Source organism: Chrysoperla carnea, chromosome 5 (genome assembly GCF_905475395.1).
Source record: "Chrysoperla carnea chromosome 5, inChrCarn1.1, whole genome shotgun sequence".
Classification (NCBI taxonomy): domain Eukaryota; kingdom Metazoa; phylum Arthropoda; class Insecta; order Neuroptera; family Chrysopidae; genus Chrysoperla; species Chrysoperla carnea.
In genome coordinates, this window is record NC_058341.1 from 59,232,862 (window position 1) to 59,301,332 (window position 68,471).

General features: G+C 30.2%; 3 protein-coding genes across 4 annotated transcripts; 2 read left to right on the forward strand and 1 right to left on the reverse strand.

The window, feature by feature from the left end:
- Positions 1–37,915: 37,915 nt before the first annotated feature.
- Positions 37,916–40,504, forward strand: LOC123300772 (cell cycle checkpoint protein RAD1-like). Its single transcript, XM_044883420.1, has 4 exons — positions 37,916–38,000; positions 38,058–38,302; positions 38,514–38,742; positions 39,741–40,504. The coding sequence occupies exons 1-4, from the start codon at positions 37,923–37,925 to the stop codon at positions 40,008–40,010; spliced, it is 822 nt and encodes a 273-aa protein (XP_044739355.1). The 5' UTR covers positions 37,916–37,922; the 3' UTR covers positions 40,011–40,504.
- A 4,114-nt stretch (positions 40,505–44,618) lies between these two features.
- On the reverse strand, positions 44,619–55,987 carry LOC123299585 (SH2B adapter protein 2). The gene is made up of 6 exons (XM_044881833.1): positions 55,292–55,987; positions 55,058–55,224; positions 54,201–54,373; positions 53,955–54,136; positions 53,628–53,828; positions 44,619–44,882 (listed from the first exon to the last, which is right to left on the reverse strand). Exons 1-6 carry the CDS (start codon positions 55,889–55,891, stop codon positions 44,778–44,780), a joined length of 1,428 nt encoding a protein of 475 aa, XP_044737768.1. The 5' UTR covers positions 55,892–55,987; the 3' UTR covers positions 44,619–44,777.
- A 1,929-nt stretch (positions 55,988–57,916) lies between these two features.
- On the forward strand, positions 57,917–60,614 carry LOC123300144 (malate dehydrogenase, mitochondrial-like). Of its 2 annotated transcripts, none has more exons than XM_044882637.1 (3): positions 57,917–58,095; positions 58,208–58,460; positions 59,697–60,614. In XM_044882637.1, exons 1-3 carry the CDS (start codon positions 58,024–58,026, stop codon positions 60,392–60,394), a joined length of 1,023 nt encoding a protein of 340 aa, XP_044738572.1. In that variant the 5' UTR covers positions 57,917–58,023; the 3' UTR covers positions 60,395–60,614. The 2 variants fall into 2 exon arrangements, with proteins under 2 accessions (XP_044738572.1, XP_044738571.1); XM_044882636.1 differs by having other exon boundaries at positions 57,918–58,089.
- The last annotated feature ends 7,857 nt before the right edge of the window (positions 60,615–68,471 follow it).

Consider the following 68,471-nt stretch of genomic DNA (forward strand, 5'->3'; position numbering starts at 1 on the left):
AATTATATTTAAAAATTTTTAAAAAGAAATTTCCAATAACAACTCCCACTATCGCAAGTCTATCTCCATTATTTATCATTTTAATTTACTGTTGAAAATAGATCTAATCAAAAATGAGTATCTCACAGCAAATAATGGTTAATCTTAAAATTTTCTCAAATTTGCGTTTTCATTGTAAACTAAAACAAAACTGTTTAAATAATTAGCGTAATTTCTTGGCATAGTGAAGCCCTTCTGATATATATACTCAACAAGATCTCGTCAAAAGAGTTAAAAAAATTTTCATACTTTGTTTAAAATAATTTTTTATGCCTTTACATTTTTTTTTTTGCATTTTTTGTTACAAAGTATTAAAATTTTTTAAACTCTTTTTACGTGATATATACATATATAAGATGGGCTTCACGAAAGCCAAAAAACTTAAGGCCAATTATATATAATTATATAAATTTTGGTGTACTTTAAACACTCAAAAATTTTTTAACAAATTAGACAATTGTTTATCAAGAAAATTTTCTCGAATTTTCGTTTTCATTGTAAAATAAAAAAAATTATATATATATATATATATATATATATATATATATATATATATATGTATATATATATATATATATACCAAAAAATTTTCAAATGACCTTTTCAGAGATATTTAGGGGGGAAGTATGTCATAGTGGCTATGGAATTGAGTTATTATAAATGGGGTCCCGCTCGATTTGGCTGACATTGTGAAATGGTATAGTTCTCGACATTCTTATCAAAAGTTGTCGTTGGCCCAATGCCATCCTATGGATAGATTCAGAGATATACAGGGGGAAGTTTGTGATATTGGCTATGGGTTTGAGTTACCGTTTCTGAGTCTCTGGTATTAGTACTCAAAAGTACTTTGGGATTTTTGAGTTTCCAAGAATAGAAGATCACTTATGCCCTGAAATTATTGAAAGGTGAAGTCAAGGTATCAAGGTCAATCTAAAAATAAGACTTGTAATGATTTCGGAATGAGGCTTTGGAAATACAACACCCGAATCTTGAGATTGCTTATTTCTACTTGTTCGTCTGTTCAAAGTCATTTCAAGGGCAAACTAAAGAGGGAGTATGTAATGCCAATTGAGGTCAAACTCATTTTAAGGTCAATTTGCAGACAGTGTTTGATGCCATAAAAGACATGGATTTATAGGCTTTTGAGAGCGTTGATCGAGAATATAGCGATTTCTCATTCTTACAAGGACATCTTGTGGATATTTAAGGCATTTTTCAGTATTATTTTCTTAAATTTGGGAAGGTCTCGAACTTTTTGAACATTCTGTATAACAGCAAACTCTACAAACTACAAACGAGGGTTATGGCGATATAAATCTAGCAAAAGACAAGAATTGGTGGGAACATACAATGGCCCACAACATATCAATTTCAATTTTCATTAATAGCTCTTTCACTATGTAAAAGAGAAATCTTCCACATTCCATATTTGCAAACGAGAATGATCCATATTTGATAAAAATTAAATAGAAGGGATTTTACTGTATATTATTTAAAAAGAAGGGTTCATCCTCATAATAATGATTACTATCTCATCGTCAACAAAATAATTGTCATAAAGGATCGTATGTTGATAATTTTTCCACTGATGAATAGAAAATGTATCATCATCTATCTCTTCTATAACTCTCTACAACTCAACTCCCTCTGTAACTAAATAAAAAATTTTTTAATGGATTCCACGAATTGGAATGATAATGATTTTTATGTAATTAAATCTTTTATTACTGCTATGCTGTGAATTAAAGCAATATAATGAATTCTTTCATTTTGTAAATAATTTTCATCCCTAATTCAACCATCCTTAATTCTGTATGTAATTTCATAATTACATTATTCGAAATTATTTAAAAATTTAATTGGAACTGTAATCTTAATAAGAGTATTTTGGAGGAAGCGCAAGAAATGGTGGCATGAAATTTTCCTGAGGGTGCTTCTTCCCAAGTGCTATCTTTAATCTAGAAAACACCATCGTGTTCCAAAACATTTAAATTCTTTAAAGTCTGTGATAGCTATCTTCTTCTTTGAAAGTTCAGTACCGGCTTTAATTGGTTTTTTCATTGACTCGGTAGTACTTCTTTTTTCCCCAATTATATCATTTACCCCAATTTTCCTGATGGTGATTCTTCCCACGTGCAATCTTTAATCTGGGAAACACCATCGGGTTCCAAAACATTTAAATCCTTTAAATTCTGTGATAGCTATTTCCTTCTTTGAAAATTCAGTACCGGCTTCAATTGATTTTTTCATTAACTCGATAGCACTTCTTTTTTCTCTAAATATATTATATAACTTTCTGACCGTTAGCAAAAGATAAAACAATTACTTATAAAAATATCAAGTAATTACTTATAAAAATTGATCATTGGTAAACAGCGGCTTTTTGACCGAAGATATCTATTTGAAGGTCTAAATTATATTTGGAAGTAAAAAATGACATTGCTAAACAAAAAGCAGTTATTTATAGAGAATATGCTTTAAAATACAAAACTTTTCTCTAATAAATTATTTTTCTGTTTTACTCAAAAACAGAAGAACATGAGCACACCATTACTAAATTATCCTTGCACAGAGTAATTTTCTTAATCTCTTAACGATGTTCCAGCATGGTATTTGCAGTTTCTATATTAAAGCAATGGTACAATTTTTTTTTCGACAGAATTTAACGAAAAATTAAATTTAAGAATTTAATAATGCTTACTATTAATTCCCAAAGTTTCAGAAATTTTGACCGTTTAAAATGGGAAATAATTATGCCAACGTCCCAATTTCGATCAATTTACGTCAAAATTAATATCTCGAAAGTGAAAATTAATTTCTAAATTTTTTTTTTAGAATTGTATTGTATAAACATTTTTTTCTACTTTTTCTTCAATATATAATAATATCATAAAAAATAGTTGGAGAGACCGGACATTTTACATGCTTTAAATGGGACATGACCCTCAAAATCGCGAACTTTGTCTTTAAATATCTCGCGATCTAAACGGTCAAAAATTATGAAATTTTAGGAATTCATAAATAAAGCTATTATAAACCCGAGAAAAAAAATTCGGCCAAATCTGTCGAAAAGTGATTTCATGCTGGTACTACCTTAACATAAGAAAACATATAAATTCGCATTTTCTCCAGGAGGTTATTGAACCCTTGACTCTCCGACGCAGACAATGGCATTACACATAAATTGTAAGAAGACTTGAAAAAATACCAAAAAATAAAAGAACATAAAGGCGTAATTTTGGGTGGTTTTTCCGATTTTCCGGCAGGTTGAAATGATCAAATTAACTTTTCTGATTTTTCCCGCAGCCTTCAAACAATTACGCGTCGAATGCAAAAAACCGCATTCTATCTTTCTAGCATGTATAGAATTGAGAAATGAAATTTTGGAAGGTTTTTGGGATTTTTCGGGGGTTGCGATATGGAAAATGAGATATTTTGATCTTTTATGTTAGTTTTGACTTTATTCCTGGTCAACTGGTAAAAATCTCATCTTTCTAGCATGTATATAACTGAAAACCCTAATTTTTGGGGTGGTTTCCGATTTTCGAGGGGGGGGGGGTTTGCAATGAAAAAAAAGAAGTCCTTTAGAATTTGTATAGATAAGTGACTGAGTCAGTTTCTAGTATAGTGTTTTAGATTAAAAATTTCAAGAAACCTCCGAAACAAAATCAAAAGGACATCGTAGCTCCTAAACGGATGAACAGATTTGAATTTCTTTTTTTTTTTAGAGATAATTTGATTAAGAAGCTGTTTGAAGATTATTAGGTCTCGTCAGGTTTTTATGGGTACTTCCTAAGAAATTAATGGACTTTACTACATTGCTAAAGAGTTGTTAAAAATAAAGAGTATTACTCTTTTATCAAGGTACAACGGTCTCTCCTATTATTCGTTGGCCAATATAATTTGGAATCAATTATCCCTCAAATCTAAAATATGTATAATTATTTCAATTTTTTTTATTCAAAAATAGTTATTGTTAATATGTACATATTATCAAAATCATACCTATAAATTTTTGTAATTGTATTATTGAAATTTTTATCATGCTTATGTTGCAAATTGAGAGAGAAAATTATATCGAAATATTTTTGATATTTCGGAAATATTAATTATTATTATTAAAAAATAAAATGGAAATAATAAATTATTAATTATTACTTCGTAAATAAAATTATTTTATGTATACATACAAAATTCATTACATTTTATAAATACCTCTATTTTTGTTTTTTGGTGGTTGTCGGCATTAAGTGAACATGAATGAGTTGTTATGAAACTTTAGAATTTTGTTTTTGGATTATTAAAAACATTATTATTTATCGAATAAAGAGATGAAGAGAAATATTATGAAATTTTTCTCAACCAATCAACTCTCCAAAGAAGGGAAATTTATAAAATTTAAAAAAAAAAACGACATAAGCGGTTTTTTCCTTGTAGCTCTATTCAAACTGACCCGATTAACTATCTTGAAACATAGCTAAGAACACTCCAATAAGTTTCCTTTCAAAAAGTCAAAACGTGTTCATCCGTTTCGGAGCTACGATGCTACAGCAGGCACACTTATAACATACCTATTTTTGATTTGGGGGTTAAAAATTAATGCAATTATTTGATCCATTTAAAGTGTATTATGGATTTGATTTTGATTTAGAGCCAATAATTAATTACGTAAGGATGATTTTTGACGATTTTCGACCCCTCCCCCTACCTCCATGTAAGGGTACATAAGATTTCTGGACCCCCTCTTCTTACGTAAGATTCTATCTTGTTTTTCATAGTAATAAAATGTTAGAAAACGTTGTTAGCAATCATCAGTTCACCCTAAATCTCACAGTTTATTATTTACAAATTTGCAAGAAAAATTTAAAAAATTTTTAAAAAAATGACCAATTTTTCGGGTACGGAACCCTAAACTTGTAAGTGAAGCATATCTAAGAATACTCATTAAATTACCTTTTTACTTAAAGCCTTTTCCAAACTGAGCCGATGTTGAAGATCATCGCCAATTTTTTAGTTTCTTCGGGTACGAAATCCTAAACTCGCACTGGTAACATTCTCCATTAAATTACCTTTCAAATGCGCTACGATTCCACAGACAGACAGACATATACAGACAGACACACCCACATAGCCGTCAAATTTATAACACCCCTTTTTTTAGTTCAGAAATTAAAAATGGATAAAAATGAACACATTTTAATAAACAATAAAGTAAGATTTTAATAAAGAATACAAATTTTGTAAAATAAGATAGTAAATAAAATCGTAAATCGAAGTGTACATCATAGAATGAAGAAAACCATTCGACATCCGAAATGGAACTAGGTGTCTAATATTAAATTTCGACAAAATATTATGAAACAATGAATTTACCCCCTCTCCCTCCTTCAAGATAAGGGCATGTAGACATTTTTCAAAGCCCGTGTGACCTTAAGATTAAATGAAATCACACGTATTTCTCAAATTGAAATATTAACATTCATTAAGGTGTTTCGAGCCCAAACTGAAAGTTTTACCAAAAATTTGGAATTTTGTTTATCAATTAATGAGTACTTACTATATCTTCTGTATAAATTTCAAGTCGATTCTCTGTACGGTTACGATTATTACGAAATAATTATTAAAAAACAAGAGTTTTTTACATGCTAGTATACGAAGGATAATGCTGGTTTTAAAAACGTTTCCACTTCTGTAAAAAGCTGTTATTTATATTATTTAAGTCATAAGTTTCATCATGATACTGAAATTGAGAACTTTCTCTAATTATGTATCCCCATCCTAGTAGGCAAACAATCTATAATAATTAGACATTGTAAATATGTATGTTATTGGAAATTAAAATTTAAAATTATCGATTTATTCTAAATTTTATGTTTTTAATTTATTATTATAATATGTAACTATCAAATTATTTTTTAATTTCACATTTAGAAGTTAAAAGCCTGCAAGAATAGCATAGAAAAGATCCGCACGATTAGACAGTAAAATGGCTTTCTGTGAAACTTTTTCAAACCACTCTCAAAATGTTCTTCGGATCATTCTGATCAAAAGCTCTTACGACCACAAAATTTTTTATCGGGTAGTTTTGGAGCAACTGATGACCAAATCTACACATATACTATAGTTACAGTATATGACTACCGTCTTAATAATGATACATCATACAGCACACCAACTAACAAGACAATAAATTGTTAATTTAATGGAACGATTAATGTTAAAGTTGACTTTGCGCTACTAACTCATGCGTTACTAATGATATTTGACACCTAAGAAACAAATTCCATGAGGTTTTAGCAAAATGCGAGCGGTTTCTTTCATATTCCTTAATTAGCCGATTTTTGTAACATCTTTTACTGTATTATATGCTCAGCAGTAAGTGTTTCACTGGCACATACACACACACACACACACACACACACACACACACACACATGCAATACGCGGTAGTCATATACTTAACTATAATATATGTGCAGCCTTTGATCGCCCGTAGCTTGAAAACTAACCGAAAAAAATTTGGTGGCTATGAGAGCCTTTGATCAGAAAGATCCGGAGAAAATTTTAATTGTGGTTAGAAAAAGTTTCACAGAAAGCTATTTTCCTATCTAATCAAACGGGGTGCTTTCGCCTGAGTCCCTCGATGCATGGTCTCTTAATTCTCTGTTTTCCAGTAAAATTTCAACGATTTTAAAAGTTCATATTGCATAAATAAATTATTAATATGCTAGATTTATTCTATAAACGTTTAAAATAAATTCCCATAATTTGAAAGGGGATAAAAAAAGCTTTTCTAAACGTTTAATCAAAACAAAAAACAGTTTCTATAATGGTTTCTAAGTTAAGTTTATATCTTATACATTCAATATATATGATTGACAATTTTAAAATTCAATTACTTTAATAACATTAAATGAAAAATAAATACTTAGAACTGTTTGTTTTATAAATCAAAGTAAGGGCCCATCATGCATGCACACGTGCAAAAACTTAGTTTTTTTTCAACAAATTGCATTTATTTCTTTATTTTGTTGTTAAATTCAATGAATTATATAAATGATTTATACTTATAAAATATTCCAATATTATACATACTTAATATAATAAAATATATAATATAAATACACCCCCTCAAATCTATAACATTAAATTCACTGTCTCAAGTGGTGAAGTTTTTACTTTGAAAATACTTATTTTTATTAGTCATAATAATCAAAATGTCAAACTTTTAAATTTAATCGTTTTTTAAAATTATATGCAGGTATTACAGACCGTTATTAGTGAAACTTAAAGCGTTTCGATATCAAAACGAAAGTGTTACCTACAAAGGGAAATTTTGTGTGTCAATTATAGTGAGTATTTAATACGACTTCTATATAAATTTTAAGTAGATTCTTTTTAGGGTTTACGATAAATTCATTATTAAAAACAGTGCTTTTTTTATATGGCGGTATATGAAGCAGTCGTAATACTTAAATGTTGGTTTTTTAATCAATTAGATAAAAATAGTTACCATTTACATTAAAAACTTTTATCAATGTTCACATTCAAGTTTTAAGCTTAAAAATCAAACCAAAATTAAGAACTATACATAAAAATGAGAAACTGTTTTTGGGAAAAACAACGACTTTGATAGATAGTTTCCCCTAAATCGGACAGAGAATCAATATGAATTTTTCACCAAAGACTGCAAATTTTTTGGATCATTTTCATTTTTTCGGTGTCGAAATACCTTGACTGATTCTTTTTCAAAATTAACAAAAGCCGGTATTGAAAAATCATGGACAAAAGAGGCTAAGATTTCGTTTTATAAAAATGCGAGAAAATTGTAATGCTGGGAAAGGAATGTAACCATCTCTTGAAAGTTAAAACTTAGGTTTTGGGTTCGGGTTCTGGTAGCATCTCCAACATTCCCTGTCTAAAATTTCTCCGAGCATCGATTTACCTCTAAAATGTTTAATTTTATTATATTAGGTATATCGAAAATGGCTTAAGAAATCGTAATATGTTAAAAGAAAATTATTGATATACACAACATTTCAGTAAAAGATACAAAAATGAAATGTGTCAAGAAGGTTGAAAGTTTGAATGAACGTGTAAAAAAAATTTTCAATAGGTACTATCAAAAATAATGATTTATTATCACAAATTCGAAATTGATTTTTAAACCTGAGGCTGAACATATGAAATATTATTTATTACCAACTTTTTTATTGATTTTTTTACTACCTAATAATTAAAAAATTAAAAATATCCCAAGCCAAAAAAAAAATTCAAATCCCGTTTCGAAAAGCCATGTAATTCGGGAAAACCCAGTAAACCCTCGTTGATAACATAGCAGCTAAATTATAATATACTTTTTTTTTGTAAAATTATGAATTCAATGGTTTTCAATATAATCTAAATTTTGTTATAACAAAAAAATCATTTAGCAACAAATAGAAAAATCGTTTTCTCAATATCCGTCCTCAGTCACTGAAAATTGCAGAAAATTTTTATAAGGTCTAGCTTTATTCAGGTTTCAGTTTCGGATAACACATTAGTTCTCAGAAAGTCGATCCTAGTCAGCCATCCTTTCTCAAACATAAAATCTTCATTTTTCTTATGTAGGATCTTTTTTTAAGTTGACATATGCTTGAAACTCGAAAAATAACTTTTATCGATAAAAATGCTTTTAGCGAAAATTGTTCGGTGTGTAGGCACACATCTTACGCAGACATTAAACTTAAGGTTTTCAATCTCAATGAAAAGCTCACTATACTTCATAAGTGATAATCGATAGATTAACACTTTAAATTAGAATGTTGTTATGGATGAAAAAGGTAACATTTTTTGTTCGAAACACAAAAACGAACTCAAAATTTTTACCCAAAATCGTTTTTTTCGTATCAAGATTGTTATTTCGTATAAAAGTGGTTTGTTTTTCTTCAGACACCATTTTTGTTCAAATTGAATGAACCAACGCAGAAAAAGCTAAATTTTTGCTATCAATAACTGTCTAAACTATTCGGTTTACAAAAAAATGTTTCAAACAAAAAAATCTTTACGTATTTATAAAGAACAACTTTCTAATTTAAAGCGTTCATCTAATATTTATCAGTCATGAATGAGAGATAAAATTCGAAGCCGGTATGTATAAGATATGTGTACAGAAGAATAGTACAGAATATGTCATAGTCGAAACCATTATATTGGGTTGAGTTATTTAAGCTTGGGCTGGTTTTTGGACTTCTATTTCAATAGCCAATCTTCCTAAAATAATATTTCTCAGATATCCATGCTGTCAATTAAGTAATTTTCACCGTGTATATCTTCATAAAAAAATTTATATTAATAAATTTACATTGAGGACACATTGGTGTTGTGTTTTTTATATAGGGTACATTTGGATAATACAGGATTTTCTACCCAGAAAAACCTACCAGGCAGAAATATTAACATGTTCGTTCCCTGAGAAAATTTTTTTATAGCTATCGCTATCTATATAGGGTAAACTTGGATAACGAAAACTTTTTTACTCAAAAAAAAAGATAGAAAATACAAAATACAAATATTTAAACACTACCCAACTCTCTACCTTCTGGTTTCTGTTTAAGAGAAAGTAATTTTACAGCCACTACTGCCAATATGAAGTGTTTTATATACATATAATACGTGTTTATGTGTTATATGGTAAATAAAAGCAACCAATCAAATACAAGCATCACATATTATATAAGGGAAGATAAATCTACCCCCTTGCACAAGGTGGTAGGTGATGGGTTTACGTATAATATTCACCCTTAGGTAGGGTATATGTGAGAAAGAAGAGATTGCATGACAACATTCCCTTTCACACAGGCTCGTACAGAAAAGAGAAGATATCTCTTTCCTCTCTGGGATGTGATGTGTTCTGTGTGTAATCGTCACAAACGAACTTCACCGACGATGTCGTATAACGGTAAGCATACTACACCAGGCGACGCTGAAGCTGATGATGATGACGATTTGTGTATACAATCAGAGAAAATACATAGCGGACACATAAACTAGTACACGGAGATGCTTTTACCAATGATTTTCAAGAGAAATTGCTTTTCATAAGATGTTTATTACTTGATATGACCAGAAAGTTTTTTAAACAAATTTGGTATTTGATTTACTTATAATATAGGCTAAGTATGCACACGAACAAAATCATTCCAGAGAAAAACAAAATTTATGGTTAAAAAAAATTGTCGTTTTTTCATTCAATTTAATATTTATAGATATATTACCTTTTACCCGCAACTTCAATCGCGATTCTGTGCTTAGATAACTTGCAAGGATTATTAAAAAGTAAATAAAATAATATGAAACAAACAGGGTGAAGGAGATACAATTTATGGACATCTGTTTAACCAAGGTTATCAGAAATACTTCTTACAAAAAAAATTATTTGTTTAGAAACATATTAACTATTGTGAGAAGTACCACAATACTCGAAATAAAATTGTATGTTAAGAAATTCTATTGAAAAAATATAATTAAAACACATACAACAGACATACATGTCGCTAAATATCGATATTTTGATTGCAACGCAAACATCGTAAGTAGCTAAATTTATTCACATAACACATTACAAATATTTTTCACAAGATTAAAAACAAATATTCAAAACATTACCAACAAATACATTAACGATTTACAAAAATAAAAATACAAAAATTGTCACAAATTTAAAGAAAAAAAGACCACCAAACTTTTTGTAAACATTTTACAACAAATTATAACCCAAAAGAGATAACTCAAAAGAGAAAAGAGATATCAAGCTGAAATTTTTATAGCGTGTTTAGGACGTAAAAAGTGATTTCTAATTCGTAAATGAGCAACATGAACCAATTGGGTTTTGAATTCGTGGGACCCATATTGTAAACCGTTAGAGATAGAACAAAAATTTAAATGAAAAAAGCACTTAACTTAAAAAAATAAACAACTTTTGTTTGAAATATTTTTTCGTAAACATCACTGTTTACCCGTGAATGCGCAAATATATTTTAAATTTATACGTTACATATATTATGTTTGTGTTTGTTTGTTTATTACGATATCCATTGAGCAAGTGAGAAGAAAGATGTTCTTATTACTTTGTGGGTAAGAGTGGCTATCTTTCATTACTTACATCACGTAAAAAAAAAACAAACGATTGCGTCAACATTGTCTGTACATAGTATTTAAACAATTTTCTCAGTCAATTGTTTGTTTTCACTTATCATACTTAAATATACTTCAAGTAGGCAGAAAATGGTCATGTTTCCATGAAAATTTTTACTAACTTTAGTGTGAACACTGCCTTTTCAGTCCCCTTCGAGGAAGTAATGAGAATATGACTGATCCTGATCTAACACTATCTTACGGGCTATGATATAAGTCGCATACAGATTTGAGTCCCAAAACATTTTTCCGCCCTAATATCTGTCAATAATACTCTCGAATGATCAGTGACCATGGAATTTAGTTTTCTAGAAATGTTTCTCCATGTATCCAAAGCAAATAAACAACATCACACACAAACAGACAGACAGACAGACAGACATACAGACAGAAAGACAGACTACTCGAATACCTTTTACTTTACTTTACTACCCTATAATAAATAAAGATCGAACATATCTACATGTCTTTATTTACTTTACACTACACGAATGAAGTGAACGCTGTTACACTACCACATACATTTCTCTCCATGGTGGTGATATTTGCACCACTGTGTACTGATATATATATATTATATATTTTAAAGTGGTAAGAGTAACACGAGCGAATGTTACGTTGCCAGTGGCAACGGACCACTGTAGGGTGCGATATTCACAAACATATAGTGCCCAAATCATCTGCTTACAACCCCCCTTGTATTTATACAGTTATCCATACGATACGATAGAAATTTTATGTGTATCTTTCGTTCTCTTTTTTGTTCGTTCTTTATTTATATTAAAGTTAATGTTATTTTTGTTTAAATTTTTCTTGTTATCCTTGTTTACCATTTATTTTGTATTTTTTTTGTTTTTGAATTAATGGAAATAGGCAATTTTGTAAAATTTTATTGTTATGTTTTTTAATAAAATTCAGAATTTCACTTGGTTGGCATTCTTCACCAAGAGCCAGATCTCCAAATTGTGATCGTTGACTTAAAGCAAACCGTTAACGCAGGCGATATTTAACAACTATACATGAAGTTATAGATAAAAAATCACATTTAACCCAATCAAATTAATGATTTAGAAAAAAAAATTTGAGTCCGAAAGATATTTTGATATATGATGGGGGATTTCTTGGTAAGCTCAACTTCAAAAAATCAAATGCAACCTTTTGGGAAAACTTACCGCCATCTTGAATTTAAGTGTATCCTTTTTTTCTGCCGTATCTCGTTCCCGAGCAGTTTTAACAAATAAAGTCAAGAGATAAAAGTTTTTGTAAATTACGAGAAAAGTTATTGTAATTCTACAACAAATGTCTTATAACATTTTACGATACATTGTTTATTTAAAAAGTAATCGCATAATTTTGTCTAGAAAATAAAAAATAAGGGTTAAGGTTTTTTCCTTGCGCTTTCTGCTGCTTGTTCGATAATTTCTTAGAATATCTTTTAAAACATTCAGATGATACTTTTTTACTATCCATTTGTTTAAATATTGTGTCTGCAGGACGCATAATTCTGTTATTGGAGAGGGTTTCAAACTTAAGTGAAATTTATATATCAGTATAGAAGTACAGAAGTTATTTTAAGTTGGTAAATTTTCTACTTGGTCTAGGAAATGTTGTTTTTGATGAGTTCAAAAACTTTAGTTTGAAGTAAAACCGTGGATTCCAATCAAACTTTTTTTAGCATTTATTATTTTATGGGTCATTACAACTCTTAATTTACAATTAAAAGGAAAAGAAAAAAATATTATAGAGTTGTTCAGTTCGATAAATGCTTTTAAACAAAAATTAAAACTTTTTGCTTCACAATTAAGCTGGGAAAATTTTAGATATTTTCCATATTTAGAAATACATATTAAGCTTACTGATGAATGTAATATTAAAAATTTTTTGTTCTGAACTGGAAAATTTAAATCAAGAATTTGTGAGACGATTTGTAAATCTCAATAATCATAAATCAATTTTTGAAATTATTTCATTTCCTTTTCAAATGAAATTATTTTATTTAATTTTTCAATCGCGCATAAATTAGAAAAATTAATATCTATTCCCACCCATGAAGTACACTGATAGAATCCAACGTAACCCATAAAATAGAATTGGGTCCTATCCAAAATTTTACTCGAAACTATTATATAATTGAAATTTTTATGATTGTGTCCTAGCTGTTGACATTTTTATGATATGCCATCTCATTGAAGTATCCCTTATCTTAATACGAAATATTTTGCCAGTTTTAAGAGTTCTACGCTATGCCTCCAATTGCAAAAAATATATTTTCCAAATTACGTTAAATAGAATAAATTTTTTATAATTTCAATGAACAAAACATAACATTTATTTTCATATATCAATAAACACTATTTTAAAATGCTGGTTTATTATTGCTTTTATGAGGTCGAAAACTCGTTGAAAATTAAAGAATAACGTCAATGAATATATAAATATGAACATTGATAAGAAATCGTTGCTAATTTGATAACGGTCTGCAAACATGGTAGTGAGGTAGTTATGGTATTTATGTAAAACAAAAATTGATCTGGACAAATAAAATAAACAAAATTTAAAAAACCCCGACAAAATTTTCGGATACGGAACCCTAAATCCGCACTTGAAACAAATTTAAGAACACACTCCAATAAATTACCTTCTTCCTTACAACCTTTTACAAACTGAGCCGATTTTGAAGATCAACGTCAATTTTGTAGTTTTTTCGGGTACGGAACCCTAAATGCGCACTTTAAACACAGCTAAGAACACTCCCCACTAAATTACCTTTCAATCGAAACAAACAAAATCAAAATCGGTTCATGTATTTAGGCGCTATGACAGACAGACGCACACACATAGCGGTCAAACTTATAGCACCCCTTTTCTTAGTTCGGGGGTTAAAAATAGGTACAAAATCTGAATTTTATTCGAAATATGGAGTTCTCATTTATTATCTTCGATAATACTCTTCCCTATATATTATAATTGTGAAAGTATGTTTGTTTGTTTGTTACGCTTTCACGTAAGAACTACTCAAAAGATTTTACTGAAACTTTGCAGTAATAAAGCTCATATATTAGAATAACACATGAAGTATTATATATACATATAGATATAAAAAAATTAAATGCAATTCAATTGCACTAAAATTCAATTTATTCACTGCAACTTCTATGAACATCCATACATATTCTTAAATTATCCCTAACTGTACATATTCGTAAATTATCCCTAGTTAAACAATCTCTATCCCGTTTTCGATTGTTACGAGTTTATGGAAGAGGGATAAGTAATAGAAAGGTAGGTGAATGCTATAAACATGATGGTCTTTCCTTTAAAACCCAGTTTAGCAGGCGGATAGCACATAAATATAGCAGAACAGCGGATATCGTACATAGAACAGGTCAAAATTAAAAACGTGATTATTATGATTATTAATGTTGAGTGTAGGTTTTTAAAAGTATACATTCAAACCGTGGTGAATATGGCTTTAGAGGATCGGACGATTAACTTTCTGATTTAGGAAATATTGTAGTCATTCATCAGCTAAATGGTAATAAATTTTTTGCCGATATCACTATTTAAGTACAGGATACAGAGTAGAGATATTGGTACGAATTAGGAAACTTGGTACAGTTTTAAAAATCAAGAAAATCTTTATAATTAATTATAAATATTGTATAAAATTGATCAAATGATAAAATGGTCGTTGTTTTATAGAAACATTTAGAGCAGTCCTTTGGGTAGCGTCTACGGTAGTGAAAATAAGATTAAAGTCCGATTTTGAAGATAATCGCTAATTTTTTAGTTTTTTCGTGTCCGGAGCCCTAAACTTGCACTTAAAGCATAACTTAGAACACTCTCCATTAAATTACCCTTTCAAAAAAAATCCAAATTTGGTTCTTCTGTTTAGGCGCTACGATGCCACAGACAGACAGACAGACAGGCGGACACACACACATAGCGGTCAAACTGATAACACTCCCTTTTTTCAGTTCCAGTTAAAGGGTTAAAAAACCAACAAAAAATCATGAAATGTATATAATCTTTTGATTTCAAATTCGAGATTATTTAAGTGGCAGGGTGACAGGGTGGTAGGGGTTCTAAACAAATCATAAAAAATTGGCAAATGGTCTACGAGACAAAAAAATTTAGAACACACTGATTTAGAGAACTTTAAGTATAGTATTCCTAGCGGCTTAATAAAAATGTCAAAAAATTCCGATTTTTAAAGCTTTCTAGAGTCTAGATTACCGTTTTCGACCTCCGAACTAAAAAAAGGGGTGTTAAGTTTCACCGCTTTGTTTGTGTGTCTATCTTTTTGTCTGTCTATCTGTGTGTCTATCTGTGGCATCGTAGCGCCTAAACGGATGAACCGATTTTAATGTTTTTGGTTTCGTTTGAAAAGTAACTTAACAAAGAGTGTTCTTATATATGTTTCAACTGCGAGTTTAGGTTTCCGCACCCGAAAAATTTGTCGGGGATTCTTCAAATTTTGTAAATTTCACTTGCATCTTTTAGTTTATGAATTATTAATTACCGGTACGCAATAGGCTACTCTCTAGCAATTTCATTTTTCAGAATGGAAACCACAACTTTATATCAGAAAATTAATAACTGGAAGCTATTTAAATTGTATGAGTACAGGTATGATGAGTATTCATGAATGATAAATTCAAAAATTTTATATGTAAAATGGGATGAGTTTATTTTCCATAATACAATTATTAGAATGCTTCCATCACGAATATCATGTCAAATATATTACATCCATACGTACTGACAGACCTCCAGACGGACCTACATTCGAAATAGAAATAGGGTAGGTATTTAGGTATATAAAGTACCTACGTTCACGGATTACCTACATAGGAACATACTTCAATTTTAAAAGCGTGGTTACGATGAAAACTTAAGGGCTGATTTATGTTGGGTTGCCGTTTTTACCCGACCAAAAGGGTGGACCATTTTAATCTATAATGACTAATAGCTCGTTATGTAGTTAACCAATCAAAAAATAACTGTAACAAAAGTTGCAGAGTTTGATGGGAGACATCAGATTGGACCTAGTTTTTCGGGTTTCTTTAATAGTCAGTTGAGACCCTAATTAGTAAGAGATAGAATAACACTTTAAATTAGAAAGTTGAACCTCATAAAAAAAACTAACATTTTTTGTTGAAAATATTTTTTCGAAAATCGTTAGCATTTAAACGAAAGAAAAAACCGCTAGATACAGAAAAATGCTTTAGCCAAAAGTTGCCAAGGGCCAGAGAGGACATTCGCCTGAGTCTATGACTTTCACGTAAAATTATCGATAACTTTTAAGCGTATTTTCTTTCGATGAAATTCAATAATGACATATTTTTAAGTCGTATTTCCTCCGAAAGCTAACTAGTTTCGAAAAAATGTTTTAAACAGAAAATGTTATTTTTAAGGATCTACTTTTTAACTTAAAGTTACCGTTTAGAATCTAAATTGGCTATTAAAGAAACCCGAAGAACTAGGTCCAGTCCATGTTAGAACATTATGAGCTGCCATCAAACTCTGTAACTTTTCTTTAAATTATATGTCTGTTCCTTTGTAACGCACTAAAGACCAAACACGCGGACCGATTTTGAAACTTCTCAATTTGTCAATCGTTTTGTCTTAGTTTTACGAGGGTCACTGAAGATATGGCAGGAATAAACATTCAATATGGAGACCACTAGACGCCATATTGTGAAAAAAATGAAAGTCGGCGAATTATGTTAAGTGGGATATCATTGGTATTAAATAAACAAATCAATTGATAAGAATCATTTAAATCGGTCCACCCGTTTGGTCTCTGGAACGCGTTTGGTATCCTAATCCTAATATTCTATTCTATTATCTATTCTATTATCAGTTCTTTAAGGAGTGATTATTGAAATAAAAAATATAATTTTCAATTATTTATGGATAAAATTTTATTAAATTAAATATAATTTCAAATATAATTTTAAACTTGAAAATAATTTATCAAAAATTAATAATTAACTTTTTCTTTAAATAATCATTTTTAGAATCACTTTCTTCTTCCAGGCTTTGATTTGCGCGCGAAATAACGTCGATTATATGCATCTTTATAATCAATTTCTTGCGCTAATTCAGTTTCAATAGACAATAATGCAAGATCATTAAGTCTATCTTGTTCCATGTTTGCGTGTAAGTAATGTTTTACCCTATCCAGGGTGGAAAAAGATCTTTCTCCTGAACAATTTGTAGTTGGGATGCTCAAAACAATAAGTAGAGTATATCTACATTAGGATAAACATCTTGAAGATTTCGTGAATACAATACATTACATATGTTTTGTGCTGGGCGTCCATTTTCAAAATTTGCTAAGGTATCTTTAAGTTAATAATGTAAATGAATACATTCATTCCCGAATATTTCTTCCAAGTCGTCGGGATACTTACTGGCGAGTTCATTTGTTTGGTGCTTCAACTCATTTGTATCAATTTTAGATAAATTATCAAAAATATTAAATTTAATGTATAATGAAATTCATTTTGCTAAAAATACAAATATTAAAAAACGTTGAGGAACATAAATATGTTCAAAAAATTTTCTCAAAATTTTTCATTCCTTAATAGTATTTATCGATCAAGATCAATACTGATAAAAGCCTATTGACCTTAAAAAAATTTACAATGCGGCTAATTAAAAAGTAAAGTCAATCGTTAGATTACGTAACACATTTTGTTTAACAAATCGGATTGCCCTTTAATTATTTTGCCTTTAAAATTTTGTTGCTCCTAAAATTCTGCCGTCCTAGACTACTACCTCACGTGTTTAAGCCAAAAACCAGCACTGGGTTTTACCAAAGATTTATGAATATTGCCAAACAATTATTACATAGCTTGCTGTTGACGCAAACATCTAAAAGAAATAATATGTAATAAAAACCTCTACACAAGATTTAAAATAATAATTAGTGTCCGACCAGTTTCGGCCAAAAAATCTAGTATCGTCATCAGTTTCGGTTTCGGCAGATAATCTGCCGAACTTTCGGCCACACCGAAACTCTGCGTTCGTGAATTATCGCGCTTTGCTCGGCTAACTTTGAGTATGTTCGTGCCTGCTGAGTTTGCCGGCCATACCGGTGTAATTTTGATGTGGCTTGATGTGGGTTGTGTTTTGTATGCGTTCCTGGATTTGGTTTTATTAATTTTAACCACCCAAACATTGAAAAAACTGCCTGCTGTCGCTATGATTGTGCTATGATTGAACTGTGTGAGATCTTCAGATACTTGTTTGATGATTTTAACTATGAGAAAACACAGTACCTATGTACACAATATTCATTTAATTCAAATTGCATTTTAATTTTATCACTAGTGGTGTGTATTTCATTTTGTAAACTGTGTTAACTGTCTGTATAAATGTAAAAAATAAGCCAAATTTCAGTAAACAATCAATTTTTCACATATCCAAAAAAAAGTTTCAGTTTCGGTTTCGACCGAAACTCAGACAAACACCGAAGATTCGATTTCGGTAGAAATTCCAGTTTCGGTCGGACACTAATAATAATTTCGCGAAAACTTACGCCTGTTATCAAACTCATATTTAATGGTAAACATCTGAATATTTCAAATTTAATGTTGTATTGTAGAATTTGTTTTAAGAATAAAAATGTCTAAATCAAGAAAATGAATTTCAATTAGAATTTTTAAAATCATTGTACCTATAGTAGATAATACTTCTAAATAAATCACAAATTTTTAGAAAAATTCAACTTAATCTGACAGTTAGGAAATTAGACCTAATTTATCATGAGAGATGTTGAAGAAGGTAGATTTTACTCAAATTTATTATCTAAACATTTTTTTTTTGTAGAGATGACTAGCCAGCTGTTTTATTTTTGCAAATATTTCTAGGAATAAACAATAATACTCCGAAGAATGGAAATATTTATGGTAAGCAAGCATTGAGAAATTCTCCACATGAATTTGAGCTAACAATATAATCCTGTAAATGAAGTCATTTATAAAAACGTATTTTCACTGACTAGTCAACTGTTCAAGATATCCAGCATATATTTTGAGCTCGGTACATTTTTCAACTTTGTCATCGAGTCAAATATTTCAAACAGAAAACAAGAAACGCAGGAGAAGAGTGAAGAATCGTTGAAGCCAAGGCTCGTGACAGAATCAACTTTCGAATGTAGAGAATGACTCACTTAAATACTATTTTCGGATTACAATCTACACACCGTACATCGATTTGTTTCTGACATATTTACAGGATGCATTTTTTTATCATCTCAATATTTTATCAAATTTAGCTTCTCTTTCCCAAAAAAATGAAATATTTTGATGAAGACTCTTGCGCTCAACTTTTTTATTCAAACTCTTCAATTTTGTAGGGTGATTTCAGTGACATCTGGTTCAATGAAGTTAAACTTTGACAAAAACGCATTGTCATACAGGACGTCAAAAATTCACTCAAAGCACTCGATATTTGAAATGACTACATTTTGCATTTGCATTTTGCTTGTGACTACAATGACTAATGAACGCTTCTTTTCAACTTCGCGACGTCTCAAAACAAACCTTAGATCGACAATGTTTAAAGATCGGCTAAACGGTTTAGCCCATAGAGATAATATATATAGAGGAGACAAGCAAGCATAAAATCCGTCCGCAGAAGTAAAAGAGGTAGAGAAAGCCCCGATAGCTGTTTTCTGGCAAAAACAAACTATCTAACTTTATTTTGACAGAGACTGATGATAACTGATTGACTGAATATCACATTTTGACATAATAAAACGTTCACTTACTAGAAAAAAAAAATTCTTGTTTTTATTGACTTTATGATCTAACATGATGAACATAAGTATGATTCCCGGGCACGGGCCCGTTACTATGAACACAATCATTTCAGAAATTAATGACCTTGTCAACAAATAATGATAAACCAGTGAAACATTATAAAACTTACCAAATGATTTATTTTCTCCGATTCATCGTCAATTCCTTGTATATAATTCAAAAGTATTGCCACACGTTTTGATTCATTTTCACACAGTGTACATAGAATCGACATGAAAAAGTACTGGGACAAAAATACAATTACAATGGGTAAAGCAATATTATTCTCATCTTGACGTGTAACTAATCTAGTCACCAAGAAAACAGCCGAAATAAACGTTTGTAATAACAATAAAAGTAACGGAAATTGATACACTCCATGAATAATTTGTGCAGCTTTGCACGTATCTAAGTGTGCATCTAAAGTAACTTTTAAGTTTTGTATAATTTGAATTTGTCTCAAACGTTTATTTTTATCCACACCTTTTCGAGTAAAATTTAAATTAAGTATGTTTTGATAATTGTGACATGAACCCATTTGCTCCAAACGTTTATTAATGTTTAATAATTGTTCATAAATTGTTATTAAATTTTCACAAAAATTTGTAATCGGAAATTTTGTTAGTAGAAGTTCCACAAATTCACTAATAATGTTATTAAGTGTTGCGTATACTGAAATTTTTATACTTTTCGGTATATACAGTTTGCAAACTACAATCAAGTACACTAAAACAAAGGAAACAATGAAACCGTAAAACCTTTTCCGAACTTTGAATTGATGTTCTACTAACAAGAACAAGAAAAACATCAAATTTCAATTTCTGAAGAGAGAGGATGAAAGACTAAATTACTGACTGTTAATTTTTTAGCCTTAAAAGTCGTAAAACAACATGACAATCAGCCCTCCATGCTGGGAATGGACAGTGAGATGTTACCACGTTGGAATGGTCGCTCCAAAAAAAAAACCCAGCGACCCGTGCAAACTCGACTTTATTAACGGCATGACCAATCCGCAGGTCAGTGAGTTTACCAAACAAATCACAAGGTTTACCAAAAAACCCAAACCTCTACAGGCCCGTACTTACTTGACCCCATTAAAGACTTGGCCAACCCTCAGATCAGTGAGGGAACTCAATCACAAGATTTACCAAAAAACTCAAATCTCTACAGGCCCATGCTTACTCGATCCCATTAAAGTCCCAAACAAAAGCTGTTTATTAACCCAAACCTCTGCATGGCGATTGTTATACGATCAGAACACTTAATTAGTAAAGATATTTCGTTTTGGGAATATTTTCTCGAGGATATATTTTACCAAGAGACATTTTTATCAAGACGCGCTTTATCTTTTTCATCATAACTAAAGTAATTATTTCAATATCTTCCAGATTAATGTAGTAGCGGTCTATATTTATTTAAAAAGTCTGTAATTATTTTACTTGTTTTTTAATTAATGTATTTTTATACCATGTATATATGAAATATAAAAGGTATACTAAGTTTAGTCCCAAGTTTTTAAAGCTTTAGATATTGGTGCTCATATAGGTGTTCATAAAATCACCTAATTAGTCAATTTCCAATCATCCATCTGTCCGTAAACACGATAACTCAAAAACGAAAAGAGATACCAAACTGCAATTTTTATAGCGTACTCAGGGTGTAAAAAGTGAGGTTGAGTTCCTAAATGAGTAACGTAGGAAAATTGGATCTTGGATCCGTAGGTCCCATTTAAAAAATTTCAGATAGAACAAAAGTTTAAATTTAAAATATGTTCCTTAGAAAAAATAAACAACTTTTGTTGGAAAAATTTCACTGTCATTGTTTGCTCTTATTGGCGCAAAATAGATTAGAACCTTTTTATTATGTATTATATAAGAATATCAGTTATGTGTGTGTGTAACACCATAGTCAAGTTATATACATATATACGATTGTGGCTATCTGAAAGTGACTTCAACAATTAACTCAGTCATTTGTTTGTTTTCACTTGTTATTGAAAACTTGAGTTTTTCTATGTGTCAAAAACTTTTCAAAATCAATTTTTATGAAAGACATAGGTACAAACAAGATGATTGCATAGGTGAAACGTTTTTTTTAAATTTTATGTGCTATACAGAGGCTAAAACCTAATATTAAGACCAAGACTATTTTCCAGTCTTTCCCACAATATATATAAACACCCAGATTTAATTCCGCATAGTTTCTCTCATTATAATAAGGACACACTTACATGTAAAAAATAAAAGAGTAAAAATTGTATTAATAATTGTTAACCATCTCAGTCGAATCACCATTTTTGGATCATTACCAAGTAATGTTTGCACTTTATTCATTTTCCATGAAAATTTCAACAATGAATCCGCTTTTAATGTTATGAAAATAGCATTGATTGCACAAATATATGGGATAATTAATTTTACGACAAATACTATAATTTTCTGAATATTTTCATAGTGAAGAATTGTATAATATATATTATGTGTTATATTGACAAAGATTATAATTGTTGCACTTATTATTGCATACCATAAACGATATTTACATTGTTGTAATACATAGTAATCTATACGTTTATTCTTTGTATGAATTTTTATGTCATATGGTGCATGACCATATAGTTTTGACGCATAGTAACAGAAATTACCCCAAATTTGCATTTTAACAAACGATTATATATAAAATATTGGCAATGAGCTTCAATATGAATATTTAATTGTAAATAGGCAATCAACATTACAGTATGGTATTGGATGTAACATATATTTATTTTAATAATTTTATTAAGTAAAATTTTAAAATTATAAATTATATTTAATTAATGCCATTTAATTAATCACATTTAAGTGACAGGTAGGTAATTGATTGATTTGTGACCTACAATTATATTTTGCTATTAGTTTCCCCCTCCCTCACTTTAATAAATAATTGATTTATCATTTTTTAGCGAATAATCGTACAGCTATTATTTTTTAGAAAGTTACGTTAAGTTGATGATTTAATTGTAAAAGTATGTTGTCAAATACCCAAGGAGCGGACGAGAAAATATCGAAAATGACCATCGTTGAATTTATACGAATTTTTCCACCGTTGCAACTACAATTTTAATTGAATTAAACGAAATTTGCTGACTAAAAATGTTTCATTGTATGACAATTCGTTTTTTTTTCGTTTACCAGATTACCAATGATAACAAATGCAGAACTCTAATATACATATTTTAGGAATATTGCCAAACAATTATTACATAGCTTGCTGTAGAAGAAAACATCTAAAACAAATTTTAGAAAAATTATGTATTCAAATTTTAAAACCGAATTTTAATTTCGCAAATCTTACGCTTGTTATCAAAGTCATATTTAATGGTAAGCAATTGAATATTTCAAATTTAATTTTGTATTGTAAAATTTGTTTTTGAAATACAAATATCTAAAACCAAAAACAACAAAAACTTTAAACCATCCTTTATAAAAAAATCAAAAAAATTAATCAAGCCGTTATATATTTTTATGTAATCTAGTAACCTTGTCGCCTGAAAGTACGGGTTAGTTTGCGTCAATCCGGTAGTTCTAGTTTTTTGCAGACTTGTTTATGATGTTATTCCATTTAATAATCCAAGTTTGTGACCTCGAGCGCCGAACGCAACTTTGTCAAAAATCGAGAAAACCGTGAAAACGGCTTTTTTTCAGTTTTTGGCGATTATAACCCTAGAACACTAGTTTTTATGGTACCTTTTCAGGACAATAAGAGACTAGAATTATCTCTGTAGACCCAGTAGTTTCCGAGATAAAGCCTTTCAAAGTTTATCAACGTAACTTTATATATCAGAGCTTATGTCAAATCCGGTATTTCTGATTTTTTGCAGATTTCTTTAATGTTGGCCCAATGAATAATCCAAGTTTGTGACCTCGAGTGTCGAACCCAACTTTGTCAAAAAAAAAAAAAAAAAAAAAACGGGAAAATTTCTTTTTCAGATTTTGGCTATTATAACCCAAAGGGAATAGTTGTTAACAGTACCTTTAAATTTTTTTAAAGTAGTCTAAACTTCGATTATTCAGGTCACAGAAGAAGTATAAAGTTACTGGACTATATATTGTACAAAATAAACGGGTTAACACTTTAACTGCACTCAAGACCTGTATATTTTTCTTATATTTTTGAACTGCACCAGAGTTTAACTAATGGTAAGAGTAAGAAGCCTGAAGCGGTAAAAGAAAAAGTATAAAAAATAGATACTAATCCAAGTTTTTTTGATAGTTTCGAATAAGTTAGGGTCTTATATCTGGTGTAGACTGGCGGGATGAAATTTAATACAAAATGGCAGATAAATAACGCCTATCTGCAAATTTTCCCGATGCCACCATATCGATCAAGTATCTATCTCTTATACTTTTTTTTTTAATTTTGGATTCTTATATGATAGGTGGAAGAGTCTCGCGTTAAAAATTTGTTGTCCAGAATCTTTCTATTTTATGTGTAACAGAAATAAATAAAAATCCTCTAGTCCATAGGGCTCTTCCTTAGATAGAGATTAAACTATACAGCCTTTAAAACTTACCAAATGATTAATTTTCTCCGATTCATCGTCAATTCCTTGTATATAATTTACAAGTGTTCCCACACGTTTTGATTCATTTTCACATAACGTACAAAGAATCGACATGAAAAAGTACTGGGACAAAAATACAATTATAACAATTAAGGAAACTGAAAAATGCTCGTCACCTGTAACCAATCTTGTCATCAAATAAACAGCCGAAACAAACGTTTGCACTAACAACAAAAGTATTGGAAATTGATACACTCCATGAATAATTTGCGCAGCTTTGCACGTATCTAAGTGTGCATCTAAAGTAACTTTTAAGTTTTGTATAATTTGCATTTGTCTCAAACGTTTATTTTTTTCGTCACTTTTTCGAGAAAAATTTAAATTAAGTATGTTTTGATAATTGTGATGTGTACCCATTTGCTCCAAACGTTTATTAATGTTTAATAATTGTTCATAAATTGTTATTAAATTTTCACAAAAATTTGTAATCGGAAATTTGGGTACTAGAAGCTCTATAAATAGACTTACAATATTATTGAGCACTGCGAATATGGAAATCTTTATACTTATCGGTAAATTAAATGCAAAAAGTGCAAAAAAATACACTGAAAAAAAAGAAAATACAATGAAAATCTAATTATATTCTTCAGTACGCGTTACCCTTTTCTAAATTCAGTGGCGGATCCACCCATATGGGCATGATGGGCATGTCCATCAGCTAAATAGACTAATAATTTAGTACAATTAAAAAAAAAAACATGAATCGCTTCGAATAGTTAGTCTAGTGTTTTTAATTTTATACTAAACCCCCATCTGGTAATTTTTGGCGGGAACAATTATTTTGTTTTAAAATTCGTTTCAAAGCATGTAGATTTCAAATACGGTAGAAGACTACTTTTGGAAATAAATTTACATAGCCCTATTAGATTCTGTTTTCAATGATTTGGGGGCACGGATTGTCTCTGGAGGTACTCGGCCAATTTCAGTTGAAAGTTTTACTACCTGAACCAAATTTCGGTGTCAAAGCTTGAATATCGATACCTAGTTAGTGAAAAAAGTGGTGCAGATGAACCGGCGATTCATTAATGACAGTGAACCAACTGTTATAAATGAATGTAAATAAAAATTCCGTCACACCAGAGTCGGTAGCTCATCTCATCGAAGCATGTGAGCAATATTTGAACCCTAATATAAAAATGTTCCTACAAATACTAGCAACTCCTCCGGTGAGCGTATCTAGCGCAGAGAGATCGTTTTCTATACTTTGCGGGATAAAATCTTGTTTGCGTGCCTCAATGGGACAGGAAAGATACCAGGATATCAATGACATTATTAATGTTTTCGCGAAAAAAAACGAAAGATTAAATTTTTTATTTAAGTAAGCACCTAAATAAAATATTGAATGTAAAATGTATACTAGTGTTTAATTTAATTTGAAGTTGTAAAAATTTCATCAAAATTTGTTCAGTAGTTTAGAGTCTAAATGTGACGACACTGTGATGTGCAAACAAACACACATTTATTTCTGTAATTTTTGTGAACGAACAAACTAATATCTTACAGGTTTATTCAATTCCCCACGGCTTTGCCCACGTGGGCAAAATTTACTGTAGAAAATATTGGCCAGGGCGTATCGATCATGAGCGAGTTCATACTCCGGTTCGCATTCGCCCGATTTTCGGGTGGTTGTGCCGTGCCCATCACCTTTTTTTAAGGCTGGATCTGCACCTGTCTAAGTTTTGAACTTTCCTTTCCGAGAGTAATAATTCACTTACCTACAAAAAATAAAAGAGTAAAAATTGTATTAACAATTGTTAACCATCTCAGTCGAATCACCATTTTTGGATCTTTACCAAGTAATGTTTGCACGTTATTCATTTTCCATGAAAATTTTAACAATGAATTCGCTTTCATTGTTATGAAAATACTATTTATCGCACAAATATATGGGATAATTGTTTTTAAAGCGAATACTATTCTGTTCTTGATATTTACAAGCTCAATCATTTGATAATACATATTATGTGTTATATTGATAATAATCATCATTGTTGCACTTATTATTGCATACCATAAACGATATTTACATTGTTGTAATACATAGTAATTTCTACGTTTGTATTTTGTATGTATTTTAATGTCATATGGTGCGTAGCCACATATTTTCGACAAGTAATAACATAAATTGCCCCAAATTTGCATTTTTTTTCATACGAATTAAATATAATAATATAAGTACTCACTTTTCATTTTGTCTTCTAATATTTTCCTTTTTCGATTGTAGTTTATACAATAATTTTATAGGCATGTGTTTTTTACTAATAGAAATACAATAGTATGGATTTATTTTCAATTATGGAAGGTAGAGATAAGGACAACCATCTCTGTTTACAGGGTGGCTACCTTTAAAGTTGGCTACATAAGGAAAACTTTTTTATGATAAGACTTACGAAAAAAATGTATTCTTTTTCAAAAGCTCTGCTTTCAAAAATATTAACATTCAGCAATTCACTTTTGACATCGAATATACAGGGTGCTACAAATTGAGAAAGTTCGCTAGGAATGTTAATCGTCGTTTAGAAATGTAGATCATTTTGAAGAGATAATAAGGAAATCGATTCAAGAAATCACTCCCGAGATATGTAGGAGTGTATTTTAACAATTTTGTAAAAAAATAATTGCATGTATGGAACGTGAAGGTTTCACATATAACACCTTTTGCTGCATTGCGCTACTCTGGTCAATTTTAGAACTGTTATTTTCTATTTTCAGCTGGACACTTTTTTACTTTAACCCTTATTTAAGATGGTTCACCTTATCTCTACCATCCATACTTTTAATAACCTATTAGTATTTAGTTACCAGTGATAGGCAGTCAACATTACAGAAACATAATGGATATAGCATATAATTATTTTAATGGGTATTAAGTAAATATTATAAAGATAAGTAATTAGGTAGTAAAATTTTTATTGACATGTTATAGATTGATTTATAATAAATTACTGCATTTTATAATATAATAAATTTTCAAAACATATCAAAGACACTAAATTTCTCCATTCCAAATGTACGTGACATTTCGCGCACCACAGGTTATATTATTAATAGGTGAAAATAAAACAATTGACTGAATTAATTGTTGAAATATCTTGTATATAAATGACCTTTCGACTGCCATTTGTTTCAGTTTCAAAAATTTCGAAGATTTTCGAAAGAAATTTTTTGCGTTTTTAGAGAATCTTTCACAAGACTACAAGGTTAATCTACTACAAGGCTACTACTATCTTTTATAGTTTTGGAGGAAATGGACACCAAAATTTTGTCCTATTTTACGCCCTCACGGGTAAATAGTGATGTTTACGAAAAAATGTTTCTTACAAAAGTTTTTTTTTCACATTTAAACTTTTGTTCTACCTCTGACGGCTTACAAGATGGATCCTGAACAGTTTACGAGACGGACCCAACGCCCAAGGCCGTGAGTGCGCTATAAAAATTTCAGCTTGATATCTCTTTTCTTATTGACGTTTTTGAGTTATCGTGTTATCGGACGGGCGGCCGGACAATTGAAAATGGACTAATTAAGTGATTTTATGAACAATTACTATACCAAAATTTTGTTTGTTTCATCAATATTTTTAAGCATTCCAAACTTGGGACTAAAATTAGTATACCTAGATATGTACTTCATATATACAAGGTATAAAAATTAAAATCGCTATAAATATCGGTGCAGAAAATATCACACGAAGCTCTTAAACTAAATTGAAAATCTTTTTATGAATATTGCCAAACAATTATTACATAACTTGCAGTTGCAGCAACCATCTAGAACAAATTTTGAAAAAACAGAATATATTAAAATTTTAAAAGTTAAAATTAATTTTACATAACTTACATCGCTTATCAAACTCATATTTAATGGTAAATAATTAAATATTTCGAATTTAATGTTGTATTGGCGAATTTGTTTTAGAAATAAAAATATCTAAAAACCAATGCATGAATTTTTATTAGAATTGGATAGCATAATAAAAGAAAGAATGATTAGTTTTATCCATCAAAGGAAAGAAATGTTCGGTTCTAAAAGCTAAAAGTATTAAAAACGGAGACATACAAGACCCACAGTCCGCACTCAAATTTAATGACACCAAAAATTGAACACATGAGAGATTGAAATATGGAATGGAAACCTTCTTTTTACCTTTCTTAACAATGGATTGCCGAATAGTCCATTTTTTGAGTTAAGGTAGTACGAGCGACAAGGAAAGTTTAAACGAGTGGTTGAAATTATTTGTACCTTATTTTAAACTTTGATTGACCTTATTTTAAACTTTTTTTGATATTTGTTTTGGTTTTCTAAATATCGAAGCCTAAATAATTAAACAAAATTTTCAATTTTCGATATTTTGAAAATTACTTCAGATATCGAAAAATTGTATTCTTACTTTTCGTCTTATCATTATCAAGTTATAACACATTTCACCATCAAAATTAAAAATATATGTTTTTTTAAATTGTGTCCCCACTGTGCTCACACATCCTTAATTAGTTGGGTACAGCGGAGTTTTCTTTTTCAATAATTTCTTAAGGTTTTAACTTTAACTTAAATAGTTTTTTTTTTTAATTTCCTCCGATTAGTTTTGGAGAAATCTATGAAAACATATCATCCATCTACCGTTTTACCATGGGACAAATGTTAAATATGCCTACTTTCGAATTTATTTATTTATTTAAATAATCGGGCAATCCCCCCTAAAATTGTCACAATTGATTTAGGCTTAACCAACTTCATATAAAAAAATCAAACCTTTTATCCAAAATTTCTCTGGCGCTCGTACATCCTTTATCTGCAGGTTTATCAGTTTGTTTACTTCAAATTTTTCAAATTCTACATTTTATCTGAGTTTGATTAGAAATTTTTGATGGGATTATCGTTGAGAATTTTCTCATTTAAATATTTTATCCAACTGATATTTTATAACTTTTACTGATCCAGCTCAAGCTGAAAGATTATTATCTACCTTTTTTCTCTTTTTTTTTTTCGTACGATAACAAATCATTAAAGTTTCCGACCCTTTTTTATGAATTTTTCAATGCAATTAAAGTATACAACCTATAAAACTTACCAAATGATTTATTTTCTCCGATTCATCGTCAATTCCTTGTATATAATTTACAAGTGTTGCCACACGTTTTGATTCATTTTCACATAACGTACAAAGAATCGACATAAAAAAGTACTGGGATAAAAATACAATTGTTATGGGTAAAGAGACTGTAAATTTATCTGCCCTTACAACTAATATCGATATCAAGAAAACTGCTGATACAAACAATTGTACCAGGCAAATAATTACTGGAAATTGATACACTCCATTAATAATTTGCGCAGCTTTGCACGTATCTAAATGCGCTTCTAAAATAACATTTAGTTTTTGTATAATTTGCATTTGTCTCAATCGTTTATTTTTATCGTCACTTTTTTGAGTAAAATTTAAGTTGAGTATGTTTTGATAGTTTTGATGTGAACCCATTTGCTCCAAACGTTTGTTAATGCTTAATAATTGCTCATAAATTGTTATTAAATTTTGAGTGAAATTTATTACCACAAGTTTTGTTGCAACATATACCACGAAATTATTTATAATATGATTCAGTACTGCCATTACTGAGATTTTTATAAATCTAAGAATTTGCAATTTAAAAGTTACAAACAAATATACTAGAACAAAAAAAATATTTTTTGAAATAAAATTTATACCAAAAAAATTTTATTATATTTTGAAATAAAATCTCTATATATTATAAATGCGAAAGTAAGCATGTTTGTTTGTTACGCTTTCACGCTAAAACTAGCGAATGATTTTTAATGAAACTGTACAGCAATATAGCTGATATATCAGAATAACACATGAGATATAATTTATAAAGATATATTAATTTAAAAAAAAATGTTAATATTAATTTAATTTGGCATTACCATAAATTACAGATTTCTGTAAAAATAGTCAGTATGAAATATTTCATGGCCATCTTTCTGACATACTCAATGAATAATTACTATTATAGATTTACAAAAATAGAAAACCATACATATATTTTACCTGTGAAAACAATCCTTACCATTATTTCGAGTGTTATAGAAAGGGGATAAGCGAGAGCAATCTTTATCAATCTTTACTTTTAAACCCAGCGAAGCGGGTGGGTATCACTCTAGTTTTATTATATTTTGAAATAAAATTGTATTATATTTTGTTGTAATTACATAGCGCTTCACTTGTAATTAATATTATTATTATTGTTGCCAAATTTGGACCCATTGTTAACCCTCTTAAATTTAATAGGATCAAAATACCATGCAGTTAAGATCAATAATAGTGCAGTATGCGCAGAAAAAAAATAGCCCTTCCAATTTTTTAAAGGAATAATAAGAAGAAAAATAGTTTTAAGAAAACATACCTACTTTGAAAAAAATTGGAGTGAAACTCCAATTAAAATTGGAGTTTAAAAAAATCGGAAAGGTGTGAGAAACCGGCATTTTGATAAAGAAACAAAAAATAGAGGGTTGTAGAGCTAAAAAGACGAAAATCCAAAGTCAGATACGTTTGAAATTTTATGAGAAATACGGTTTTAAACCAAAAAAATCGCGTTTTCCACCATTTATATTCTATTTTTGTAAAGTTTCCGCCTTGAAAAAATTTGTGCTTTGTAAGTTTCCACAGTTTACCATAGAACCTCTGCATAATTATTAATCCCGTAGATACTTCATGAAACCGTGAAAAACTATGAAAAACACCAAAACGGAAATTTACAAACTATAGTGCATGTTATACCTACACAATATGTATTCGATCCGTGCATGAGTTTTATTTCAGAGACCTACCATAGTAACGACTCACTACTATATTAATATGGATGGACATATAATTCTATGGATTTTTGCATATTAACAAAGTTTAGACCCTTAGAATATGTTCTTGAATTAATTTTTCAAAATTCGAATTATTTTCGAAGGTACAGAGGATTTTGTGACGCAGCATCTAAGCCGACTGAGCGGAGTGCATCACACAACAAACAGCAATTGTTGCAGGACGACTTGAGGACTCGTTCTTTCCAAGAACTCCAATAGAAAAAGGCTTTATTTCCTGTAGAAGATGGCCCAATGTATGGATATGAGATCACCTTTTAATAAAAAGTGAGAAATAAATATTATTATCCGAGTTACCCTCCAGGAATTGTCTCTCAAACTTAAAACGCCTTTTTCTCAAAATGTATATTTTCCGAGGCTGTTTAATGAAGCACTAGACTGTGGACAGATTCCAAAAGAATGAGCCAAGTCTCATCTTTATGATGAGCCAAGAGTCATCATTTTACTTTATAAAAAAGGAGATCCTGCAAATATTGCGAATTATCGACCAATAAGCCTACAACCATGCCTTTGCAAATTATTCGCCTCATGTCTAGAACGACGCATATCGGAAATCACTATAAAATTCCAACCAGTAAAACAGGCCGAGTTCAGAAATCTTTCTCAACAATGGACCATATCCACGTTCTAGAGCAAGTAATAGACAAATTCGAAGAACAAAGACGTCTTTTATACTGTGCATTCATCGGTTATGCCATTGCTTTTGATTCAATATCTGATATTTTGATATAATATGAAATTAGAAACAATTGAACTGATTCAAATAATCTGCAAAATAAGCACTAGTCAAGTGAAACTAAATAAAACTGACCCCGAAATAGATATCAACAGAGGTGTAAGACATGGTGACCTCCTGTCTCCGATATTATTTATAACTGTTCTACAAAATATCATGAAACAACTTAATTGGCCAAAAAAAAGTTGTAAATGTTAAAGGAAGTTACATTAGCAACGTTTTGCAGATGTTATCGTTTCATTCCCAGAAACATCAGCACAACTTGAAGAAATGATCAACGGACTTAACAACGTCAGTAGCATTGGTGTAGAATTAAATATCGAAAAAACTAAAATCATGTTTAACAAAACTCAAAGACCCATATTTGTGGAGAATCGACAGTTGGAATTTGTTCATGAATACATATATTTAGGCAAAAAAAAAATATTTTTCTCAAAACCAAGACACCGTGACGAAATAAAGAGACGTATTAAAATGATATGGAACAAATTCTGGAGCCACAAAGAAGTTATAATATCTGATCTACCTATAAGATTAAAAAAGAAAGTCCTAGACTCGTGTCTTTTACCTTGTCTCTCATATGCAAGTCAGACCTGGATCTATAATACACATACGAAGGAAAAAAATTGAAAAATACGAAAAAGCCATGGAGAGGAACATCTTATTCTTTACTTGAAACTCAGAGAAATTCGGATTAAGAGAAAGGACAAAGGTTATTGATGCGCTAACCCACTGCAAGAAACTTAAACGGAAGTGTGCTGGCCACTTTGCACATTGCACGTCAAGATAAAGATAGATGGACTAGATTACTACATGATCTGGCCCTCCCGGAAAAGGGAAAAGAGGTGGCCCCCAGGAGAAATGGGAAAACGAACTTATAATATTCGCAAAGAACGACTGGAGAAGAACAGCCCAAGGCAGAAAAAAGTGAAGAGAGATGAAAGAGTTTTTAATTATTCTTTAAAAAACTCGGATAAGTTTGAAAAATTTAGTTGGTAGGTCTGTGGTCATAGTTGTACTAAACTGTTGATATTGATGTGCGATTAACATAATTAACATGGAAATGATGGTAATAAATAGGTTATAGGACCAAAACCTTAATTCTTCGGCTATTTTTTTACATTTCGAGAAACTTTGTCTAACTTTGATCGGCTGTATCTCGGTTGTTATTGAGTCTTTGTAATGAACTATAGAACATAAAATGTGCTTAAGTAACGAGATATAAGCGAAAAACTGAAAAAAGTTCGCAAATTTTTAGATTTTTGTCCCTCCCTCCCTCAAGTTAGCACAGGGTCCTCTAGGTCGAAAACTTAGACATCCTAGGGTACTCAAAATAGGCTGTAAAAATTTCTTTATGTTCGAAATACTTTCCAGCTACCCCCTCTACTTATTTTTTTATATATCGACTGGATTATAATATTAAAACAAAGACACACTTACATGTAAAAAATGAAAGAGTAAAAATTGTATTAATAACTTTCGGCCACCTCAATCGAACATTTAATTTGGAATCATTACCAAGTAATGTATTCACATTATTCATTTTCGATGAAAATTTCAACAATGAATCGGCTTTCAATGTTATGATAATTCCATTGATAGCAACAATGTATGGTATACTTGATCTTAAAATGAATAATAACAAATTTGTAATTTGCGATAAATCGTTTCTTTGATAGTAATAAACATTTGTCATATTCACATATATTTCAATTGTTGCACTTATTATTGCATACCATAAACGATATTTACATTGTTTTAATACGTAGTAATTTGTACGTTTATTTTTTGTATGAATTTTTATGTCATATGGTGCATGACCAAATGGTTTTGACGCATAGTAACAGAAATTACCCCAAATTTGCATTTTTACAATTATTTTTAGTACAGTTACCGATTAATCAGCCCTTGTTTATTTAACTATTCTTAAGCAAGACAACAAAAGTGTTCGTTATAGGCAATTGCTATCGCATATTTGTAATGACTTTTACGTATGCATAAATAAACGAGTTTTTTATTGCATGTTAATATTTGATTATTGATAGGCAATATATATTACATCAATGTAAAGTATAGCATATATTTACATAGATAAATAGACACTATTAGCTAAAATAGCTATTAACTAAATATACTTTTAAACTATAAATTAGATGAAATTAATACGTAAAATGTTGATTAATTACATTGTACTGACAGGTGATTGATTCATTGATTTGTGATAATTGTTTTATTATACAGTAAAAAAGCATTAAAAATTGAAATAAAATTCATCTGATAGTAAAACTTCGCTCTTCATGCCCTCATCAAAATAGTGATAAGCACCAAAACCAAATCAAGGCTAATTTGACTGTCTTTATCTTACACACTTAGACTTGAACTTTGCTCTGTGTTTTACAAATTAGTCTTGATCCTTTTGCAATTAACTGCTTCTGTCTAGCATACTTGGTGTTGTACTTTAATCTTGCTCATACATATCCTAGACCAAACCAGACTTGCAAGACCAAAACCAATGCGTAAAAGATAGATGCTAAACCCATTAAACTTAATTCGTTAAACAAAGATAGTCAAATACAGTCTTGCTTTTGAAAAAGTATATCAAAAAATTCGAATGTGGAAAAATTCCCGAGATAGTCGAGTGGGCTGATCGAAACGTTAACAAATTCGTTTCTCATTTTTTTTTAAACAGCCTCGATTTTGTTTGCTGTGATATGTTTATTGAATAAATTTTATGGTAAAACTTAGGATTGGAAAACGATTGATCTAAGGGTTCTAGATTGCAAAAAAAGTTGAAATAAGTTAACATGATAACATCCTACATTTTAGAAGTTTTTTAGGAACGTTCTACCAATCAATAGTACGATAGTGAATGCCATGAGCCCACAAAAATTGAAGACCAGCAATTGGTCAAGTAAGGTTAAAGGATTGGAAAATGGAAAACAAATTTTCCGATAAGTTATCCACACAGAAACTCCGAGAATTTTTCCTCATTCTAGTCAACACAGAAATATTAACAATTTCTTCTGAGGCGGAAACGAGACAACGACGCCTCCAAACCTATCACTACCATCCGGTTTATGTGTGGAAGCTAACTGTTGGCTCATGTTGTAAAACAGACAAAAGGGCTGTAGAGGCAACAGTGGTATGTGGTAATCATCAAGTCATCAAAAATAAATAAATTGATAATATCAAACAAAAAAGATAATTCTACGAAAATCTAATTTAAAATCTCATACAACAATAAATTTTCAAAAGAAAATGGGAAATATGTTATAACAACGATGAAAAATATATTATTCTCTCTCTGGATGTTGATGATGTAAATAGAGAAAATTTAAATTTATAAAACATTCGAAAACAAAAAGAAAATTTACTAACAGAAAATTGTGTGAAAGACGAAAAATAAAGACTATAGTAGAGAGACATATACTAAACACACACAAGGTAAAAGAGAGTGGGGGTAGAGGTAGGGATATACACAATTTTGGAATGAGAACAATATATGGTGGGTGAGTTCAATTCAATTTCATTGTGAAGGAGAGAAGAGAAACACGGCGACAGCAACGATGCTGCTGTTATATAGTTGTTATGAGATTGGCTTCGGAAAATGTGTGTTTCCCTTTTTTGTTGCCTCCATAATATTCAGCCTGAAGCACTATGCCTGCCATCTACATTAAAATGGACAACTGTATACCAATTGCATATTGTACAAATATTCAAAAGTTTTATAAACATTTATTCAATTGTCCTACTGTAAAATAGGAAAGCTTTGGTTCTTCCACCAAACGATGCTTTGGTGTGTGTGTATATGTCACTTCGCTTCTCTCCTGTATGTGTTATTAATCTAGAATAAGACACCACAAGCTATTTAGAAAGAAAATAATTTACAAACTCAATGCTCTCGGGATTGTTAGAGAATGGAATATATTAGAATCCAGGAATAATGATTCAAATTCATTTTATTTTGTTAAAAATACATACCAAACTCTAGAAATCAGTTGGGCCAATATGTTCTACAGAGTTTCTGTCGGTAAATATGAAAGTCTCGTTTTCCTAGATTTCGTTTACGATCGATCGGAATTAACTCCAATTGCACAAATCTGAATTTACTTCGGTGTCTATGTAATCAAGATATTTTCTGTATATATTAACCTTGGGATATAGTAACCAGGCTATGTAAAAATCTTCATGGATACTCCTTAAAGCCTAATTTTCTTCCCGTTGATAATTTGTCTTGTTGTTTTTCTTAACTTTGTAATACTTCTCTTCGTCTTAATAACTCCAGGCACCGAGTAGAGATTGACTTTGCTCGTTCGAGTTGGCTTTTCTGCTGCTAATCATTACTGATCCCTTTGGATGTTTCGGTGTTAAGTGCTGTCTGAATGTTTCCTGTAAAGATTGCTATCTTTCCAGCTGGTTTGCCACTTTAATCAATCAACATGTAACACGCTTCAACGATTCTTTTAGCTCATAAGATTTTTGAATAAACCTTTACTGTCCTTCTTTTCCAGCCCGGAAGAAACTATCCCGGTATTAACCTTTCTACAGACCTAATGGAAAACCATAGGTAGGATATCCGACACCTGATACTAAAGACCAAATGCCTCACGAGTATCACTCATGTAGTGATTCGGGTTAAGGATATGAAAAGATCAAATTTTTCAAATAGTTTTGCCCTTTCATATCAAACTATCATAGGTTTTAGAACCTAACAAACGGACACATAGACAGGCAAACATATACGACACAACAGTTGATTAGCAAACATCTCTCATCAGTATATTATACTTCAGACAAAGATAGAGAGATAAAATTGAAAAACATGATCAATGTAAAGAAAGATATGTGAGTGTACGTGTAGAAAGAAAACTATATACTCATATATACAGGAAAATTCAATTTTCTTTCTTTGCCAAGCTTTAAATTACACTCTTCCTTCGTTCATTCGGGTACTACAACATTTGTTGTTGTTGTTGTTGCTCTTAAAAGGTTTTTTGTATATATATGTGAATGGATGCTTCTTTATTATTGTCATCCTCTTTTCACTACCATTTTCCATTTTCTATGTTTATTTTTATATGAAAAAAGTATATATAAAACATAAAAGGAATCAAAAATATATTTTATTTTTATCACATAATGAAAATACCAAATGGAAAATTTTGTTGTATAACTTCTAAAATAATTATATTTCCTGATTACTAATGGGTAAAAATTAAAATCTTTTCCGATTATATCATTTCAAAAAATTATTTTTATTCATTTATAAAAAGTGCAGAATAAAGTATTTTCATCTAATACTTTTTTAGTATATTCTAAAAATTGTATTATATTTTCAGTTCCTTCTCCTGATATTTCCGATCCTGTCAATTTGGGCTATGCAGAAGGGTTTTGAACAACTTCAGAACGCCAAATACCTTATCTACATGTCATTGCTTAAACTAATATTATTTCCGTATCTACTCATATTTTTACATTTTTAGCTATTCATAAAAAATGTTTGTTAAAAATATTAAATTAATCCGTACCTGCCTGTTTATTCATTTATAGACTCGCGCAGAACGCAACCAAAATACATCTTAATTTTAGCGGGAAATTTTCAAATTTGACATTTAAACGTCAAATGTATGAAACCCATGTTGTCCACGTTAAAAAAATCCAAAAGAAATCAAAAATTGCAAAATGGATGTGGTATTTACAGCTGAATTACATAACATTAAAATAATGTATAATTTTTTAAAAGCAATTAGTTTCAAAGACGTAAGTTATTGAGCTTTAATTCAAAAACTTGTTTCAAAGAATTTTATGTTTTACCAGACTGCGGTAATAAGTTTAACCGAACGTGGAATGAAAATCACTGTGGAAGAAATGAAATGTGTACAAACATCAGCGTACATACCGAACGATGTATTCGACGTATATAAATTACAAATTGATGAAGAGGAAATCAATTTTAAAATTAGTATGAAAATTTTAACCGAATTTCTAAATATTTTTGGAGATGATGGTTCTCCAAGCTTAAAAATTGTATATAAGGAAATTGGAAGCCCGTTAATGTTAATGTGAGTTATTCTGATATGCGCAGCCAAAACTCATCATCTTTTATACGCAAGCAAAATTCTGTTTTATCTAATTTTTGAACTTATTTTTTGACATGACTGTTAAAAAATTCCCTTCATAATTTTTTAGATCTATCATTGAAACTATCTATCTATAAGTATCGATCCTGATTTGAAAGAGTTAACCTAATTAATTATTAATCGATATTTTCAGCTTAGATCATAGTGAAGAATGTTACATAGCCGATTGTAAACTAGAAACAATAGAAGAAGATGAAGTTTTAAATTTATATTTGGCCACCGAATGTCGAGTTAATAATGTAGTTGTAAAAGCTCCTTTGCTTGTTAATATTATTCATGAATTAGACATGACCGCCGATCATTTAATATTATTTTTAAGCCCTGACCCACCATATTTTCGGATATCTACTGAGGGATTGTTGGTAAGTATCAAATTCGATTACAAACCAGTACATAAAAAGACAGACCTGCTTAATTTTGATCGTATTTAGACTTCTGGCGTTAGTATATATCGATAAGGCAAGCGCTATATACTAACGGTACACGAAATTAGCGGAGAATGCCCCAAAATGATCCCTCTAGGAAAAAATGTAATTTATAGCCAAACTATTTTAGATATATGTAACTTCTAAATATTTTTGTTTTCGTTATTTTAATATTGCAATATTGACAAGCCAATTTCTTTTGATTTGTTCATATTTTTAGAACTATTCAATATTTTTCTAATAGGATCGTTTTACCGACCTGGCAAAATAATCGAAATCAACACATGACCCGTCACATGATGGAAAATATGGGGGATCATTTAGCCTATTAAAATTATACGCATAAAATGGAAATCATTTTACCAGAGATAAAGGAATCATTTAACTCGTGACGACATATTTGAATATTATCATAAAAACTGACCTTAAAATTCCTGATACGGCTGTAAAAATGTATTATAATATTATTAAAAGCTAACAGAAATCATGAGCTAAACAACTATGGTTGAAAAAACTACAACAAAAAACGAAATTTTATGTTGAAATTTGTCTTATCTTAGATCAAATTAATGCATTAAAATTAATAACGGAACAGCAAACACCTTTTACATCGCCATAAGTCTTTGTTCAATGATTAATTTGATCACGTGAAAGCCATCTATCGATAAATATAATAGATGGTTTTAATAGATCACTAAAAACCACAAGGGATCATTTTACTTTGAGGGATCATTTTGTACCACTTTCCTCTAACATGATAATCGGTGGTCTTACAAACAATAAAACTTCTTAAAACTATAAAATCGTATAATTCGTAAAGTTACCCTTTTCGATAATAAGTATTAGCGCAAAGATTTCAGCGAACGATCAAACTTTGGCAAGTCTGGCTCTTATTTACTAGGTATAAACTTTTCAATTAATGAATTTTTACTTAGGGTGAAATTCATGTGGACATATCACCAAATTCTGATATGGTCGAATTATTTCGCTGTACAAAAACAATGAAGTTAGCATATAATTCAACATATATCAAACAACTGGAAAAAGTCATGAATATTTCAAGTCGAATATCAATAAGTACTGGTGATGAAGCGGGTCTTTTAGGTTTACAAATGATTATTGAATCGAATGAACAATCTTCCAAAGAATATAAAATGTTTGTTGAATACTTTTGTACAGCATTAACGGGTGACGATGATGATTAATTTGCTAACCTGATTTTTGGATCTTTATCAGTACGCTTAAAAATATAACAAAAAAATCAAAATTTTGTTGTCTCTGATTTTAGAATACATCCTGTGTAAAAAAACCAAAAAATATAAAAATCCAGTATCCAGTTCATACAGATGAATAATTTTTGAAATAACGCCAAATATCTTAAAATAAAAATAATAAAGCGTTTCACGTAGAACTTCGGGTCAAACCATAGAAAATATTCGATAAATCATCAAATGAATCCCATTTTCGAATTTTTTTAATCAAAATACCTTACTTATCGAGTTTTGTAAATTTCCGAAACAAAATGTTGCGATTTTTTTAAAAAAAGATACAGAAAAACACATATTATCTAAGAAACTGCCTTAAAACGACCCGACAAATCGCTCTTTGTAAGGAATTTTGTACGATATTTGAAAAACTTTACCTTAATCATCAATCATCAAATAAACTCGTTTTTTTTATTTTTGGGTCGTTTCAATTTCGAGAAAAAAGAGGCTTTCCTTATAAAAATTAAACACTTGTAAATATTTTTTTAAATTTTATATTTTACTCAAAAATAAATAATTCCAAAGTATTTTTTATAATAGCATTTTTTTTTTTCAAACATCATTTTTTGTCACATTTAACATCTTTAGTAATTTTATTATTTTATTAAAATTTGAGGTCGTTTCTCAATGTTTTGTATATTTTATTTAAATAGAAAATGTCGGTTAAATAAACAATTCTTTCATTTGTAAAAAAATCAGAACTTTTTATTATTAACTCGTGCGGTCACGATATACGAGGAGCAGTTTTACGGATACACTAATTAGTTCTAATCGAATTATCATCTCATTGTAGTAAATCAAAATCGAATAGTAGTCTTAGAGTGCGCACCACCCTAACACATAGTTCTGAAATACGCTGAACTTTGGATTAATTTTTATCAAAGGATCCTACAGGATTATTATAGAAAAAAAATCTCAGTCTTTTCTGGAATTTAAGGTAATATTGGTTATGGTAGGTCCCAAAAGCTCAAAAGATCGTAATTTTCGAGATCTAAAACCTCAAACTATATAGACTAAATATCTCGAAAACTAAGCTCTTTTGAGGTTGTTGCCATAGAAACTATTGTTCTACTCTTGAAGGACTAACATTTCTCTTAAAGCTCTCAATAATTAGACCGAGAGAAATTTTCCCTAAGGATTCTGCGGAATTCTTATTTAGGTATATACAAATTGTCAAAATTGTTAAACGCCATTCCCGATTTGAACAATTCTTTAAAAAAACTAATACATTTGATTTAATGATTCTTTTTTAATTCACCCATACGTGCCAAAGAAAGATTTCAATTGACTCATTTCAGTCACGTGCGCACAGAGTGTTGGAAGTTTAATCAGTCCTCTCCCCCGTTGAGAATCTCTCCACATAAATTTAAACTAATCATACAGTCCTGTAAATTCAGTCATTTATAAAACGTATTTCCACTTAGCTATTCAAGCTGTTTTGACATTTATTCATCCGAGTCGCCGAAGTTAACTTTGCGAAAACGCATTGCCGGGCAGGGCGTCAAAAATAACCACTGTATCAGCTGTATCTATTTTTAAGAGGCCAAGACTCTGATTCTAGAAATGTTATGCTAATTTTAAGTTTAGTATCTAAATATGATTCTATTTCAAAAGAACTTCTTTTAAAATCGAATTGAGCCCAAACCTTCATTTGGGCCTCCAACTAATTTTGATACAGGGCCCTTCCAAGACTTTTCCTTAGATCGATCTACAATCTTCAGACAATGTCTGAAGATAGGTTAAACGGTTTAACCTCGCTCAATATACATCGCAATGTAGTGGTCGATGCGCAGAGTTTTGGGAAAAATTTTTTGTACCTCGCATCAGAGTCAACTTATTGAAAAAAAGTGACTGAATATCACATTATGACGTAATAAAATGTTCTCTTACTCGCAAAAAATCAGTTTATTGTTTTTATTGACTTTATGACCTAACATGATTAACAAAAGTTTGAGACCCCCATCTTGGATGATTCCTGCGCACGAGCCTGACTCCTTTTAAACTTTGTAAACTTCTTTAAAGCCAATACCTACTTTGCATGCAAAAAGCATTGATACGAAATATTCAAAAGAACGATTCATTTTCGTAAATTGAATCAAATGAATTAATTCTAACCGTAATATTATGTAAAATAATCTTAATTTATGAAAAAATACGTATTTTTTGTAAAAACTCCTCTAGGCCTGATTAATAAACAAAAATTTGAGTTAATAATACAGTTCTATCGACTTAACTAGAGAAACCTATAAATTTTTACTCTGAGTTTATCATTATAGTCTTGTTTTTTGAATTTTATAGGTAATATTTTATTACTGTATAATTCTATTTTTTTCTTAATAGCTATAGTTTGAATTCAAGCCCCATACTCGCGCAAATCAATTACGTAGGTGGTACATATCGTGTTTCTGCAAACAATTTGGTTTACCAAACACAAACAAGTTTACCTACGCGAACGACTTGAACGTGTATGAAGTCCGTATAATTAATTATATTTCGGAATGCCTTTAATAAAAAATAATTAAAACAGAAAATTTAAGGCTTTGGTTTTAAAGCGTTAAATACTTCTCTTTTTAGTTTTTAGCTGTTTGTCATAATACTGTTTTTTTTTAATATTTTGAATACATAATAAATATAAGTATTATTGAAGCACATCTTACCATACGAAATTTACAATAACAAGTGGACTTGTCCATAATTTGATACAGATTCGAAATAGGCACATTTAAATTTAGAAAATTTGATTTTATTGTCTAAAATGTTTGATTTAACATATAACGATGATTAACGTTTGTTTTGTCGTTAATAAATAATGAACTTACGCTCTCACATCACTGTCTCAAATAGTCGATTACTCTATTTTAATCTTTTAAACGACCTATTTCGAATTTTTGTTATTCAATAAAGAAATTTATAAAAATTTACGGATTTTAATTAGGGCGTATGTTGAAATATTTTAATAAAGAAATAAAAAATAAATTTATTCATTTTTTATGGGGGCCTTTTTTCGTTATTTTTATCACCAATATTTGACATCGAATGCTGAGAATTTCAACCAAACAAAAAAATTTATCTCCCAGCATGAGATATACATTTATTCTAGCTAAATCAAAAGCTTATTTCGTTTTAATAAACATTAAACAAATTAAAATGTAACAAGAGAAATACGATATTAAACAAACCCTGGATCAAATAAAATTCTATTGGGACTGAGCATTGTGTTATATATACCAAAGAAACGGCAAAATAGCTACATGTTTTGCATACTGACTTACATTTATACAGGGTGGATCATTTTAATCTATAATGACTAATAGCTCGTTTTGTAGCTAAAAATAACTAAAACAAAAGCTGCAGAGTTTGATGGAGGACATCAGATTAGACCTAGTTCCTCGAGTTTCTTTAATAGCCAATTTAGATCATGAACGGTAAGAGATAGAATAACACTTTATATTAGAAAGTTGATCCTCATAAAAAAAACTAACATTTTTCATTTAAACCAGTTTTTCCAAAATCGTCAGCTTTCGGAGGAAATGCGACTTAAAAATATGTTATTATTACATTTAATCGAAAGAAAACACACTAACTACAGAAAAATGCTTTAGCCAAAAGTTGTCAAGGGCAATAGAGGACATTCGCATGTGTCCATGGCTTTGACCTACTTTTTCGAAAAAAGTGTTTTAGAAAAAAAATTGTTAGTTTTTTTTATGAGGATCAACTTTTTATAATGTTATTCTATCTTTTAACGTTTAGAATCTAAATTGGCTATTGAAGCAGCCCGAAGAACTATGTCCAATCTGAAGTCTGAACATGATGTCTCCCATCAAACTATAATTTTTGTTAAAGTTATTTTTTGACTGGTTAACTACAAAACGAGCTGTTAGCCATTATAGATTAAAATGGCCCGCCCTGTGTATGTAATACTCCTATATGGTCAAGTTTGCATGGGACAGAATGTCCCAACATTATGGTGTCGATAATATATTATTCTCTTCCAAGAGACGTTGGCCACGATCACCGCGCATCGTGGCACGATGCGCATGCTTGTGAACTTGACCATTCTCTGAAATATCAGTATCAGCCGCGCAAAACAAACTTAGTTACTTGGAGGATATCGAACACGAGAACTATCTATCTCACTTTATAGCGACACCTTCCACTTAGGAATTGACCATATAGGAGTATTACATATTAGTTTATCCAAAATAATTCAAGTTTTTACCGTTTTATCTTTAGTTGTTACAATTATGCACGGATTCAATATATTATTTACAAATTCCTTTTCCACAAAATATGCAATCCTGATATTTTACATGGCAGGATTTCATTTAGTGTCATACTCTCTTGTCTTAAAAGCCATAATATTTTCGTCCGTCACATTATAATAATCATTTTACAAATTACTTGATAAAATATTCAATTATTTGTTTAAAGTGTAATGTATCAAAAAAAATTCTTTTGTTTTATGGCAGTTACGTCGTTCGTTTATCAAGTATATTATAAATGTTATTATACTTTCCTGTATTAGGTCTACATAAAATTTATATTCAAATTTTGACGTAGACCCGATAATACAATAAGTAAAACACCTATCAAAAAAAGCCATGAAGCTTGGATGTTTAATAACCATTATCATATACAAAGTTAGCCCGAAAGGAGCGTTAAAGCTTTGTTTTGTAATATATGATCTAAAAATATTTTTATTTTGCCTTATACAAAGCTATATTGATTTTCAACAGCACGAACTGAATCACCCGAATTTAGATTCTCTAACGAAGCAGTTCTTGTACGAATACTTCCACCATGCGTTACAATCTGTAAAAAAATAATTTTTATTAACCCTAATTATATTTTATTGTATCTAATTGTAATCTTTCATCTAGTCTTTCTCAAATGATTTTCGACAAAAGATTACATAAAGCATTCAAAAGATTGTATGCACATTTTCAGTCTGGCTCGTTTTGGAATTATGACTATCTCCACTTCCTTTAATTGCCAAAACAGCTAACTTTAATTGGAGTCATGATGTGGTAAATCCGAGGCATTTCTAAGTAATTATTAGAATTCGAATGTACATCAGTGTTGAACTGAATCACTTACGCCTGCGTAAATAACATCACTATCTGCTATCATAGTAAAAGTTATTTTCACAGCAGTTCAGTTTATTTACTTTAGGATCGAAGTATAGTATAAAAAAAGCTCATTTCAAACTAAAAAAAGTGTATTATACTTACTGAGTTAGAAAAAACTTCAAACATGCTTTGAAATAAACCAAAAAACAACAAACTATTAGTAAAAGAAGTGTTTTAGGGCTTTGAGTACACGTGTAAGATTGAAATAAACGAAAAAAGAAATCTTCCATTCACAAACCACGCTATTGGTCATACGAAAACTTCTTTCTCGGAAGTTTTGAGATCAATTTCGTTAACATTATATGAATGAAATCAAAGTCTTGGTTTAAAGCGTACTAAAAACTTGGTAATACATGCGTAATAACGAAAATAAAAATAAAAAGTTTTAATAAAAGCGTTTATTTTGTTTTTTTTTATAATAAAAAACGAATCTTGCGTTCTGACATTCATTCTAATTTACAATTTACAATGAATCTTTTTTCTTCAAAAATAAAAATTTGTACACAAAATTATACACAAAGTACATGCACTGTCTACAATGAACATGCAGTCAGCCATAAAGAGTGCGCGCACAAAATGAGTGATGTAAGAAAAAAAAGGACTAACTGAAAGCTCATTGTAGGCAGGCAAAGCTTTAAAATAACTACAAACGTAATCGAGATTCCCAGAATTACTAGGATTATAAGGCAAAAATAAAATGTATAAAAGCTTGGCCCTATTAAGTTAAAATTCTACCAGACACCTTGGAAAAAATTGTAAGGTATGTCTCGACCAGATGCGGATTATCCATGGGGAAAAGAAGGCACATGCTTACAGGCGCGAGATTACAAAGGAACGCACGCGTAGAAGTTTCACACTGTTTAGCCGTGAGGGCACAAGTTAGGTTAGAAACATTTTATAGTCGCAACACAGTCGTGTTATATATAATCGATTGCATAATCAACACTCAATATACATGGTATTTCAACAGTTACTGAGTCAATTGTTTGTTTTCACTTGTTACAGTAAATTTTCGCCTTTAAGCAATTTGATCAATTTGAACACTAAATAAGTTCACAATAGAGCAAGTTTATTAGTAACGATGTATTCTGGTGATTTAAAAAAATGTTTTTTATTAATGTATCCATCTACGTTCTTATTTAACAACCATTGCTCGAGTCGAAAAACTGCCCCGAACAACCAACTAGATTTTAGATAAAGAAATAAAGAACTAAAGAACTTGAAACTAAAGAACTAAATAGGTCTTCATGGTTAGATTTTTATTACAAGGGACGCTAATTTATAAAACTATCTACGGGAGCAAAATTTCTTAATCCGTCTCTGGTGTCGACTTACGTCTAACAAAAAAAAAAAATCATAAAATCGCAATCGTTTAGGCAAAATTTGGCGTCAACTCATTTTTCCATTAACTTTTATATACGCAATACATCACATAAGTGAGGAACGCACCTTTGTGAAGTAAGGAAACATTGTGAAACCACAACATATGATGTATAATTTTGAAACACAATAAATCCACAGTTTAAAAAAAATACTCATGCTCAAAATGACATCATACTTAACATATAGTTTGTACAAAATTAACTAAAATTGTTGTTCCCAATATACAGTGAGGTGTAAGTGAATATACAGTTGCAAAAACCTATTTGATTCAATTATTGAATTATTATAAAGCAATTTCTTGTTTTAAAACGAGAAAAAGATTATTGCATTGACATGTACTGTAAAGCGTTCTTTTTTTTTTAATGATTAAGAAATAAATGTCTAATACAACTTACTGTATATCCACTTACGCTTCACTCTGTACTTGGTATAATCATGGATTTCGATTGAATTGAAAATTTAGTTGCTCTCAGAACGATGTTTTAAAAGTATAAAGGAGACAGAAATTTTATTTAATATGGCACTTAATGGGAACCTTGAATTAGAATATACATTTTACAAATAGAACTTGATTAACCGGTTCAATTGATATTAAAGGTCATTCGAATAATTAAGTCAAGTTGGAATAAATGTCAGCCTTATAATATTTTCACAACAAAAAACAGTGTAAATATATTAATTTCTGCTACCTAAATTATACAAAGCGTAATTTTTTTTTAAGTAGATAAATAGGATTTATTTAGTGGTGGATATAGGCTTGATATCGCCATAGGTCTCGTCCGATATGACGCCCTTTTGCACAATGTGGATGTGATTATTGAAATTAGACATCTTATTTTCAAATATTTAATATTTTCTAATGAATCTTTGCAATAGTGAGAGAGAAAAAAGTAAAATTCAATTTCACAGTTGACGTAAAATTGAATTGCGCCTTTCAAATATAAACAATTTTTTTAAATTCGGGCGCCCCTCATAATGTTGTCGCCTTAGACCTAGATGTCACCAATCTAAACTTTAATTCGCCTCTGTCTACCTCAATATTCAATTAAGACAACTTTTAAAACACCTGCAACAACTAAATTGAATCAAAAAATTGTCAGGAAATATACAATTTTTAATTTTACGCCTCGAAATTTCAACAGGAAAAGATTTTGAATATTTACTAGAGTATCAAGAGAGTAAATTGAAACTGTGATTACTTATTTAAAATTAATTCTTTTAACAATTATCATCGTAACATGATTATTTTTACAGAAAACGAAATGGCACTAAGATAAAGTTTAACATAAAAAAACATTACCGTTACTCTATGGCTTCGCCGTAGTTGGGTAAAATATATGATCTTACGTGATGATATTAACTATTTTAACTCAAAACAGTGTTTAAGTACTTAATTAAAATGGCAGTAAAAAAATTTCATTCTTTTTATACAATAAATAATTAAAATTAAATTGAGATAAAAAAAATTTGAGTTTCTATGTTTTTTCCTAAAGTTAATTTTACTTTATACAGAACAAAAAAATTTTCAAGTTTGATCAATTCTTAAATAAAAATTGTAATCAATGTTTAGAAAAACATGATTCTGGTCGATGTCAAAGCGTGAGAAGCAACCGTTTCTTAAAAAGCTATAAAATCATTATTTTTGACGTTAATAAATTCATTTGAAGTATCCTGACCCAACGGCGTCAAAACGTGTATTATGTTTTAGTAAAACATTGTAATATATAGAGCTGTTCATTCGAAAGTTTGTTTATTTAACGTACATGCAGCCTTAATACAAAGAAGCCTACTTCAATAATTAATTTTTATAACGCACGTTTGTTTCTCGGTAGGAAAGCCGAGCGTCCTTAACAAATGAATGTAAACTTGGTATGGGTACCGGTACATAGGGACATTGCAGGGAGTTGAAAGTCCAAGGAGTTTGTTTTAAATGGCACAAGGCTAACGGGCACAGACATCAATGGTCACCCGGAAGTTCCATTTGCGATCTGCAAGCTGCTTCTAATCGAAGATATCTAAAAAACGGCCAATCTTAGATGGAGGGCGGAACGCATTTGTGTTACAAGACAGATATGGTCTGAGTACAACCGTACGCGTTGCTAAGATCTTATATCGCATCAAAGGAGCTCTATAATAAAAATTGTTGAATTAGCTTAACAGATTATCACGATTATTGTACGAGCTGTCACAGTGGGGAGGAGGAAGAAAACATATCTCATCTTCTCTGTCACTTTCCAGCTCTTACAAAGAGTAGATGGACTCACTTGGCCAGCCTTTCTTTGATGACCTCTCCGACCTTAAGTCCGTTGACTTCAAAGCACTCCTGCTGTTCTTAAACAGCTCCAAATGGTTCATGGAGTGGCCAGGCCAAATCTTTTTCAGTATCACAACGGACCCTTTGGTCTAAGTGTGTCCCATCCCAGAACAGCCATTCTAACCTAACCTAACGTTACATTTTTAGTTGCAACGAACGTTTTATAAGCACATGCACTTTCACCCTGGAGGCTTGGATTCAATTTCCGTTTTGGAAACCTAAATATACGATCTTATTACTACATATGAGCATGAATAGTGGATAAAAAATGAAAACAATTTGATTGATGATTGAAGCCCACTTTCTAAGTGTAATTGATTATTATCATAACCAAAGTAATATATCCGAGATGGTAACCATGGATCTCATTAATTTTGAATAAGATAAAAAAGAAATCATAATCACCAGAAATAAGATAAAGAAATAAGAATCGCCAGGTCGTTACAATCGCTATGTATGACAGTACAGAACGTTATAATAATCATGAAGATTTTGTAAATAACCATAAAATGATTTTATTATTGCTTTAAAAGTTATGCGATCATTATGTTTATGTGTTTCGGTTATAATTTTTTCATTTGTTATTAATTTTTAAACGAATTTTATTTTAAAAAATGTTTTTATTTTTCATAAAATAATTTTTTAATTTTTCGCTCTTAATAAGAACTCTTTATTTAAGAATTGAGCAAAACTTGATAACTTTTCTCTATATCTACGAATTCGCATCGATTATCTACAAATTTATGCACACAATAATTTCAGAAAAGAACGACAAATAATCTAAGCATTTCTCGAAAGTTTGCACAATTCTGTTAGATTATCTATCGCCTAGATGTGGCAAAATCTCAGCTTTGAAATGGCATTATTCAAAATTAAAATTCCAAGTGAATTTTTAATGTTAAATAGCAAAAACACCAAAATTGAGATTTTAACCAATATTTTCTTTTTAATTTCTACTTCATTCGAAATTCTTATGTATAAAAAATGTCCCAAAAAATATAACCTGTTTTTTAGTAAATTTTCAAGACATTCTACGCCATAAAAATTGAACAAATAAAAAATCCCTTGCTTTTTATAAACAAGTTTAGTCTATCTTTCAACAATAGAAAGTATCACTTACATATTTTTTACAATCTAAATTTTAATATTTTCTTAAATCTATATATTTAAAATTAATTGCACTTCATTCTATTTACAAACAAAATGAATGTTAAGGGGGATTTACGATCGTCTTCAAATCAAATTCGGTACACTATGCAGAAATGTTTAATATTTATGGACTTTTTGAGACTATCGACATATAAAAAAGTTTACATCATTCAGAATGAATTTCTTTTGATCAGTTTCTCTTAAGTTACGATATATTACAGTTACATCTGTTAAACGAGTTCCTTTCCTTTCATTCAGAGACCTGTAATCGAATGGAGTTATTCTAATTTAACTCTGACTTGTCCTTATCGTCATTTCTAGTACTCTGTGTTAAAAAACTATACTATTGTGATGGAGGATTATCCCGACTGCACAGTTTCCGGTGACTACTTCGAAGGTCATATATACCAGTTGATTCCTTGTATTTTTTTCAGAAACCTTTCACATTATCGCGCCCAGGAACTTAGCAGACTTTGCTCGCTCAAATGCATCACTGCAGTTTTCTTTTTCCCAACTGTTTTTTTACTTACATTTATTAATCTGATTGCCTCTTTTATTGTGGATTTCGAAATAAAGTTCATTGAAACCATCTGAAAAATCTCATCACGTTTAGATTATTTTTATCGGTTTATTGATATCTCAATTTCGTTGTAAAATGCACACCTAAAAGTAATATGCGTAGAAACGATTTTCTGAAAATATTCAGATATTAATTGTATTGTTCCCCATTAGCTTAGTTGGTTAAGGCGTAACCAATTCCATCCGCGGTATTCTTAGGGTAGCGGATTCGATTCCCGCCGTCGCAACAAAATTAATTTAATTAATAGTTGTGATGGGTTGGTGTAGTGCATGGTGTATGCATTAAGGAGGTGCACTCAGCCTCTGAAATTGAGGTGCTGATAAATGAAATTATCAGCGGAAAGGTGGTAAAACACATGTATGACATCACAATGGGTTCAATAGCCTAAGTGTGTCCTTCGTGGACAGCCAATATAACCTAACCTAACCTAATTGTATTGTTCTTCAAATTTCAAAAAAATATTTAAGACATTTTTGGTGATTTAAATAAAAAATAAGACCATTTCCATTCGATTCTGGTTAAATTTTTTTGAAATGAAACCGTTCGTACCCCCTTAAGAGAGTTCAAAGCAAAGTATTTGCATACAAATAGAAAGAACAAATTTTATTTGTACTTGATAATTGTTAGCACCTTTTATACCTTTATAAATCTACAGACTATAACGCAGTAAATAATACAAAGCTATATTTTTTTCTCCAATTTTCAATTTTTTGATAAAAATTATAGGAATTGGAGAGGGAAGAGATTTGTGTTCATAATATCATAGTAGATAAGCTTTGGTGTTCCATTACATTTGTTTTTCGCTTAATTAACTTGAACATAATCAGAAAAACTATATACAATGTGATTCATATTAAAGTGACCACTTTCAATTTAAGTAGGAATATTTAAATTGCGTACAAATATTATTTGTTTATTCAATAGTTAAAGCTACTACAACCAGTTACCATCAAAAGTGATGTGAAAGCCTCTTTTAAAATAATTTTAGTGCTTAGTTAGTTTTTAAAAACAAAATTAAAATCCAATTTTATGCCTATTCTAAAAGACATACACGATTAGTGATGAAACTTCTTTAGTTCACGATTTCACAATATAATAAATTAATAAGATAAGATAGAAAAATTTTCAGATAAATTATTTAAATTCTATTCACCAAATCATTCTTCTTTCAGAATTTTTGAAAGATATTTCAGAAACTATGTCTCCAATCATCAAATGAATTCGATTTTTGAACTTTCTGGTTCAAAATTAGCATTGATTTGGAGATTAAAAAAAATTCTCGATTTGTGATCATTTTTTGTACATTCATGAAACTTTTATCGAATTAATTTCGTTCAAATTTAACTTTAAAAAGTGACAAAACAAGTTTTAACATGGGACTACATGGAAAATATAAATCGATATTTCTCAAAAATAATATCGATAACTATATTTGAAACTTTTACCAGTTAATAATTATTTTCAACTTTCTATTAATTTAAAAAAATTATTTAAAATTTGCATACTGTTTTCTTATGAACGCACATAGCAAAACATATTGTTGAATGAGCGTCCTTAAGAGATGTCTTAACCGATAAAATTCTAAAAGTAAGGAAATGTATCATTGAAATCTTCGAATTTGTTTGTGATTTCAATAAAACACATTGTCTCAGCGAATTAATTATTGAAAAATATGACAAATATGCACGAATAAGTTTTACACTAGAGTGACTAAATCAGTTGAAAGTTTCGTAAATTAGGAGATAAATCATGATAACTAAAGAAGTTTCACTGTAATTAAAAAATAAAACAAGGAAAAAAACACACACTACTTTTTAATCTAAGCAATGGCAGTGTTTGTGTGAATTGCTTCGCCCAACGCAGAAATAACATTCTATACAGCTTAAAAAAATCATTCAATTTAATAGCTTTTATATATATAGGTTTTACTATACAAACATAGCTAGAAAATATACAAATCCTCAAGTCATTTCTTTGCTAAAAACATATTACGTTTCATTTTTTAAAAAAAATTCAGGTATCTTAGTAAAAAGTGCAAAATAAAAGTTGAAACATGGGTATGACATCTCAAAATCTACGTGATTTTATACACTAAAGGCACAGAAATTGAAACAAGTTAGCTTGCATTTACCGGGCCTAAGTAGTCAATATTTTTTCCAGACAATATCGATTTCTTTCGAAATGTCTAATCTATGAATAAATTCAATATAACACGACGAAATCACATTAGTCGAGGAAATAAAGCATTTAACCCCCAGGAATCGATCGACTCCTCATAAGTAGATTTTTGTAAGATCCAGCATCCATGTTTGTCTGAGTCTCAACAAAATCATATTCATGCGAACCCTACTAAAAGTACCCTACTTCCGAACACCACATTGCTTTATTTAACATTTAAAAAACTATTCCATTTTATATTTTGAACGATTCTAAGCATTTCATTTTTTACCTAACCTTGCCGTTTTCGGGATGCAAGCATTTAAAAAACATGCGAATTTTCGCTGAAAATTTGTAATTGGTGAAAATAAAGAATATTTTGAGGTTCCAGTCAAAAATTTAATACTAGAGTACTTCTGTCCCACTTTATGAGCGTAAATCGAAAAAATACAAGTTCGCATGGATGTGGTTTTGTTGAGTACACTCAGACAAACATTTTCCGATTCCGATTTTTTCGATTTTATTTCCTCGATTACATTTGTCATTGAAATTGCCGTATTACAAAAACAATTCCCGATTTTGTCGTAATTTAAAAAAAAAAATTTTCCAGATCAACGAGAAAAATAAAGATGAAAAATCGCCTACCAATGGTGTATCATTTTCTTTGCCAATTAGTATACAAAATAAATTGTAACGAAAGAGAAATAATCCGTAAAAAAAACACAACATCAATAAAACATACATAACACGAGACGGAACGGGGGCGGGGTTGGGCACGTGCACATAAAGAGTTTTAAACAACATATAATCAATAGAGACCAACAATTTTGGAAGTTTTATCTCACTTGTCTTGCATCCGTCGTAGATTGATTCGGTGAATGTATTACATATTCAGTTAATGTAACATCTGATGTACCACCAGATTCTAATGGGATGGCATGCTGTCGAAAATAATCTAACATATCGAATATTGTTGGAAACCATAAATGTTGCACACGACATTGTGCTTGATCGTTGAGACTCATACGTAAATGTTTGGCACGTCCCTAGAAAAAATTATTTTGTAATAATCAAGAAAAATAAAAAATGATTATCTTTATATGAAGTTTTTGTCTGTTAGTTATCATGGAACTATTCTGTGGATTATTCAATTTTACATAAATATTTCTTACCTGAAAATTAAAAGTTAACACAAATTCTCCTTTACGTGTTTCAGATTGACGGACTAGGAAAGTTCCATGACCAGATGATCCTTCATGCAAGACTAATTGAGCTGCATCAGATCTAGCTAATGTACCATGAAACCAAGGATGTTCTCTCAGCGTTGTTGAAAGATCTGTTTCAACATCTAAGACTACAACAGAAAAACATAAAATATATTCGTGAACAATATATTTTTTATCAATATTTTAATGTACTTTGTTCAAGTTCAGGATGCGATGAACGTAATTCAAAATTGCTACTACTCGATAATCGTTCACCTTGTCGTCCAGTACCACCTTGTAATCGTGGCGGTAATTCAGGTGCACCACCTTCTGTAATTGTACCGGCCTGAGTGCCCTGACTACTATGCGTTGCTCGCATACAATATCTACAAAATTAATTTTTTTAAATAATTTAAGTAGTTTAAGTATTCTACGATCGCAAAATTCCATCAAATTTCTAGACTGCTTAACCAGAAAAGTGAACGGAAGTTAGCAGACAAATTTATTATCCTCTCATGCATATACGAAACTTCCTGTACATCATAATCAATTTGAAAGAATTAAAATCTTTTTAAGTATATAATTAATCAATTTTAATAAGAATTGTAAGGGAGGAAAACCTATAAATGTCTTTTAAGATATTTTTTAAATTGTCTGCTAGATTCAGCCCCAATTTAAAGAGTCCCGATAAATAGCTTTGCATTACATTAAAATCTTGTATATATACTTTCTTAAGTATATATTTTATTAAATCAAATCAAAATCGTTAGAAAGCAAAATCATTAAGTTGGTTTTTCGACCCCCTTTTTCACGGATCCTGGTATTCCATTCTTAGAGTCCCTATAAAAGGGGTTTGCACCACTTTAGAAGCTTGTTCCTTTTTAAAACTTATTATTATTTTAGTATAAACTCATAAAAATTTATTCTTTTCAATAATATTTTAGTTTTTTCAAATTGATAATGATGTACAGAGAGTTTTGTACATCATGTATAGAGGATAATAAATTTGTCTGCTAGCTTCCGTTCACTCCTCGAGAATAGGAATTAATAGATTGGCTGCTGACATTTACCTAATAGTTGCAAGCCAAGATCGCATATCGTCCGTGTCATGAGCTTCAATTACATACTCCATATTATTATCAGCCTTTAAAACAAATGTATTTTCGTGATCCGGCATCTCTAAAGCAGTCGTTTCACGAGCTTCACTAACCAAAAAACAAAATACTCCACTTCTAGGCTGTTATTTAAATATAAAAACATTAAATTAAAATGAAAAACGAGAAAATTTTAAAGAAAAAACGTACCTTAGTAGCTTTTGGTGGTGAATAAAACTCTAACATATAACCACCAACAGTTTTCACTAAAGCTAATCGACATCGTTCCCATTTCTGTGCACCTCCAGGTTGATCTAAGCTCTCCGGTGTTAAATAATTCACTAAACCCTCTTTACGACATTCCACAACAATTTTAGCTAACTTTGTTTTAGCCAATCGACCAGAATTACTGGATAATTCCACTTCATCGGAATTTTGCTTATGAAAGAATCCTTTACCTTTACGTAAACCTTTAAAACTGAGTCGTCGAAAGAATGGCTTATGATTAACTAAAGGAGAATCAGTTTCTTGTTCAGAATAATCACTTAATTCATCGTGACCATTTGCAACTTTTGCTCCTTGCAAACGACGCCGACAAAATTCTTTCTCAAAATGATCTGAGAAACAGTTTATAAATTTCTTTAAAAAATCCTTATGCGAAACACTGGATCGTGTTGTTTCTGATAAACCCACAGACATGTAATGTACACAAGCTCTAGCAAAATGTTGGGCCGCCGCCCGGGCATGCCGTTCACAAAAATCATCACTGACATCACTAACCCCACATTCAGGGGGTGTAGCTGCAGCCATTTTAACAATAATTATCAAATATACTTAAAAATTAAGAAAACATTTCGTATAAAACGCATAACATTTAATATCAATACTAAACTGTACGAAATGACAGATGGATGGAAGCCATTTAATTTTTTTTTTCAGTCAAACTCACATCATAACTTTTTTTTAATTAAATATTACTATTATGTAATGTTTACTTATTTTAATAAATAAAGACAAAAATTTGCTAAAAATACTTCATAAATACATACTTTGATAACATTTTTTTTTTAATTCACAATTGCAGAATTTGATTTGATAGCATGAAATTTATTTATGGTATCATTTTAATGTTTACGTTTAAACGTACGCGTTCGATGTGATAACAAGTTTTTTACCAGTTTTATTTTACGTCGTTTTTATTTACAGTGTACAAGCCTTAATTATGTGCATAACAATCAATTTAATTCACAACTAATTCTTATGATTTAAACTGTGAGGATTTCTAGCTTATAATAATTAAAAATATTAATTGTAAAAGGCTATAGCTCATTTCCACTTGTTCTTCTTCTTCCGAATTCCCTTCGATAACTCAAAGCCTAAAAGGCATGAAAATGAAATTGTCGGGCTTATTTTTGTTGGTTCAGCACAAATTACAAACAATAACTTTTAACGAAATTTTTCGGTTAATAAAAAAATTAACTAACAAAATCGTTAATACTTCAATAAAAAAATGAAGCTCCGAATTTCTTATAAATAGAACGTATTCGTTGTGTTACGCACACATGGTAGGCTTGGTGGAACTAGACAAGGTATGCGTATGCTTGATGTAGGACGAGTTTTGGTTCAGTAGGTACATGTACCCAGTCGACGCCATTTTAGTTTTTTCCCTCTTCCTGATTCAAATGTTGTAAAAAACATGAATACGTTTGTGTGAACAATCCTTGTGTGAAAAATAGTTCCAGACAATGAATAAATAATTAATGATTAATGAACTTTTTCCGCCTCAGATTTTTTCAATTTTTAATATGTAAACAAAACATTGACCAATTTGACAGCTCAAATAAAATAGTGAAGGCGCTGAGTGCCTACAAAAAGATTCTTAAACTAGAACAAATTTGCAATTTTCTCATATATAATTATGTGGGATTTTCTTTCGCTAAGGGCTTGCTATCGACTTATAAACTAATAATGGGCCGGAAAAATGATGAAACTTAATACTTACAATCGTGTTAGTTTCGTTGCTATTTCATAAAACGTATTATTATGTGCATAACATTTAAATATAGACTCATACCTTTAAAATGAGTACCTTAAAGTACAAAAATATTTTTAATTGTGCAATGAACGGCGTTTCAAACCAAGCGATTTGCGCCGATCTTATGCATTATCATTTTTGTTTGCAATTTTAATCTTATCTTCGGTTCTATTGGTCCTATCAAGACGAATAAAAAAAAAGGAAATATTTGCTTTTACATGTTTGAATAAAATAATATCTGTATACTAAATATTCAATAACTTAGGAGCTATGGTCGTATAAACAATTATTTATTTATAACAAATTTCCCCCCACTTTGAACTATGAGCAAGCTGAAAATTCAAATTCAGCGGGTCAAAATACGTCGATACAAAATACAATAACTCCTTGTTCGGTAGGGCCTGTAAATGCATACAAAACATACTCAGCGCCTACACTATAAATAAATAAGCAATATGGCGCTGAATGGGTACCGTGCAAGAGAGTGAGAGAATGTCCCCATGTATGTTATTTCGACTTTTTTGCACTAAAGGCATTGGAAATAATTCGAGCTTGACATTGACAGTACTGTCAAAAAACTATTCAAGATCAGTGCCATCTAGAAAGTAAGGCACATTCACATATAATAACTTAGAACGAACGTAGCCATGGATTAAAAGAACGCGATTTTTTTATCTGGTGAACGTAGCCTATGATTAAGTTGAATCCAATAATTCTATAGTTGATATCTAATCTGAGTAGTACAAATCTTGTGAATGGTGTTGAAATACTCATATTCTTATAGAGTATAGAAAAATCATTCACTTACTAATTTACTATCAGAGATATCAACTTGGTCACCGGTCACGTTTATTACTGAAGGTCGGCTAATTTTTCCATTTTAATTAAATAATAAACTTTCATCGAAATGTTTGCACAATTCACAAGAAAAAGTTTAGCAACTACTGCACGTACCTTCAGTACATCATCACAGGTAAGGGCGTTATCTCTTTTTCTTTTTTATTACTCCTTAACTATTTTGATACGTGCATAATCGGTGACGTAATATAAAAATTTTTAATTTATCGCTAATGAATTTTTTTTAATTGCAGCAAAATACAAAAGTAGCCGTATTGGGTGCAGCTGGTGGAATTGGTCAACCATTATCGTTACTTTTAAAATGTAATACATCTATTTCACGTTTAGGAGTTTACGATGTTGCAAATACCCCCGGAGTTGCTGCTGATTTGTCACACATTAATACACCAGCCAGTTTAGTTCATGGAAAAGGAGATGCAGAATTAGACAAAGTTTTAAAAGATGCCGAAATTGTAGTAATACCCGCTGGTGTACCCCGTAAACCAGGTAACTTTCGATTTTTGTATTTTAAACGATACGATACTATGACCTTTAATATATGTTGATATCGTTTTTATACGGTCTATTTTTAAATTTCGTGTATAAAATATTCGTGTATGGTGGAGTCCTTAGTCCAAGTCGATACGAATATCGATCAAGGTCAGTAACAGAACATGTGAGTGGATTTGTGTAATAATTTTATAAATATTGTCTCTACCATGATCTTAAAAATTATCTAGAATTTATTTAATCTTATTGTAAATTTCTCGAATCTTCGTTTGAAAATCAGGCCTTAATTGATTCATAGAGAACTTGATGATATAAGTATTATAAAAGATATTAAATGAAAACTTTAGGATTTTTTCTCGCATGGTCTTATTCTGTGATATGACACGGATATCCATGGCTGATTGCAATAGCAGCACTCTAAGAAGAAATGGTGCAGATTAACATATTTTAGACCATGCATCAACAAAATAGCAAAAGAATTAGATAATATAATTTGAAAAAGTCCCCATTAGCAGAATTAAATTGATCCAATTACTGGGAAATCCAAAGAATAAATTAAACAACGAAAAATAGCCGGGGATCTATTGCATTTGATGTCAAAACTGTTCGGAGAAATACGTGGGCCAAAGCAGACGACAAATTTGTATAAGATTTAAAGAACATATGGCACACTCAATATAAGTTATAAAAGAAAAATATTGTGTGACCGCACACGTTATCGAAATATAAAATCGACATTCAAAAACTGGGCAATGAACTCGGATAAATGATCTATTTTTCCAAATTCAGATTGTTGGTGACTAAAAATTTATCCCTGAAAAAGTAAAAAAACATTTTTTCACCATTGAATATTAAGCGCTCTAAAGTAATACACTGTTATGAGACAAAATCATAATTAATTTGATTCAAAAATGTCATTATAATGAAGAATCAAGACTAAAAAATTTTAAAATTACTGATAATTTTGATAAAATAAGCTTTTATTGTAGAGAATAGAGATATAGCTAATATCTAGGTTCTTTGAAGAAAGAAAACCAATTTAACTAAAATAAGGACTTCGAAGGCCAACATTAACACAATTTGCATTTTTAACAACGATTTTACTGTCTTATTTCTCACAGAAACCGTAGAATTCCAAAATTTTTAAATATTTCAAACTTATTCTTCGATATCGTACAGTCAAGTTAATCTTATAAATTTTTTAACATAATTTTATTTTTTTTTTAATTTAAGGTCAAACTCGTGATGATTTGTTCAACACCAATGCAGGAATTGTACGAACCTTAGTTGAAGCCTGCGCCAAAAATTGCCCAAAAGCTCTCATTGCCATAATTACAAACCCAGTGAATTCTACCGTTCCAATCGCAGCAGAAGTACTCAAAAAGAAAGGTTGTTATGATCCAAAACGAGTGTTTGGTGTAACCACATTAGATTTGGTACGTTCCAGCACATTTATTGCTGAATATATTGGTGCAAATCCGATTGATTTAAACATCCCAGTAATTGGTGGACACTCTGGTGTTACTATTATCCCAATAACATCTCAAGCGAGCCAAAAAGTAACATTTAAATCTAAAGAAGATTTAGATAAACTTACCGATCGTATCCAAAATGCCGGTACTGAAGTTGTTAAAGCCAAAGCTGGTGGTGGTTCAGCAACATTGTCCATGGCTTTTGCTGCAGCACGTTTCACAAACTCCTTAATCAAGGGTTTACATGGCGAAAAGAATGTTGTGGAATGTGCTTACGTTGAAAATGAAGTGTGTGGTGTGAAATATTTCTCTACTCCAATTGTTTTGGGTAAAGGTGGTGTTGAAAAGAATTTGGGTCTTGGTGAATTAAATGATTACGAAAAAGGATTATTGGAGAAAGCTATCCCTGAATTAAAGAAAGATATTCAAAAAGGTGAAGAATTTGCGAAGAAAGGTTAAGTTAAACTAAATGATGCATTTCCCATGAAAAAAGAAATATATTTAATATATTGATCTTTTGTACATCTTTTTCGAAATGATTTAATCAATAATCAATCGTTCGTTTTATTCATTACAATATTTTTTTTTTAAATGTCTGAAACACCAAATCAAATTACCATTGTAATTATGTATTACGTATTGTAATAAAAGTTACTTTATTTTCAAGTATTAATTTTAATTTGGTTTTTTTTTTTTGCTCTTTTTAATAATGATTCCAAAATATCCAAAGTAGAAAAAAAAGAAGTGTTTTACGAATAAGAAAAATGAATAATCTAATAAACCGCCTTTCTTCTTTTTGCCTTATATTGCGCATTCTTACAAAATCAATGGGTACACTGCATTCTTCACCCCTCCTTTTAAAGAATCTTACATGATCGATAAACGTACCAGTATTTGCAAATTTGTGTTATTTTAATTGATCATCGGGTGGAGTGATGAATGGAAAGATAACTGCCAGTATTGTGGACCGCGTACAGTCGTAATAGATAATTATGTGAGTATGTAATAATCTTGTGTTTAGTCGCTTTGACCAGCGTTGCCAAGCCAAAATCTGTCTAGGTTGTAGATATGATTTAAAAAGTTGGAAGTTTTCAGCAAATCTTGCTTAAGAGTAAATAGATCTAATATTTCTTTTTTCTAAGCAATCCACGCAGTGGCCTTTTGTCAGTTTCGGTCGCCCTGCTCCAAGATTTGATCCTTCACCTCATATTTTGAATAAACAATTTATATTTATTCTTCAGTAAGTGTTTAATTAATGAAATGGCGATAGAAACGTCGATAAAAAACAAAAAAACATAATATTATGAGGCATAGGTATAAGAATTTTCACGCAATTTTATTAAAATTTTTGATTTTGAAAAGATTTTTCTTGCGAGATAGTAGATTTTAAAAAGTTACTCAAAGTTGGTAGATCTAACTTAAACTTGGTAGAGTTGGCAACGCTGGCTTGGGTAATCATTATCCTATAGTATTTACTCAAGGAATTACCGATCACTAGAAATAACTGTGTAATAGTCCAGGAGCTGTCGATCTAAAAAGTTCCCTCATACGTGCATATATTTTTTTTAAAGAAAATAGATAGTTTAAAACTATAGGAATTCGAAACGGTAGGTTTGCGTGGTTTTGCAAAGCCGAAAAAATGTTAAAAAAAATAAATTATTAAAAAAATCGATAAATGTTTGTCTCTCATGTTGTGAAATGGTTTGCCTAAAGTATATTCTACAGAAAATTTCATTATCTTTCAGAAAAAATTTACGCAAACCAATTTTTTTAGCCGGGAGAGTCAGGCAAGCCTTTTAAAGTGTGTGATGAGGGAGGAAATTTCTCCCTCATTACGTAACATGATTTTTTTATTTTTATTTTGTTCCTTGCAGTGTCTACTTTAAGATTATCTTGGTTTGCGGGCTCAGAAACGGCCGGAAATGTCCAGCAAACCAGCTTAAAGTTCATCTACTCTGAACTCATTTTCAATAAATATAAACTAGAAAAATGTTTCGTTGTAAAATTACTATTGTTTTATGGTGATTTTTATTTTTTATTTTCTATTAAATACTTTTATTTTATAAAATTACTTTTCTATATTTTCTTTTGATATACTTTAGTACGAACTTCATATAGGATATGACGTCTTGTTGTTTTTACGATTTGAAATAATGAAAGGGTAAATATAATTAAAGGAATAATAGGAAATTTTTATTTTGGATGGATTTAATAATTTAATAAAAATAATGTCAGTTTATAAATGCAGAGGATAGAAAAAATACCACAAGTGTCTATACATGTTTGAATGTGTTTATTGTCTATACAAGTTTGTATGTGTTTATCTATTATATTTATTGAAAATGAGTTCAGAGTAGATGAACTTTAAGCTGGTTTGCTGGACATTTCCGGCCGTTTCTGAGCCCGCAAACCAAGATAATCTTAAAGTAGACACTGCAAGGAACAAAATAAAAATAAAAAAATCATGTTACGTAATGAGGGAGAAATTTCCTCCTTCATCACACACTTTAAAAGGCTTGCCTGACTCTCCCGGCTAAAAAAATTGGTTTGCGTAAATTTTTTCTGAAAGATAATGAAATTTTCTGTAGAATATACTTTAGGCAAACCATTTCACAACATGAGAGACAAACATTTATCGATTTTTTTAATAATTTATTTTTTTTAACATTTTTTCGGCTTTGCAAAACCACGCAAACCTACCGTTTCGAATTCCTATAGTTTTAAACTATCTATTTTCTTTTAAAAAAATATATGCACGGTATGAGGGAACTTTTTAGATCGACAGCTCCTGGACTATAAGGAGGAAAAAGTTATAATAGAATCCTAATTACTAATTTGCAAAAAAGTTGCAAATTAGTGATTAAAAAAGCACAATACATACATGAATCTCTTGAAAATTCTAAAAACCTTTTAGTGTTGCTACGCGTAATTTCAAAGGGTAATATGAAAAATAATCGTTTTGTACAAGTTATTTTTAAATTCAAGGTCTATAAACTGTTAATGAAAAATATTTGTTTTAAGATTATTTTAATTCAAGTAGAGATAAATTGTATTTTTTTGAAGTTTCAGTTGTTTTTTCTCAACTGACCCCTTGAACATTATTAATTAAACCAAATAACCCCACAAGATATTGCCCGAGTAGATAATAAAATGTTATTTATTTGATTACAATGTTTTGATTTTTTAATATATTCGTGGTCTATTATACATGGAATTCGTTAAAATGAAAACAAAAATATTGCATCTTCCCTATTAGAAATTTTTCGAAATTTTACAATTTTTTTAAGGAGTATGTTTTAATGAAAATCATTTTAGTACACTTGTGATTTTTTCTCTAAACTGATTTTAAGAAAAATGTGTTATTTTTTCAATCACTGGGAAAATTCGCTTAGCTAACGCATCTCCTGCGCTACGATATTTTTTTTTTACTTAGGCAATGAATACAAAGTAAGTATTTAGATAATTAAGTAGAGCTAGCTAATTGACATCGTTAACTTAATGTAATAGAGAGAGAATTATTAATTAAAACATAAAACATCTTTAATTAAATAATTATTGGAATTTTAGCCGATCTAGATTTTTAATGGGTCCCTACTTTTAAAATCGCTATGTAAACTGCTAGACTTATTTTTTCTTGTCAGGCTCAGTCGGCACGTTTTATATACCATGCATATATGATATATATCTATACTAAGTTTAGTTCAAAGTATGGAACGCTTAAAAATATGATGCTACGAACAAAATTTTGGTATGGGTGTTCATCAAATCACTTAAAGAGTTCATTTCCGGTTGTCCGGGTGTGATTATGATGATAGTTCAAAAACGGAAAAAGCTATCAAGCTGATATTTATATAGCATGCTCAGGACGTAAAAAGTGAGATTGAGTTTGTAAATAAGCAACATAGGCCAATCGGGTCTTGGGTCCTCAGTATCCATCTTGTAAACCGTTAGAGAAATAATGTTCCTTATAAAAAAAATAAACTTTTGTTTGAAACAGTAAACATCATTTCGTAAACATCACTGTTTACTCGTGAGGACGTTAATTATTTTATAACATTATATAGAATGTATTCTATGTGAATATCAGTTATGTGCGTGTGACATCACATAATCTAAGAGTGATTATCGTTCTTTACTTACATGACGTACAAAAAACAAACAATTGCGTAATCAACACTGTCTATACATGGTATTTAAACAATTAACTCAGTCAATTGTTTGTTTTTACTTGTTCATTCTATTTAAAGACGTATCCAATAATCAATTAACAATAACAGTGTGTACGAAAATGAAAATTTTAATCAATCTATTTTATCAATTAAAACACACACATTATGTGGAGCATTTTTGCACGTCTTTAAAAATAGTACAAAAAAAAGTTTCAAAGCTGTTTTAAAAGTGTATTGCATTTAAGATGAACACACCCTCACATTTTCGTCATTTATAGGAACATCGATTTGAAAACTTGCACAGTAATATAGGGACGTGGGTTACATTTTTTAAGATTGTTAACAGAAACCTGAATCTTAAACTCAGTCTGCTACAAAAATTATTAGAAAAAGTTGCTTAGAATATTTTTTTTATGCCCATATATCGATTTTCATGACAGAATTCACATTTTTTATTTTTCATTGTTTTGGTCTTTACTTAAAATTATTACAAGTTTATTTTTTAATTTTATAACTATGGAATGTAAAAACTGGACAAAATGTGTTATGTATTCAAATATTTCAATAAAACTTGTAATAATTTTGAGAGCAGACCAAAATAATGAAAAATTTATAAATACAAATTTTATCATGAAAATCGGTATATGGATATAAAAAATATTCTAAGCAACTTTTTCTAATAATTTTTTTCGATATTTCTAACCATCTCTGGCCCTAGGCAAAATTTTGAGAATTTGTCAATTTGTAGTAGGCTGAGTTTATCGATATTCCTATAAATGACGAAAGTGTGAAGGTGTCTTCATCTTAAATGTATACACTGTGTGATGCATAAAACTTTTGAGTAGTTTCAAATAGTTTTTTTTTATACGTGAAGTGTTTTTTAAATGAATAATGGATGATTCTTTCTGTTATGAATAGATCTTTATTTTAGATTTTCGATTAGTATATTATAAAAACAATCATTTTTGTTAATCTACAGTTAACTCTCAATATTCTGGGCCGAATAAATTTGTTTTCGAATTTTTATATTTTTAGATAATTTTCTATACGATTACCTACAATTTACAATACGTAATTTAATACAATACATTTTAAAAAGTAGAGTACATAAACAGTCGAAATACATAAACATGTTACATCGTTAATTAAATGGAAAATTTTATATAAAAATACATTGATATCAAAACTTAATCCCTTAAAAGCAAACCTTAAAGAAGGATACATACAATAATTAGTTAAATAATGTCCTATAGATAAAATACAAATGAACATATTTGTTTACTGAAATTAGCCTTTTTCCTGGAAAGATTAAAAAAATATCATCTAGATGGCAGGATATATTTGTACCCCCCCCCCTAGTGTTGCCATCTAGCGAATCTTCCTTTAATCTTCTCAGGAAAAAGGCTAATTAAAGCATTATATTTTTTAAATAATACTAATAAAAATTTTTAACTAACTACATAAGACAAATTATAAACATTTCAGGGAGTTACAATACTTTTTGGATCATAAAAAAGTCTATTGACTTGATTAAACAGAAATTACTTTTAAAAGCACAATATCCCACGCCAGTCGAAAGGTTAATTTAAAACAAATAGATAACTGTCTAAAAAAGAGGGACTCCTCCCCAAGGTAGATAACCCTGATTAATCCTATGATTGCGTTCACTCACTGATCCATAGGTTGACCATGCCTTTAATGGAATCGAGTTGGCTTCTAGACTTCGATTACTCAAAAACTAAGCGCAAAATTGAAAATTGTTACTCTTCATTTTCGCTTTATTAGGCTAATAAGCTAGGTTAGATGGGGTTAGGTTAGAGTGGCTGCCCTGAGGTTGGACACACTTAGACCATAGAGTCCGTTGTGATACCGAAAAAGGGTTGGCCCACCCCCGGCCGCTACTCCATGAACCATTTGGAGCTGTTTAGGTCGGAGAGGTCGTCAAAGAGAGGCTGGCTCAAGTAAGTCCATCTCCTCATGACAAGATCTGGGCAGTGACAGAGAAGATGAGACATTGTCTCCTCCTCCTCACCACTGTGATAGGTCCTGCAGTAGCCGTAATACACTGCCAGGTCCAGGCGTTAAGCATGCCTGCCGCCCAACCAGTGCCCTGTAATAGCCGCAACAACTTTGCGAACAAAGGCCCTTGGAAGTGATATAAAATCCTCGGAACGCCTGCGTTTGTACTCAGACTATATCTGTCTTGTAGTACCACAAGTACTACAATACCATATCTGTCTTGTAGTACCTACCACACGTAATGGGCTAATTTCACCGACAAATCGTGGCGTTACTTATTTCGAGCTAACTGATTTCTTGAGTAAATTTGCTATCACAGAATTCACAAGCAAAACGGTTTTTCACCAGTCTGTATTCGTTTATGATTATTCAATTGGAGTTTCGAAGTAAATGTTCCGTCACAGATTAAGGTCTTTGTTCAGAATGAATTCGTTTATGGATACTTAAATTACTTTGATGAGTGAATGATTTTTTACAAACTTCACAGAAAAAAGTTTTTTCACTACTATGAATTCGTTTATGTTGAATTAAATTACTTTGATTAGTAAATTTTTTATCACAAATTTCACATGAAAAAAGTTTTTCTCCAGAATGAATTCGTTTATGGATATTTAAATTGCTTTGCTGACTAAATGATTTATCGCAAACTTCACAGGAAAAAGGTTTTTCACCCGTATGAATTCGTTTATGATAAATTAAACCACTTTGTTGAGTAAATGTTTTGTCACAAAATTCACAAGAAAATGGTTTTTCACCAGTATGCATTCTTTCATGGTTATTTAGTTGTATTTTCGAAATAAATGATCGGCCACAGACTTCACATGAATACGATTTTTTTTCAGAATGAATTAGTTTATGGATATTTAAATTACATTGCTGAGTAAATGATTTCTTGCAAATATCACAGGAAAAAGGTTTCTCTCCAGTATGAGTTCGTTTATGGTAAATTAAACCACTTTGATGAGTAAATTTTTTATCACAAACTTCACAGGAAAATGGTTTTTCACCACTATGCATTCGTTTGTGGTTATTTAATTGCAGATTCGAAGTAAACGTTTTGTCACAGAATTCACATGAATAAGGTCTTTGTTCAGAATGAATCCGTTTATGGATACTTAAATTGCTTTGCTGAGTAAATGACTTTTTACAAACTTCACAGGAAAAAGTTTTTTCACCACTATGAACCCGTTTATGTTGAATTAAATTAGCTTGATTAGTAAACTTTTTATCACAAATTTCACATGAAAATGGTTTTTCCCCAGAATGAATTCGTTTATGGATATTTAAATTTTTTTTCTGAGTAAATGATTTATCACAAAATTCACAGAAAAAAGCTTTTTCACCACTATGAACTCGTTTATGTTGAATTAAATTACCTTGATTAGTAAACTTTTTATCACAAATTTCACATGGAAAAGGTTTTTCTCCCGAATGAATTCGTTTATGTATATTTAAATTGCTTTGTTGATTAAATGATTTATCGCAAATTTCACAGGAAAATGGTTTTTCACCGCTATGAATTCGTTGATGTTGCACTAAATTAGCTTGATTAGTAAATTTTTTATCACAACTTTCACATGAAAAATATTTTTCTCCAGAATGAAGTCGTTTTTGTTTATTTAAACTACCTTCGTGGGAAAATTTATCACATATGTCACTAGAAATGTTTTTGTCTTCATTTTGAATTGATTGATGTTTAAAAAGATCTTCATCAGATATTTCATCCTTAATTTTAAATTCTGTATTAAATTCTTCATTTAATTGTCGTTCAAGTTTAATTTTTTGATATTTATCTTTGGAAAACTCTTCATTTAAATCAATTCCTTCATGTTTTGTTGCAACATTTTCTTCTAGTACTTCCTTCTTAATTGCCTCATGATCTGTTGTATTATTTCTGTCTTTAATTGATTCTTGTTCCATTGAATCACTCTCATCAAATATTTCATTTTTAATAATGATAAGTTCGGGAGCTTTAAGTTCTGCTTGTAATTCTGTTAATGTATTATTTTCGCCTTTGATTGATTCGTGTTCCATTGTATCACGTTCATTAAATATTTCATTTTTAATAATAATGAGTTCGGGCGCCATAAGTTCTGTATGTAAATCTTGAACATCTTTTTGAAGTTTAATGATGTCTTCATTGATTAAAAAATGATTATTTACGTTATGAAATAAATTGTTTTCCATTTTTTTATTCGGTTCACTCAAATTTCTCATGACAGTTAACAAATGACAGAGATAATACCATAGAGCTGTATACTGTATAGACAAACAAAACGCAACAAGTGAATTCGTAACTACAGTGAGAGAGGTAGAAACATAAAGAAACTTTAGGCGTATAAGAGAGA

Excerpts from the sequence above, each read along its gene's own strand:
- LOC123300772 (XM_044883420.1), top strand. The coding sequence starts at position 37,923 with ATGGATGTGGTATTTACAGCTGAATTACATAACATTAAAATAATGTAT. Across the intron at positions 38,303-38,513 it reads GGAAGCCCGTTAATGTTAAT|CTTAGATCATAGTGAAGAAT; the intron begins GTGAGTTATTCT and ends CGATATTTTCAG. Across the intron at positions 38,743-39,740 it reads TATCTACTGAGGGATTGTTG|GGTGAAATTCATGTGGACAT; the intron begins GTAAGTATCAAA and ends ATTTTTACTTAG.
- LOC123299585 (XM_044881833.1), bottom strand. The coding sequence starts at position 55,891 with ATGGCTGCAGCTACACCCCCTGAATGTGGGGTTAGTGATGTCAGTGAT. Across the intron at positions 55,225-55,291 it reads CACCACCAAAAGCTACTAAG|CCTAGAAGTGGAGTATTTTG; the intron begins GTACGTTTTTTC and ends TTTAAATAACAG. Across the intron at positions 53,829-53,954 it reads TGTTAACTTTTAATTTTCAG|GGACGTGCCAAACATTTACG; the intron begins GTAAGAAATATT and ends AATTTTTTCTAG.
- LOC123300144 (XM_044882637.1), top strand. The coding sequence starts at position 58,024 with ATGTTTGCACAATTCACAAGAAAAAGTTTAGCAACTACTGCACGTACC. Across the intron at positions 58,096-58,207 it reads GTACATCATCACAGGTAAGG|CAAAATACAAAAGTAGCCGT; the intron begins GCGTTATCTCTT and ends TTTTAATTGCAG. Across the intron at positions 58,461-59,696 it reads TGGTGTACCCCGTAAACCAG|GTCAAACTCGTGATGATTTG; the intron begins GTAACTTTCGAT and ends TTTTAATTTAAG.